Source organism: Varanus komodoensis, unplaced genomic scaffold (assembly GCF_004798865.1).
Source record: "Varanus komodoensis strain SLA01 unplaced genomic scaffold, ASM479886v1 scaffold5, whole genome shotgun sequence".
NCBI lineage: Eukaryota > Metazoa > Chordata > Lepidosauria > Squamata > Varanidae > Varanus > Varanus komodoensis.
Genome location: NW_025336087.1, coordinates 51,201,981 through 51,274,069, shown reverse-complemented (window position 1 = coordinate 51,274,069; position 72,089 = coordinate 51,201,981). Strand labels below are relative to the sequence as shown.

General features: G+C 43.6%; 1 protein-coding gene across 2 annotated transcripts; it reads right to left on the bottom strand.

Annotated features, from left to right (window-relative positions):
• Nucleotides 1–26,588: 26,588 nt before the first annotated feature.
• Nucleotides 26,589–49,794, bottom strand: VLDLR (very low density lipoprotein receptor). 2 transcript variants are annotated; one of them, XM_044446472.1, is made up of 19 exons: nt 49,494–49,794; nt 40,396–40,515; nt 38,807–38,929; nt 37,778–37,897; nt 36,461–36,841; nt 36,255–36,377; nt 35,816–35,938; nt 35,317–35,436; nt 35,111–35,236; nt 34,560–34,731; nt 33,365–33,589; nt 32,182–32,300; nt 31,630–31,769; nt 31,199–31,340; nt 30,598–30,744; nt 29,680–29,757; nt 28,107–28,187; nt 27,780–27,949; nt 26,589–27,209 (listed from the first exon to the last, which is right to left on the bottom strand). In XM_044446472.1, the coding sequence occupies exons 1-19, from the start codon at nt 49,558–49,560 to the stop codon at nt 27,174–27,176; spliced, it is 2,613 nt and encodes an 870-aa protein (XP_044302407.1). In that variant the 5' UTR covers nt 49,561–49,794; the 3' UTR covers nt 26,589–27,173. The 2 variants fall into 2 exon arrangements, with proteins under 2 accessions (XP_044302407.1, XP_044302409.1); XM_044446474.1 differs by lacking the exon at nt 29,680–29,757.
• Nucleotides 49,795–72,089: the final 22,295 nt, after the last annotated feature.

Genomic DNA, 72,089 nt, shown 5'->3' with positions numbered 1-72,089 from the left:
CAAAGAGGGCACGTCTCATACTCCTACACACCACCCACAGGATGGTTAACTCTCTTCCATCCATATGGGCTGGAGGAGAGTAAACGAACAGCCATTTCTACATCACGGAACAATACTACCTCATTAATACCCATGTGTCTGAAGATCACTCAGCACTACCAGTGCACCAGCTATATCCTTCATCATCCTCCAAACATTATTACAGAACAGGACCCACAAAAATGAAATATATTTGCTCTACTGGATCTGCTCCTACAACACCAATCTTCCGTCTGCCTATAGGTTTTGCTAAACCTAAATGATGTCTAATACTACCATCTGTAAGATCTGTACAGAAAGTGTTGTTTGAATTGTGTTTCCTAATTCCATCCCAAACTACTTGAGTTCCTTATCTTCCTAAATCATTTACCCATTCAGTCAAATAAATATTTGTTGTCATATTAACTCAACTATTATTTTATAAAGTTGTCTTCATGTTGCCATTTGATAATATTTCTTGAAAATTAGAGAAATTTCTGCAGGTATAACCCTGTGCATATTTAGACAGAAAAAAAGCCTACAACTCCCAGCCTGCCCAGCTGAACTTGACTAACTTTTATTTTTCCAAGAATAACCTGATAGGTTTTAATATGACCATCTTAGACTGTATTCCTAAACTCTGTCATAATCCTATTTCTCTTAAGTATTACTATCACCTAATATTGTCTTCATTTTCAATATGTTTGTTATAGTTTAGGGCAGTTAGAGGTAAACTCCCAGGAATATATTTGCAGGTTTCATGTCCATTTATATATGCTACAGTTTGCTTCCTTTCCAAGCCACAGCCACACTGTTTCCAAAATTGTTGTATAAATCTTGCCACAGATATCCTGTCAAATTACATGCACATTTACAATATTTTGCATTTTACATGAGGAATTCCCTGATGTCTGAGTTCATCCCAGGTGTGGGCACCCTGTATCCCCACACATATTTTGGCCAATAACTCGCATCAACCCTAGCCTTCATAGCCAAGGAGAGAGATCACAGAACCTGCAAATCAGAGTGACTGAGGGCCACAAGCATCTATCCTCGCTGTGGATGGTGGTCCCTTGCACCTGAAAAATATAAAGACTAGCAAGATTTGCTGAGTGTCACATTAATACATTGAAATATTGTCTTTAGTGTGCTGAAGGTGGCTGTTCTTCAAAGATGAGCAGGACTTTTTAAGAATAGCAAGTGTGGAATTTAATGACACGTGCAATTCTTTATTCTGTAATGTTCAACTGAAATTTCGGTCAGAATATTTCCTGGCATAAGCAGAAACCGACATCCAAACATTCCAGCTGATTAAGTTTTTATGTAGGTATTCATTTACCACAGGGCCTTTAGAAGTGGTAGCTTTTGCCAGCTGGCCTTCAGTGCCACACATAAAACCTGCTCTCAGCATTGTTATCCGTACCAAACCAGGTAAATCACATTAACAGCTCAAATTTTGACAGTCGTTTTCATGGGATTCTCTCAGCATGTGCTTTTAACAGGCCTTTTGCGTTATCCTTTCAGCTCCTATTGTACACCATGTGCTCCTTATCTGATTTATAGACCATAGTATTGTTTTGAGAAGTAAAATCCACTGCCTAATTTTCTGTGCCTCAGGGGATCTGTGGCACAGGCAAAACCAGAAATGAATGCAAACAGGTGGCCCTTGTAGTACTTTCAGAGATGTTAATCGTCCCTGAGTGTTTTTTGGGGCATTTCTATCCTACTTTGCTGTGATAACATCTAACTCAAGGCAGCTTGAAATGGAAAAATCTCAGCAGAAATTGAGAACAACTCTAATGCCAAACAAACCAGCAAACCACAGTAAAGTGTTGATTTCCAGTGAGAGAGGCAGGCACAAAATCACATTCACAACCGCTCTATGACTATTGTCCTCTGTGGCATTTTGAAATGGCTACAGTGCCCTGGAACATTAATAAGCAAGGGAAACCTCGTGCCTGCGTGCCCGGAAGCACAGCTGAGTGTGACTCAGTAGTTAGCGGCCGCTCACGAAATGTCACTATGCTGTCAAGGCCAGGGAAAAGCGACTGAGCTCAGCACACCAAGCCAGCTTGTTTATTAATATCATACAACGCCATGTGAGGAACAAAAAAGCTACTGCAAGTATCTCCCCCTTTGGAAAATACACTCACCACAGACTTTCAAAGCTGCCCCAACCACAGTGTGTGAATTTCCATGCCATAAGCGGCTAACAGTGCAGTCCTCTACATGTCCAATTAAAAGCACAACCTATTAATTTAAGTGGGCTAACTCTCAGGTAAGGAGATACAGGGCTGTTACCCAAGTGTGCAGCTTCTTCTGCACTTTTAAGAACGAGCACGTGGTCTGCGGTGTTCACATGCCATGTTAATTACTCCCAGCTTGCCTGACAGATAGCATTTGCTAAGTGATCTGTGGGAACACCACAACTATTTTAATTATAAATCACGTATTTATAAATTAATTATGAGTTAATCTAGTGGAAAGGTGAGAAGGAGAGAGATTTTTGTGGAGCTACTTCCCCCAGCACTTTCAAAATCAAAACAAAGCCTCCGATGTCACCCCTTAATATTTTCCTTCTAGAGCAAATTGGTTTCCTGGCAGCCAGACTTAATCTCATGCCAGCATTGCAGAGCACTTGTGAATAAGATGCTCTGACCACACCAGGAGATTCTATTTATGCTGCTACATTAGGCTCATCCTCTTTTTTGGGCAGAGGTTTTCGGCCTTTCAACAGTGATGCTGCTTCTGCCGTTCTACATCTTGGTGCCCAAACAACTTCATCCATTGAATTTCTTTCCATTAAAGGTGTAGAGTCCCTGGCCATCAAAAAAACAAAAAACAAAAACAAACAAAACAAAAAAACAAAAACAAAACAAAACATACTAAGCTTTTGGGATGCTGACCTTTGGAAATATTTCTTGGTGCTGCCCATAAGATGGTGAAAAGTTTGAACCACATGCCAAAAAAAACAATGTTGATGAAAAGAATATTTCCAAAATCCTTATCAATTTACTGCTTTTATTAGGCCATTCAAAGGTCACAAAAGACTATGAAAGTTTTACAGTTCTACAGAACTCTTCATCAGGCAGTATGGCAAATAAATAGGAAAAATGTCTGACAGAGGGACAAGAGGCTAACGTTAAAGCCATGCGAGCTGCATTTGGGTAGTTTAAGATGGAAAGTACAAGGTGGTTGCAGACATTCAAATTAAGCTCTATGTGGTAGTAAGATGGTCACAGGTTGTCTAGGAGCTCTCCACCCAGGCTCCCAGTAATTGGCTGGCTTGTATCCGAGCCTGCGCCATGCCCAGAAACACTCTGTCTCTAATTGGGCACGCTCAGATACACAATAACAGCCAGGACAGCTGATGTGAGGAAAGTAGAATGTCATTCAAGCAGGAAGGGGGGATTTTATGTTGGACTGAAGAAAAATGATATGCTATTTAATGAGGGGTGGTAGTCAGGGAAGCGGGAAGCAAGCAAAGGGAGAAAAGGATGATTCCGTACAAGGTTTTTATTGTACAGTCACATTGCCTGATTTGCAAAATGCTGGAGAGGCCTAAAGATAACGTCCTGTTTGCAATCCTAACATGTTTTTCTGCCACTTCTATCTTTCTTCTTGTCCTCCAAAAAGTTGTTACGAAGAAAGATGAAATAGCTCCACAATGCTTTTTGACTATAATGCTAAGAGCTGCCTCTCTGGAAGAAAAAGATTTCTATTCTCCACCAATAAGCTACCATTTTATACCCATTTACCAGAGAGTAAGCCCCATTGAACTTACTGTTATTTACTCCTGAGCAGACATGTATGGGTTTCCACTGAAAGTAATTTGTTTATGCATGAAAGTGAAAGGAATAATTTTCATTTGTTTCACTGAGTTATAAGTCATCTAGTTATAAATGGGGGAGAGTGAGCTTTGCGTTCTCCTCTTATAACAGGTATTTGATATGTGTCCTGCAGGAAACTAGACTAAAACTGTTTTCCCGTTCTTCAGATCAAAGATACCAACATGTTTTACAGGTATAGGATTGTGGGAGGTGATCCGCATTTCATCTTCTTTTAAAATGTGTTAGAAGTTTCGTATTGGTTTTTTAAGATCAGACTTGTTAAAGGTTGTGTGAACTATGCTGAATTGTCAACAGAACTGCATGTTGCATTTTAAACTTATGATGTGTCACTTCCTGGGTGTTTAGAAACCAACTGTCCACAGAGGAATGTCATGCTTCTTCAAGAAAGTGAGAAATATGCCAGTGGGTTTCAGCTCATATGGGAATCAAGTACATTGGAGAAATGCCATCTAATTCAGCATAACTCCAAATGTCAGGAAAGAAAAATGAAGTGCAGACATACCAACATGAGAGACTGATCTTAGGAGATCTTTGCAGTGTCAAGAGCAAATTCAAAGAAAAGGAAGATGCCACTAGAGAGGAGTGGGAGACTGCACAGATGGCTCAGTGAGAGGGTGAGTTTTTGTATGCACACTGCTGTGGGTGTCCTCTGAAGAACGAGAAGCGGTTGTTTGGATTAGACTGTCTCTGCTTCAGCAGGTGGGGTACAAAACTTCAGGGTTCTGAGCTGGCAGGCATTCTTGGGTGAATTTCAAGTGGAAAGCAAGAAGAGGGAGACTTTTAATTCCCTACACTGGAAAATGCTGTCATCGTTGCACAAAAAACAAGGCAGAGGGAACTGAAAGCTGCCAACCAGCAATGGAGAAAGGGTCAGCAATACTCTATGTGAAGATACCAGGTAGAGGGGTGCTTCTGAGGTCAACAAATAGGAACATACGCACACACTTGTCATGCTATTGAATGACTGGCTCAGTTTTGGAAGCAAGGATCGCAGAGGTGGCCCTGGTCATACAGAAAGTCATGTGAAATCAAGCATCTTCCCAAGCATCCATGTCCAGTATGGAAACCCACACAATCTCTTCATGGGGAGGGTCCACTGTCAGACCAAGCATATGCCCACAGTTAGTTCCTCTGCCACTCTGGAGGAAGGTCCAACAATCCTCTCATAGCATTTCTGCCCCTTGGGTTTCAGCATTGTTTCAAAGTCTGAACAAAGGAGGCAGTTAGGACCGCTAGCAAAAATTATCTATCTTTTCCTTAGCAGTCTACTGGATGATGAGCAGAGGTGTGTGGGGGAGGCAGGATTTGCACATCACAAGAAGCAATCGTGGTTTTTCACCATTGTGAGATTGTTGTGTTGTCTGGACCAAGTTGAGGTTTATCGCCACAGCTTATTTTGGACCTGGAAACCATGACAAGAAACAATGTTCTGCTACATGGATTCTGTTTACCGTAATTATCTGTCATGACATTTGGCCCCAGGAGCTCCATTTTTATGTTTGTGGTAGCCACTCCCCCCCAAAGTCTCCTGGTAAAAGTGGCAACAAGAGGAGTTGCTCCAGGCAGCCAGTCTCTCCTGCCCACGGCATCCGAGCAACACACTTGCCATCACTGGCTTTGTTCCTATTGCTTCAGTGCTGCATCCATCATTTTGTTTATTTTCTGAAATAGGCAGAATACAGTTAAATGAATGGATAGAGATGAGAGGATTCTGGCAAAATGGTTTCTTTTAATGTCAAGGAAGGAAGGAAGAAGGAAGGAAGGAAGGAAAAGAAAAAGCTTTTTGTTTTTTAGATTGGCTAAGGAGTGTGGAAGAGATGGAGATACAATTGGGAGGGGGAAAACCTGTGCCAAGCAGGAGGAAGCAGCCATGGCAGCCAGGGAACTACGAGTAATGAAGGGGATTCTGCTTGCAGTGGCTGCTGGGTCTGAAACGGGCAGGAAACCATGGGATCAGCCGGGGCTTGTGGTGCCTGTTGGGAAAATGTGCTACGTTTCCCCCGTCATGCCAACCCCCACCTTGCTTGTGGTGACGTGTGAGCCCAGCCAGAGGAAAAGTGGCCATCACAGTCAGTTTTTTGGCTCTGCTCACACAAATACTCTCCTGACAGAAACATTTTTTCCTCCCATTTTACTGAGTAAGACCAAATTCCAGGAAATATGTTTCAAAAAGAAAAATTTCCTTTGTGCAAATTAGGATCTTAACCCATGTGCTTTGTGAAAATGCCACACGCCTTAGCTTGAGAATGAAACTCCACTTTATCCAGGTTATTTTCAGGAGTTTATGACCTAACTAATGGACTGAAAAGTGCTGTGGCAAGGGGAGGGGGAGAAGCCCCCCTCTCTTAATTTGTTGTGCTGACTGTAAAGTTCAATTACATTAATGGTTTACTGTGTTTCTGAGATCTCAAGTACTCCAGCTAATTAATTACCCTGGAGTTTCACTGTGCGCAGTGCAATGAACACTTGATACGTTGATGAGACTCAGCTCGGCTGAATGAATGCTATGAGATGTCTGGATCAAGGGGAAACATCTTAGAGTTTCTCTTATTTTGATGGATGGCAAAGAAAGTGAGTAAAATAAAAATGGTGAGATTTTATAACAGCAAAACATGGTTACAACTGGAGGAAAATGGTGCTTAATTCCTTTTAGAACTCTCAAGGGACTTTTGCATACTTTACCTCTGATTTCTTTGCAGTCCTGTAGGGCATCAGTAGTACTGTCATCCCAGTACAGCAGCTGGGAATGGCCTGGGAATGACATCACCTACAGAATTTTTGCCATAGACAAGACTGGGGAGTTTCTGGCTCAGGTACAAAACTGTACTACCAAAAATGGCATTCAAGGAGCTAGTAATGTCCATTCAGCATGATCCTATGCATGTTGTAGTTATGTAATGCAGAGGAATTACTGCTAAGAAAGTTGAACAGTCCTGCAGCTTTAGCCACCTTGCTACAATATTTCTACAGATGGTATTTCAGGACCACAGACTGGGAAGGCAGCACAAGCATGCTAATCTAGTCTGCCCTGAAAAACAATTGCTGAGCCAACCAGCACAAAAACGAGCAAATCAAAACAGCATGCTGCCAAATACAGTTCGGAAAATTGATGTATAGGTCAAACATCTAGGATGACTTCAGAAAACCAATGTGCTTCTAAAAAAGTAAAAGGGGAAAAATTCTGAGTCACAAGCAGTGATCTGGGATGAAAAAGTCACACTCAGGGTGTTGCAAAAAGTATTTTATCCAATGCCTGATGTTCAAGCTGGCACCTGAAAAGGAAGAGGCACTTGTGATCATATTGCAAATATGCATCACATACTGAAGTGCAACAAAGAACTTAAGAAGGAGATCAATCTGTGTTTTATAGCCAACAGCAAAATCTTTGACTATGTGGATCATGAGAAGCTATGCATGCTCCTGAAAGAAATGCATGTGCTTCAGCTCACGATGGTTCCAATGTGTAGACAAACAGCTACTGTTAGGACAGAACACGGAGAAACACGATGGTTTCCCGTGAGCAAAGGCAACAGATAGGGGTGTATTTAATCAGCATGCAGCGCCAGTAAGTAAAGGCAGATTAGGATCAGAGAAAGATAGAGTGAAAAGTAGCAGAAGTTACATCAATGATTTAAGACACGCAGATAATACTCTCTTACTGGCACAGAACAGCACTCCTGATGAAAGTGGAAAAGTGCAAAAGCAGGGCTGCAGGTGAACATTAAAAAAAAAAAAAAACCACGACTACAGAAGAATCAAACAGTTTAAACTCAGTGGTGAAGATATTGAAATTGTGAAAGATTTTTCATACCTTGGCTAAATCATCAATTCAAACAGATACTGCAGCCAAGAAATCCAAAGAAGACTGAGACTTGGAAGGGCAGCAATAAAGGAGCAAGAGAAGATCATCAAGAGTAAAGATATTCTACTGGAGAGCAAGGCCAATCCACAATATTGTATTCCTAATCACTATATATGGCTGCGAAAACTGGACTCTGAAGAAAGTTGATAGGAAGAAAGGAAGGAAGAAGGAAGAAAATTGTTAAATGGTTCTGGAAAAGGGCTTTGTGAGTATCCCTGAATGACAGAAAGATGAACAACTGGGTTCTAGATCGAATCAGGCTGTATTAACTCTCACAGCACATGGGAAATGATAGAATTCACTAACACAAGATTAGGATAGCCACCAACTTGGATGGCTTTAAAAGAGGGTTAGAGTTAGACAAATTCATGGAGGGGAAGCCCATCAGAGCTACTAGTCATGATCGTGATGGTGCTGCCTCCAGCACCAGGGAGAGTATGACTCTGTATTCCTGTTGCTGGGAACTGGCATATATGCAAGTGAGGATGCATGTCATGTTCCAAAACTGGTTACTCCAGTTTCCCCCTTAAGTTTAAAAAGAAAACGTGTTGCTTTCTGCTTAGGATTGCTCTGAAGTGGCCTTGCTGCTGATAAAGGATGGAAGGAAATATTGTATATCATTTGCATTGCATTAGGGCTTCATAAATGTGAGATGGCATGTCAGTAATTGAACAAGGGGATATGTGCTCATGTCTGAGTGAGTGAAGGTATCTTTTGCACACATTTGTTTTGTGTTCGTGCGTGTACACATACACGCACACATTGTGGATGATAGATTGAGAACACATGTTGATGTGGACCCTTGGGTGCAGCTTACTACTGCTTGCTAGTTAAAATCCAGCAATGTGCCTCCTTTTGCACAAGCTGTGGGAGCATCTGAAACTGTTTGAACTTCTTTTGGACAGATGAAGAGAGAACACGTGCGCATCACAAATATGTCGAAACCATGGGTTGGATCCTATAACATGTTTCTGCTTTTTGACAAGAAATAAAACTGTTTGCCTTCCCAAACCAGGCTGGAGCACCGGGGGTTGGATGCACATTGCGTTTAGACTACCTACAAATGCTGGCAGCAGAGTGCCATAAGAATGTATACTCCGTCACATGGAAGTTAGACGGAAGGAAGCTTTGCATCTGCCTTCTTTTCAGCCCACACCTTAAAGAGTGAGGGATATTGGGGCCCCGCTCAGGTGTGTAGCCCTCATTTTAAGCTGTCTCTGTACCATTTAAAGATTTGGGGTGCTGAGAAGAGCAAAATTAGCCTTGTTCAATGCATATCCCTCCAACATGGTTTTTCCCTTCCTACTGTCCTCTTTTGTCAGAGAAAATTGCACAAGTTTTGGTCAGTAAAGGAATCAGTTATTGGCATTATTAGTAGCTATACAAACAATCTGTATTAAATGCCTTCTTGTTTAATAATGTGAATACCTGAGCTTCACAAATATTTATTTGCTTGTCTAGCAGCACTAGAGTATGATCTTTACATTGATGGATGGATGGATGGATGGATGGATGGATGGATGGATGGATGGATGGTTAATTGTGAAGCTTTACATATGAGTAGGAGCACTCACACTTGTCAATATATGTTCCATGGCAAGTTACAAGAAGCAGAGGTGGGACTCATAGGGGCAGCATGGGAATATCAACCTTAGCTTAAAGCAGCTTGCCTTGGAACGTAGTCCTGTCCAAAAATTTTGCAAGCTATTTTTAGCTAACGTTGGTCTGCATGTAACGCAGTTTGAAATCAGCTCCCAAATATTCAAAGAATAGGGTAGGTACGCAGATGTTTACTGAAAGGGTAGTGCCACACAATTGGCATACAACCACATGGTAATCATGTTTAGCTCATTGAAATGACCAATTTGTCATGCATCACAGATCCATTGTGTCTCAACATGCTGGCAAATGCAGTTTTCTTTTCAGTAAAAACAAATATGTTTCAGCCCTGATCTTTTTTGGGGGTCTTCTTCAGAGGTTGCTTTAAAATAGCTTCTTGAGAACTCAGAATTCTATGTCTTTTTGACTCAGTAACTGGCAAGAACAGGTTGTTGGCAGGTATGTGGTACAGTGAAAATCTATATGCGCCCTTTGTACCTGTTATATTATTAGAGAAACAAATGAAGGGCTGGATTACTACTGCTCACACAGCTGTGTGTGAGAGCACCAATCCATTTTAAGGTCTTCCCACTGACAACCAAGTGTCCTTCAGTCATTGCTGATCTAGGAACAGGTTAGACTAGCTGGGATACTATATCAAGTTTCATTTTCTTCTGCAAACCCTAAAGAAATTTGCACTGCCAGCATCAAGTTCTGGGCTTGGAACGTGCCTCCTGGGAACATGCCTCCAAAGTTACCTACTGGAAGCCAATCTGTGAAGCAGCATCCCTTTTCTTGTCCATGCCAGGCGCTCTCCTGAAATACATTGCCTCTTTCTACCACAGCCATCACACAACCGAGACGTTTCTATGGCAACACTAGAGAGTCAGGGAAGAACAATTTCAGTTGAACCTGAAAGGTGTTTTTAAAAAGTGTGTGTGGGGAGCCTATTGACAAATTACCCCAGTTTAACTGTATTATCTTATTAAATGAGGATGATTTTACATTGCCCAAAATGCAGATATGTGGTAAAATGGGACCAGCTCTATAACAAAGACATGAAATTAGTGTCAGGTGGGGATTTGCATGGGCTCTCAGTTTTCCCTCAGCCATTATGCCTCAGGCTGTGTCTTTTTTGGCAAGGGGAAAAAAGTGGGAGGGTTTAGGAAGGCTCTAGAGAGCCTTTGCCTCGATCCAAATTAGGGTCATGCATGCTTACACAGATGTAAGTAAACCTATCAGCTCCTCTGTGTGTGGTCAGGAAACAAAAAGCAAAAGTAACCCTAGGGCGCTGGGGAAGCAGCTCTGCCCGAGATTTGCTTTGAAGGCAGATTGGTGCCCTGGACATTTAAAGCTGTCCTATAACCACATCAGCTTCAGCAAGGTGCCCCACAAAGAGTGTAAAAGACATTGCAGGTAGAAATTGCTAGAGGAAAGTGAGAAGTCACAATTAGACAGCATATACGCACAGTCTAATTATCAGTGCAATAATATGCGATTATTAGGCTGCATATAAGCACAGTCCCTTGTCTCATTTGTTTCTCTACTTGGTCACTTGAGGGAAAAAAGTGTTGATTATGTAAAATATTTATTGCTTTCCTGGTAGGCAAGAATTAATGGATGATTTGTATACAGTATTTAGCGCAGGCACAAAAGAATGGAAAGATGTCTGCACATCAACTTGCCCCATCAGCTGATTGTCTCCACCAGGAGCTTTCCTGGCAGCTGAGAAGACTGCAGCTGTCCCAAGCCTGGCTGTGTAACCTTTCCAGAAAATGTAACACATGGTCTCCATTCAGAACCACGGTGATAACGGGAAGGAGGACCGAGGCAAAAGGAATGGGGTGGGATCGAATTTCCTCCAGCCGCTGAGCACAGACCAGTGCTGAGCCACAGATTTCTCACACATTTCCCCCACCATTCTCATTTAATTTAGTTGAAAAAAATTCAAGGGGGAGGTAGTTTTGAAGAAACTTTCATGGGTTTGGTAAGGGGCTCTTGTTACCTTACTGGTGAGGTGGTTCTGCTATTTATGAGGTGGCTGAGACACGTTTGCAACTGGCTTTCATCACACCATCATCTCTCTGGTGTCTTGTAGCTTCCTTTTCTTCCTGAACTCCTTGCCCAGGGAAAGACAGCATGGGCGATTCTTCTCACAGGGCTTTTTCAGAGTAGGAAGTACAAGTAACGGGGAGATTGTGGAGCAATGCAGAGATGTGGAAAGAAAGAAGGAAGGAAGGAAGGAAGGAAGGAAGGAAGGAAGGAAGGAAGGAAGGAAGGAGAGAGAGAGAATGAGAGAGAGAGAGAGAGAGAGAGAGAGAGAGAGAGAGAGAGAGAGAGAGAGAGAGAGAGAGAACTCGCAGCTATCCCTCAGTGAGCTCAAAAATAGATTCCAAATGAATTGTTAAAATGCTGTAAGAATGAGGCAAAGAAAATGTTCAGGAAGGTGATTTGGCACAACACTGGTGTCACCTCTTCTTTGGAGCTGGAGACAACATCCTCCCCCCATACCCCCTTCAGAGATTTCAGGTATTATCAGCACCTGGAATCAAAGACAAGATGTATCCACAAGCAGCCCTCAAAAGTGCCACATTTGGAAGACCCAAGGGTGATGCCTGAACCTTGAAGAATGACAAGTGGACCTGAGTCAAACTTTCTCAGTGGACTTTTTTCCTTAAAGAAGCTATGAAGCTTTTATTTTCTTATCTCACTAGAAATAAAAGAGCCACTTTGCAGCCCCTTCTCCTTCTCCTGGTGGCTGCATTCCCTTACCATCATTCTTATAACCTGTAATGATGTTGGGCATGGGCTATTACTGAGGATGAAAAATAAGGCCCGGACTGCGTATATGGCTGATGCAGTTGCCACTTGAAGTAGCAATGCAAAAAACAACCAAAAGCCCTTGTGGTTTTGAAAAGAAAGAAGCTGTTTATTCCTCTAGCCAAGGGTGAGGAGCTGCTGAGGGTTTCCTCTCTCTGGAGAAGCCCTAAGATGGGAGGCTGCTGAAACCCAGCTCTGGTATAAACATACATGGATACCCAAGTTTAGAAATTGTTTGTCTGCATTTGTTCGGTAAATTGCGACAATAGTCAAAACCAACAGCATTGTTAACAAATGTATTATTTATTCTATTTATATTTTGCCCTGTAGCAAACATTTTCAGAATGGCTCACCCATTCCATGTAAGTGCTAAAAGAACTTGCATCTCATCAAGCAGATATAACCAAAACACAATCATATCATTTCGTCATGTTACTAGCAATTAGGCCAAACAAACAAACAAAAATCTTTTGTGAGGAACATTGTTCCTATATTTATGGATCCTTTATAAAGCAATCTTATACATATGTACTCGACAGTAAGCCCCCATGAATTCTGTGAAATTTATTTCAAGGTAAACAATTATAGGAATATGGCCTTGGTGATTTTTTAAAAAAAATCAATTGTATAAACAGGACAATCATCTTTTTCTTGTATTTGATTCAGCTGTGGGTTATTGACATTTAAGCAGCTCATAGAAAAATAGGTACATTTTTGAGTCATGCATGATAACGCTCTAGCTTTCTCTTGTCCTATGGAAATATATAGAATGTTCAAGTATACTAATTAAAAGTCCAGGCCCTTGAATGAAAATTTCAAAGCTAGGAATGCTTTTTGCATGACACAGTTATTGTGTGCTCAGCATTCCCAACTCAAAGTTGTTTACGGATTCTTTAGATGACAATGGGTTATCCAGGTTTTTTTAGAGTGCGGAAAGACTGAAAAAACCCCACTTTTTTCACCTGTGTCATTGAGCAATTCTGCTATAGCACAGCGCCACCTAGAGACTAAGTAAAGAGAGGAACCACTTCTGCAACCAAAGCCGATTCAGCAGATGAATTCCCTCGCATAGAAATTCCCCGAGTGTTTCTTCACTTTGCTGCCCACCCGCCAGGCAGCTTGGCCAATGCCAGTTGTCCACATCCTGCTTTGTGCCTCTATAGCAAATGTACTTATTGCTAAATTAACGAGCAAATGATCCATAAGTCTGTTTGCTGGACCCTGCCCTGAAGGGAGATAATTGACTAAGAAAGTGCAAAAGCACACGCCCCAAAATCACAGTGGGATATTAAGTAAATTATGGATTTTTAAAAAACAGAGTGTAAAAATAAAATGACTCAGGGTGGGAGGTATAAGACATGCCTCAGAGACCCAGGGAAATGCAGAAAAGCAGTCAGGGCAAAGTATGGTGTTAAGAAAGACATAAACACCCATGTTGATTGGCATACTATGGGGAACAACGGGCCTGTGCCCTTAGTAAAACCCACTTCGCATCCGCTCCAGACTCTGGTGTGCTAGAACTGCTAAAAAGTGTTCTAGACTTTACAAGAGATTGCATGTGGCAGAAGGATTTTTGGAATATCCAGTGGGAAATTATTGGGTGCATGGGGTTTATGTTAGGATGATTATGATTAAATATGTTATAAACCTTTCATTTTCTAAAAAGTTTAACATACAAGAGTGTGAGACAAATGTGAAAAAGAAAATGCTGTAGATAACAAGAAAGATCCTCAAGAAAATACCAGATTTGTCAGCAGGTAAAATACCACATTATTCCAGTGCAGCTGCCCCTTGAGATCGGTGGCCGAGGCCCTTCTCCGGGAGCCCTCCGTGAAGGATATTAGGAGGGTGAGTACCCGGAGGAGGGCTATTTCTGTGGTGGTACCCAACCTATGGAATGCGCTCCCCAGAGAGATCTGCCTGGCGCCGTCGTTATTCGCTTTTCGGCGCCAGGTCAAGACCTTTTTATTTAAACATCAGTTTAATTGCTGATTTTATTTATTGATTTTAATAACTTTGGCCAGGATGTCTCCAATTTTAAATAACTGTATTGGTATATTTATTTATGTTTGTAAGCCGCCCCGAGGCTTTTGGCAAATGGGGTGGCATGGAAGTTTGCTAAATAAATAAAATTAATAAATAGGATCTTCTGTGGTCGTCTTCTGTAATCCATTCTTCAACTTTATTCAACACTCAGTATTTTCTAACTTGAGCTTTCATAGCCTGGTGCTAGGCTTTGTTTTAGTCTACAATTCTTTCCCAGCCACAACATAACTCTATGTAATATTACTTTGTGAAGCACTAGGATCTCTTTGCAGAGGTTAAGAAAAGCTTCTGTACTACCACATTAGGTCTACTGCCCACCCTGTTTAATGAATCTCCCTCTATTTCCGGATTACTGGAACAAGGCTAAACTCAAGATAAAGATTATTTTTGAAGCATTTACCAAGCATCAGCAGATGTGTGCAAATCTTTCTGACAGTTTTAGGCAAAAACCTGAGAAGGCAGCTGCACTGGATAAAGCAAACGGGTCTCATGGGGGTGGGCAGGTGCACATACTGGGGTGCAAGTGCCCTTTTTGCTCCATCCTGTTCAGGCACCCTTTAAGGACTTTTAAAATTTAACATGGTTGACAATATTTATGCAGTATAAAGGCTGGGAAGTGAGAAAGGGGAAATTTGCTCATCCGCAGTAACTGTGAGATAAGCAGTGAAAAAGGTGGGTGTGAGGAATTTATATCACTCCTTCCTGGAGTAGTGGGAAACTTGGGGAAGTGTTGAAAAGATGAGATGATTTTGTAGTGACACAAATGAGAAAGTGTCACTACAACACTAAAGGCTGGTAGGATTGCATTGCCAAGGGGATAAATCGGCGGCACTCCGTAGTGACTGGAGTAGGGAGGGGGCTGGGGCAAAGTGGCAAGGGAGCTTCTGCCTCAGAAGTGCCCAGATGGTCTTTACTCTCAAGGAGGCATTATTTTGTAAGAATGTGAGAGAGCCAACTGGGTCACAAACTCTCAGCCCAACCTGCTCTGTGGGGATTGCTGTGGGGATAAGATTGAGAGCTGCAGCAGGAGAATATAAGCTACTTTGAGTTTGTAAGAAAAAAGTGGGATATAAATCTAATAAATGAAATAAATACATCTAATAGATAGATAGATAGATAGATAGATAGATAGATAGATAGATAGATAGATAGATCTTGACAGAGGCCCTATGTTTGCACTCTGGCCAAATGTGAAGGTCACAACTTTGTTTAGTAGTGGTATTCAGTATCTTCTTGGTGAAATAAATGTATAAGAACAGAAGTGACATATGTTGGATGGGTGCCTAAACTAAACTGAATTTTTACATATTCAAAACTGAATAGAAATCTACTTTTTAAATGATAGTCTGATTTGTATGTTATTAGTAAGATGACTATAGTCCATTTAAATGTATCCTTGAACTTTTTGAATGGGGTAATATAGAAAACACATAACATGACCTGAAATTTTTTTAAAGGATGGGAAAAAATCCTAAGAGCAAGCAAGAGACATAAATACACCCCACTCCCCAGAATTAGGGGTGGGGGAGATAGTCATGATTCGGGAATTTGCTGAGCTAACAAAACTTACTAAATATAGTCTTGGAAGAAAGATAAACTTTGTGCTTTAAATAAAAAGCAATGTTTCGTTCTGCTCTAAGATCATAGAGAACTTTCAGCCCAAACACATGTACTTAGTTAGATACGTGCACATGAAAGAAATTTACATTCTGTGTGTATATGGAGTGGCTTCCATCTGGGAAAAAAAACCTTGATTTTTGAAATGCACCGAAATTTGAAAAGCAGCATGCCGGCAAACATGTCTTTTATGTGTTGGTCCAGCAATTCTGATGTGGCCAGCCAGAAAGACCACGGATATTGATGGACAAACATCTATGGCTCTCTCCAAATTTCCTTCCTCTTTTTAACAAGTATGGCAGTATTAGATTATTCTCCTTAAATGAAATCTGTTTTACTCCCTTAGACAGACAAAACTTACCTCCTTTGTTTGAGGCACAGTCCAGCCTCACAGAGAATGACCTTAAAGCTTTGCTCATTCCCTAAGCTCATTTAATTGGTGCAAAAAACCTATCAAATCAAGCAGATTAAAATGTTATGCAATATGCATGTGCTCCAGACCTTTTTAGTGTATCATATAGATTTGTGTATTGTACAAGGTTGTGTTCTGTCCCGCACAGAACGCTCAAGCAAATACTTTATAATTAAACAAGACAGGAATTGCACACTGGAAAATCCAAGTGACTGTTTAATGACTCTCTTTAAAACATGAGGACACAAGCTAGTTTATTCCATGGGTCATTCAGATCTTATTTACATAATATCTCTCCTGTAGGCATTAGCCAGTATTACATAGACCTTACGCTACAGGAACGCTAGAAGGCGTCAAGCCATTGGGAGGCCCAATAGCTCTGGAAAGTGCACAACTAATGGGAAAGATTGTCTGCTCCAAGAAAGCGGATTATGTCCCCTTCAATTTACAAGACTTGCACCAGGAATCAAACTGGAGAGCACCTACACATAATACATTTTAAAAAATATATCTAAGCGTGAAACAAAACATGTGAGAATGCATGAATAATGCTGCTGCGTGTACTAGTATTTCCCAGTCTCATGTTAGCATGTACAGCCTCAAATTATCTTGGGGTTCTGGGAGGGAGGGGCTAAACTCCCCCCACACCTGTTTTCTTGGGTGAAATTATGCCACTGCACACTGCACATCCACAAGTCTTTAAAAAAGCAGAGTCCCTCCATTGATCCCTAAGACTTTAAGTGGGGATCTAAAACGAGGCAAGACTATTTTGAAATGCGTGCACCACAGAAATAAACATGAGCATCTTCAAAGGAAAAATTCACCTTAAATAAATGGCATCATTGGGGGGGGGGGGGGGGATAATTATTGGGATTATAGCAAGTGAGGAGAGAAAAATCAACGCATTCCTTTCCTTTGCACTGGAAGGAAATCACCCCTTGGTACCAGTGACTGATTTTGGTCAGGACGACAGCAAAGGAGGAAAGGATTGGCTTTTCCTCCTTTTACTGGAATCTGAATAATAAGAAATCCCCCCCCCCGTCACAGATTATGGAAATTACATTCGTAAAAGCCCTGCATGTAAAAAGTGGAGTTGTATTTAATATCAACTCTGTCTTTGCTTCTCAGACTGGCAGAAATGAGTACACCTGTTTGCCATGTACACATATTGTGGCTCATACAGTTTGCTTGCCTTATAATTTGGGGAGCAGCCTTGAATTCCACAACCCCGAACCCTAGATTTTGCACAGTGTTTTTCTGAATGTGGGTTTTAGTGACTGTGAATGTGCCAAATCAAATATATTTTGGTTTAGAACTTCTATGGTTTTATTGCATATATATTTCATCTGCATGACCTTCTTACTGCTGGACATGTAACAGGAAACAACCAACGGGGGAAGGCATATTTCTGCTGGGTAAAAAATAGCACAGAAAACCCAGTATAATTATACTGGGAAGCATGGAATATGGCCCGTAGGAAATATTTGTTCATAGTATATAGCTTTGCTTTTATAAAGTAATTTTGTCCTTACTAAAAACAAGCACCCAGCCCAACCCTACCAAAACAATAAAGAAACACCTTTAGGGATATGAGTTCATCTGCTTTGTAAGGTATAGCATGTGATTCACAATGACCTGTATGACTGAATGTCGATTCACAAACCATGACATGTCATGCTGAAAATAAGGCGCGGTGGGTGGCTCGGCTGGCTGATGTTAAGCCACATGACTTCTGACAGAGAATCAGGCACTATGCAGCTCGCCATGGCTTATTTTAACTGTAATCCTTCTGCCCGCTTCTGCAACACATGCCATGAGCTTTGGGGGCAAACTTCAGTAGCTTGTTTCACAAATGAACACGATTGCTCTCATTAGCAAAGTAGAAGGTTTTTTGGGGGGGAGGGGTATTTTTTCCCACCTTTGCAGAGATTTGCACAAATGTAACTTAAAATACCGCAAACTGTTTTGGTTGGATTTGCTCAAGTGTCTGCAGTGTGGTACTTATTGCAAATAAGCGCTGCTGTTCTTGCGAATATGTGCAGTAGTTATTGTAACACTGAGCAAATCTCCCCGAAAGTTTTTAAAAAAATGACTCAATGTTCCCGAAGGTGAAAAAAATAGCATTCAATTTGTGCATACCCTCTCCGATGCTACCCAAACAAGTGTCACTGTTTAGGGAGGTGATGAAATAGCAAACTAAACTGACAAGTGTGGTATCTTATTTCAGCACTATTAGAGGGACAGGTGGCACTAGTGAGACTGGGAGGAGCGGCAGGATGCGTCACTGTTCTTGTCCGGAGGCTCAGCAGCCCTTCCCAACAACCAGGGAAAAGCCGCCTGGGACAGCAAGCCGTAGGTTCTCAGGGTGTCTAGTGCACAGCTAACTAACAATGCTGAAGAAACCATAAATGAGATAAGGGATATTTGCCCTGGGCTAGTCCACGGCTCAGTCAGAGCCCATCGCAGTGTAGCTGTGCCATTGTTCTGTCCATATTGTCCCTAAAGGTTCTGCATGATGGACGCAGCCAGATGAGCAAATGAAAATCCCGGTTTGCAGTCTCCTAGTTCTGCAGCAACACTACCGCAGCTTTCCTTAAAACAGGAGATTGTTCTGCAACATCACAATGCCAGATCTTGAGAACTGGACTAATGCTGTTTATGCAGCCAGCACATTAATCTTATCTCTGCCCTCATTGGCTTTTGGGATGACTATTTTTCTTGGCGTCTTTTTCTAAAGTGTTGCACGCTTAAAAATCCACACTGGGTAGCTGCTACAGCTCTATTATTATGTTTGCATGCCCCTTGATAGATATTTATGCCACTTACCTAAGAAATGCATGAGACGAACAGGTCAGAGGGCAGCAAGTAGATGGAAAACGAATGACAAAGATGTTGGTTGTGGAGGCTTATGACAGGTCAAGGTATTGACCCATATCCACAAGCACGTGGGCATATCACATGGCAAGGATATTGTCTTTAAGTTCTAAAACAAGTAATGAGCCCAGCTTCCAGTCTAGTGGAATGAAGATGTACTGGAGGAAGAATGCAAGAGCTGCCAATAAAATATTTCAGTATTTAATACCAGTGCCTCTTTAGGTAATAATTATTTATAAAACTCAAATCCAGTTCTAAAGACCAGGACAGGCAATCTTTGGATTTCCAGATGTTACTGGAGCCCAGCTCTGAACTCCCAGCATCTCTGACCACAGGCCATGCTGGCTAGGGCTGATGGGAGCTGGACTTCAGCAGCACATGGACCATTCCTGTTATTCCTCCAGTGAAAAGCTCCTTCCATCCATGGAGGACACTGGCATTTAGCAGAGGCTCCCTGCTGGAGGAAGAAGGCATGATAGTTATCTTCTGATTCCTCACTACCCCAGCCCATGCATGCCCTACATCCCCTGCCCTCCACAGCAGCTTTTGAGGAGGTACATGGGAGGGAGAAACTTATAAAGAGTGAGGATATCCCCTTCCTAAAGCAGAGGCAGAATTTCACTGTGTACTAATCTGGATTCAATCCAGAGTATCTATGTAGGCTCCTTATGAAGACCAATGGACTGTCAAGAAGAGAGTTGATTTTGGTATCAAAATTTAGAAGACAGTGGGTGGGTCCACGTATAGTGACAAGGTTATTCATTTATCTATTTATTTATACCTGTAAACTACTCAATAGCTGAAGCTCTCTGGGTTGTGCATAACAGTTAAATACGATATAGTACACTATAACACATAAGTAGCAAAAATAGAAGATTAATGCTTGGGTGGTACTTTCTTTTTGGAGGTTTCTCAGTGGTGGAGTACATGGTTCCAAAGATATGCATTGCATGCATACTTTTCTCTCAGGCTTTTGAAGTGTGATACCATTTGTTATTTTTGCTCTTTCATTTCCTATCTATTTTGTTGCTGATGGTTCTGATGCTTGCTTTTTAGATTACTCATTATGGAGCACCAACTGCCCTGAAGATCTTGCAGGAAGTGTTTTAAATCAAAAAGTCAGATTCCGGTATTCTTCTCCTCTTCATCTTGCTCGTTGCCACTGCTGTTGCTTAACCCAGTTTATGAACAAATTGAGCCAGGCGTGCCCTTCAGATGGCTTGGACTACAGCAATTGTTGACCATTGGCCATGCTGCCTGGGGTTGATAGGAACTGAAGTGAGCCTATGGCTAGTGGGGCAGCATATAAATTGAAGGAAGGAAAGCAAAAGCCAAAACATCTGAAGGCCCCAGGTTGTGTTAAGCACTCTGCTGATGTTCTGAAGCACGAGATACTGGTCTACCGGTTTAGGGGTTGGGTTGAGATTAGTACTCTGAAGAAGGCAGGTGTGCTAATAACACAGTGCCCAGTTTCATTCCAGGTCAGATTCTTTGCCCATTAGCTGAATATTGTCTACTCTGGCAAATAGCAGGTGATGCAAAAGACCTCCACTCGAGATTCTTTTAACTGAAGGTGGTGGGGATCGAGCCCGGGCACTGTGCTGCAAAGCATGCATTCTACCACTGGGCTATGGTTCCTCCCCTGACCCCACCCCCAGTTTTCAATATGTTTTTGTTGCCTGCAAAGCCAGTAAGGATAAATATTTGCTGGTTTCAGACAACACAAAAAAACACACTTAAGAGCTGTGTATAGCTTGAATGTGGATTGCTGTTGGACTGTGGGTTGCTGTTGAAATGTGCGTTACATACTGTTGTCTGAAACCAGCTATTCTAACAAGCTGTGAACAGCACATGAAAAGAACCCATCATTTGTTGTTAGGTTATGAGCTGTACGTTGTTCACCATGAACATGAGAACCCAATGTTTTAACAACAACTTATGGTTCACTGGCAACTGTGAGCCATAGTGTCATCTAAATCTAGTCTTTGGAAGACTCCTTGCTGTTTCCAAGATCATTAATGATCCACAAATATTCTTCAGTAATCTAAGAACTTTCGAAAGAATAGCAGGACAGCTGGGGATGCTGATGGAGTAGAGGCAATGAAGATGAATGGTTAAAAGCAAACCATGCCAGTGTGCTTGCTTTAAATACTACCAGACTCCAGCCCCTGCTCTTTGTGCAAGAAAGGAAGGCTATATTTAGGATGACATGACAACCTTCCTGAGCCCAAATCCAAGCATCCACTCAACAACATAGCATTAGCAAAGCTCAGTGAATTGCTGTTGATTTTTCAAAATACTGTCACAGATTTTCCAATAGCAGATTTTGCTCTTCATGCCACTTTTAATGTGGCAACAGATGGCCAGGTTGGTACAGTACATCCAGCTTCGGTATCTGTGTCCTTTGGTAATAAGGCAAAACGGTTCAGTAATGCATACTGCAGCTCAATTTTAGTCTTAGTAGTACTGCATATGATGACAAATGAGCCATTACCTATTTTCCACCTCAACAGATTTTCTGTGCATTTCATGATGAGCGTAGGTACTTCTCTGAAAGGATCCAAAGGGCTGCATAGACATGGTTTGCAAGATATGCTTCATGGGATGTGGAACTTCCTTTGAACAACATAGGACCACATGTGGGGTGCATTTGTATGTCATGCCCACCTGCCCCGGCAACTTGCTACAGTGGCTTGGTTTTCGGTCAAACAACCCATGGTGTACCGGACAGGCAATTGGGCTCACTGTGGGCTGTTCACCCTTCCTCCTTCCCCCTCAGTCCTCACATGGGTGTCCCAGGGTGGGCCATGGCAGAACCAACTTGTCTGCTCTCCCTACATCACAATCACAAATTAGAGCTCACAGCAGCTCCCTTTCCACTTTCCCCTAGAGATCACCAAGTCCTGCTAGGCAGTCAGCTTTGGTGATCTTCCTGTTGACAGCCCCTGCCAGAATTTTCAAAGTGCTGGTGACCCACTGGAGAGGTTGTCATTGGTAGGCATTTTTTAAAAATGGCAAATATTTTCATTTTGGCCCTCCTTCATGATTTTAGCTAAACTTGTGCAACTCTGCACTGGGGCAATTTTGAGAGTGCAGACATTGAGAGCCTTGTCTGGGCAGAGCTGGGGGGTGGGGTGCCTGCTGCCAGAGGGTGGCAGATACCGCCCCAGGACATCAGCCCCAAGAGGCTCCAAATAAGGGAAGCCTTTCTCTTGCTTTCTCTTGAGTGCTGTCAAAAGGCAAGCTTTGAAGCAAAGGCAAGAGTGATCTTGGTTTCTGAAAAGGGGATGGCTCAATTTACAGAAGCCGGAGATTGCAAAAATTTATCTGTCAAATTAGACCTTGCTATCTCCCCGCACCCCACATCCCCCCCCCAAAAAAAAAGAAGAAAAGGAAAAAAGGAAGACAAGGGAAAAGGCTGCAGTGAGGTGAAATCAGTTTGCAATCACAACGGCAAGGTGGCTCCTTCAGTACTTGTGGGATGTCCGGGTAGCTATTGCCAAGTGGCTTGTTCTTCCATTCGCTGCACCCATGTTGGGATGGTCACCCAGTTTGTGAGTTGTCAGAGTGCTTGTTCCCTTCCCCCCTGTGGAACTGGTCTCTGTTCACACAACACAACCTCCTAGCCTCTGATGCGTTTTGTGTTGTGCCAGTCCAGTCACCTTTGAACCTGTCCTTCTCAGAAATAGCTTCTTAGGCTGGTTGAGAACACTCTCCCTGCCCAAGCCTCCCTGGTGGAGGGAGCTAACCGTGCAATCACGTTTTCATCATACGTGCAATGAAAATAAAACCAAAATTTGTAACATGAAATACAAATGGCTGTCCTTAACGGTTCTACTGGCGAAACTGCAAAGTTGCTGCTCCAGTATTCTGCTCTTGTTCAAGACAGATTTGCAAAAACTTTGCTGGCTGATGATGTATGTCTGATTCCCTTGTAATGGCTGAAGGTGCCTTACTGGGTGAGGCCAGAAGCATGAGAGCGGTGATATTGCAACGGCACCGCTCAGCTTTATATGCTGCCCAAGCCTCTGAATAACATTAATATCCGGCCTTTCCTGAACCATCTTGAAAATATGCTGAACTATTTTATGCTGAATATGTTGCATAATTTAAGCACTAATTATTGTCAATACATTTCATGGTCTTTCATGTGTATTTCATGCTCCTGTCGAACTCTCATTTCTCTATAGTTCTGCTGCACTGAAACTGTAATTTATTTAGAGCAATCATGCTTAAATTAATGTTCAGTTCCAAAGTGAGTGAACTGAAGCCTAACTAAACTGTCCGATCCTATTATTAGCTTCTCTCTTTATTAAAACCCCCAACCCCGCTAACCTTGGCACTTTTTTGCAGGGGGTGGGGTCATGTTGTCACTCCAGAGAAAGCTGCTTCAGGCAATGCAAATATTCCTTAGGAAAGATCAAATCAAGTTTTCTCCATAAGGTTAAATTCAGCATTAAGAAATGATTTCCAGTTTCAGCTAGTTTGGGTAATTTAAGATTTAATCTCTTCTGCATCATACCTGTAAGTATTGACGTACAATCAGCATAACAATGATTTGGACTATCAACTTCAGATCAGCATAACAATGTCTTCCCTCAATGGAGTTTGGCCTTTACTACCTGGGCTTGGTAACAGAAGCACAAAAAAGCTGATTGTGCTGGCTATCAGAACCTGTAGTTTTGTTCAGGTCTGGTCAAGGGAACTATGACCTGTAGTTACCTTTACTTTCTCCCACGGAAATTTGACTTGACTTGCAGCTGCTTCAGCTATCGAAGTTTGGCATGGTACCATCTTTGGCCCTGTTTATACCTTTCCACTGGACAAATAATCCTGAGTTCTTATAAGGTAAGCCTTGATTAATAAAATAAATATGCACAATGCCCAATAGAGCTACTAGGTCAAACATTCCTATGTGGCTCTTGCTAGCTTGTGTTGATACCGTGTTTCCCTGAAAATAAGACTGGGTCCTATATTAATTTTTGCACCAAAAGATGCATTAGGGCTTATTTTCAGGTGATGTCTTATTTTTTCTTACGAAAGTCGTAAGATTCTTGACCTGAGTCCTCCACAATTCCTCTCTCGTACCCAATGGAATAGCTCTTTCTTTTTGCACTCATCTCGTCTGAGGGTCAAAATATTATTCCCTTTAAATCTACCATTTAAACAAGTGTGAATTGAAGACTTACAAGACAGGAGTGGCAACACACGAGTGCATTAAGTATGTCCGTTACAACACACGATATACTGAATTATGAAATGAGTCTATTCATTATCAAGTCCACACGTTATTCATGCGTTGTGCCTGTACTCTGGTCATTCGGCAATGTCTCGTGTTCATCTGTTTACCTCTCATCCAAAGGCGCCTGCTTCAGTATTTAAAAATAATTATAATTTATATTATATTTATGTTAACTATTATTGTCAATGATATTATTTATATTTAATTGTATATTGATATTATTATAATTCAAGATGTCTGTCGTGTGTTGCAACCGTCCATCTGGCTGACAGTCTTAACTGGGGCTTATTTTTGGGGTAGGGCTTATATTACGAGCATCCTGGAAAAACCACGCTAGGGCTTATTTTCTGCTTAGGTCTTATTTTCGGGGAAATAGGGTAGTTACTCCTAGAGATATACCCTGACCCCCAGCTTCAACTTGGGACTTAACACCATACTTTGGAAAACAGCCCAATTAAGTTAATATATATACACAGTTTGCAAACTGATTTCAAACACAGGTTTTGTTGACTTAAAAAGCTGACAAGAACCTGCAAGCTTGTAAAATGAATCCAGACAGTGACTAAACAAACTAGAAGTCAAACAGACTGTCCTGGGAACATGAGCAGTTGAAACAGAGAAATGGAGGGCAAGGTAATTGACCTGAGAGCTTCAGTTTAACCCGGAGTGTGGGAATGCATTCCGGGAGGCTTCTCCTTACCATTGCACTATACAGGTTTGAATAGGGGACCACCACCCCTCTGTGATGGCAAGTTTCTGCAGCACCTGATCTTTCCCAGGGCTAATCCTGATCTGGTTTTGTTGTTGTTAGTCGCACAGTTGTGACAGACACATCACAACCCCCTGGACAACATTCCTCCAGGCTCTCTTGTCTTTCACCATCCCTTGGAGTCCACCCAAGCTCACACCCACTGCCCCAGTGACTCCATCTAGCCGCCTCATCCTCTGCTATCCCCTTCTCCTTTTGCTGTCAATCATTCCCAGCATCTGAGCTGGTTTATTGAGCTCTAAAAAGCTCAAATTCTAAGGTTGACTGCTTTCCTCACTATGTAGCACAGGGGTGCAAGAAGGCAGCAGAGAAAGAAGAGTGTTTGTTCCCATCTCCCGGGACTCTTGTGCTACCGGAAGAGCTCTGAATAGTACTGGCATGCTCACTTTCCAGACTGGCCAATGTACCAATCGGAAGCACTCCCTTTAGGGTTGGGGTATTGAACGGGGAGAAAGTCGATGCTTATTTACCCTGTCATGCACTTTCAAAACTTATGAACCAAAGCTCAGTTATACTTCAAAATATGCAGTTCTCTGAATGCTGAAGTATACTGGATTCCCCAATTAAAAATACAAGTATTAGGGCAAATAACGATCAAAACAAGTTCACAGAATTGCCAGCAAAATGCAGCTAGAAGCATGCTCAAAGGAAACTAAGTGTCTAAAAAAAATTCAAACTCAAGATGAACTAAATATTTGGTAGAAACTGACCTGGTTTGCATGATCACCACAGATCACCGTGGCTGAAACCATAGGGCTTGCAGCACTAGCAGTGGGCAAGCTGCCAACTGGCACACCCCAGTGTGGCTTGGTGCCCTATGAAGCTGGCCAGGGTGGTTACAATGAGTCATCTGGTTGTTTCCTTGCATGGTACGGGGCTCATGACAACCTATATCCAAGCACAGGTAATTGGGGAAATGAGACAGGACATACAGGGGCGGTTAGTGATTATCTTGCAGCCATGTGGTTCTTGCCATCGAGTGGAGGCAAGACTCTGCCTCTTTTTTCCCATTTTGTTTTCAGACAAAAGCCAAGCAGCATTTTATAACTGGTAGATTATTTTTCCTTTACAGATTTGGCTATGAAACTAAGTTGCAGCATGAAGCAAGCCACTTGTGCTCTTGACACCATGAATGATTATCTCCAGCCTTCAGATTAAGGGTGAGAAATCTGTAGCTTCTCCAGGGGTGTTTTACCCTTCAACTCCTACAGCATCAAAGCCTATAGTAGAGCTTGATGGGAGTTGCAGGCTAAAACGGCTGAAGGGGTGATGAAGTGACCCCTCCTAATTTAGGTATTTCAGCATTTAGGCTTTATGTCTTCTGCACAAAGGAAGCAGATTAGTTCTGCTCTGCTAAGATTTGTGGGTCCTTCTCTGTTTACATCAAGGCAAAGTTTTGCCTTCACAGAAGAGTTCTACCCATGTTAAAGTGCACTAGCAACATGGTGTTGGAAATCAGCAAAATCATGTACCTAGAGTTGCTTCTCTTATTTTTATTTCAGTGTTGAAATTTACAGTGGTTTCTGATACAGAGCAGTTGTCCTCGGCACACCCCTGTAGGTGGTTCAGGGAGGACAAATTCACAATTCATACAAAAGTTCAAGTTTACAAATTTTTGGCAATTTAACTGAGTAACCCGTTTTCTCCTATTGCCATTGCCCAAACATTGAAAAAATTATACAACCATTTACATTGAAATGCTTTTCCAAAGTGCTGAATAGACTATCTTTAGGAAGATTTACAATTGGGCCTGTACAATTATTTACAGGTAGTACTTCTGCAGCACTCGTTATTTCAATATGGCTTTTGGAAAGTGCTTTATACAGAGCCAGTGGTGGCAACACTCATTTTATTTAAAGGGTTACAGGTAACCAGTGACTATTAAAAGCTGAATCAATTGTTGCAGACAGATGTTTACAACTTTGTATGAAAATGGTTTGTGAACTTGTTCCACGGTATCTTCTTTTTGCCAAGATGGGAAGGAATCTGTCGGCCGCTGGTCTGGCTACCATCCAGCAAGTGTAGAACACTAGTAGACTAGAGGGTATATGCCACAGCACTACTCAGGACAGGTCATCATCTGTGCTTACCACTGATATCTGTTTAGAGGAGAGAAGACTGGTTATGGTGACCGTATTATTGGTTCCAATTTATGCACAGAAGTTCTACCTTAAGTAACCCTGAGCATATGTCATTGCCCTCTGCATCCATTTTATCCAACAGCATCACAAACAACATTTATCCTGTTTTTGTTCCTCCACTGAAAAACTGGGCCTGCTAACAAGTTGCATCTTAAACTTAAGCATCGCTTCCCATAAACTGCTATTTCTAACCACAAATATGCCTTGTCCATTTGCACTACAGGCTTGAATGGGAGAGCACTTCTGTATCATTGCTATTAATGCTGCAGAAGCCTGCCTGAAATTTAACATGCATTACCCAGGACAGATAGTCTTAATATCTGTATCTCTGGAACCAAGTCACATTAGAGTCATTGTTCAAGATCATTCAGCACCTAAAATCTGACCCCCTAGATAGAATAGGAAATTTTGCAATGTTCCAAGGGTTTTTAGAAACGCCTCTTGGATTTCATAATCAAGAACCATCTGCTATAACTCAGTGTGTTAGAAGCAGCAGCTGCTGCTGCCAGATACTAGGAGTTCACTTACTGCTGGATATGTATGTCCTACTGAACCACTGTGTCTTCCAATGTCTATAGAGAGATCTTCTTCTGTTGTTTTCAAGTACACTGGATTGTCAAAGTTCATGCTTTTCATGTTCTTGTGTTGCCAGTTACGCCACATGAAGTAGCCACCTGCTGCCGCCATTGCCAATAACACTGAAAAAAAAAAACCTGGAAGGTTACTTCTTCAGCTAGAAGGCCAGATTAGACCTTCTGTGTTACAAACTCAACATGCTCAACTCTAGCATTTTCTCCATCAGAATCTATGCCATGAAAGGAGTAACATTGGAGATACTGTCTGATTTATACTTACATACAGGAAGAATAGCCCATGCTGCAGAAGAACTTTTGGAAGAAGACAGCTCTTCTGTCACTGGACTACTCTGATTTTGTCCTAGGGAAAGAAGACTAGAGTTTTTAAAAGTATTCTACTTACTGTCAGCTACAACCTGAGCAGGGGATAGAAGAGGTCCCCTAGAGAGGTCCACCTGGCGCAGTCATACATGCTTTTTGGCACCAGGTCAAGACCTTTTTATTTGACCAATAAAGTAATTTTACTTGTATTATATTTTATTTAGGATTTGAATAACGCTGCAAGCCGTCCAGAGAGGACAGTGATGGACAGCCTACAAATTTTCTAAATAAATAATAGAAGGCTTCGATATTTGGAATATATCTTTGCCTAGTAAATAATGTATATACTCAGATACACATCAACTGCTTCAGCTCAACACTGAAAGCATACCACCTCCTGTTACAGAATATGGGCTAATGTATCATGGAATACTAGTTCCCATCAATACACTGGCACAGTAGCTTTGCTTGCTGCAGAATAAAGCTTTTCTAGATTATAGCACAGATGGACCAAGCTTTGTGGGGTCTCCAAGGAACAACGCAGTACAGTTTCAGCTGAAAAGAAACAATTTGAAGCTTAAGACATTAATTTAGCTGACGATTCCAGTGATTAGCAGGAAGTGTCCAGTTTGACAAAGTTGTACTCCGAGAGTCTGCAGTATATGGCTAGATGTGATCGACACCTATGAGACCAGCCTGTTCTCCTTTTGCTGGAGAAGCTAGTCCTGGCTAGGATCACCCATGACTTCTCTCCAAACTATTTTCAGTTGTTTGTGGGGACTGCCTTTGAAGATAGTTCACTAAGATTTTATTCTGAACTGCCAGTTCTGGTTAACATCTTGGCAATCCCAGTTGAGAATTCTGAGACATCTGAACTAGTTATCAATTCATTTCTGGGCTCAATGTATTTGTTGACCTTTCAAATCCTGAATGGTCCAAAGACAAGAGTGTTTTGGGAAAGGCATTTGGCCATATACAACTGCTCAACTTGAAGGTTATTCTACCAGGGTCTCAGCCCATATCCTCCTGCCACTGGAAGTCTAACAAGTGGGCACAAAGGACAGCACGTTTCCTGCCAAGGCTCTGGCCGTGTATTTGAGCACCATCACAAACAGGACAGTTTGCTTTGACTTTTGACAGGCAGCTAGGACTTCTCTCTGCAAGAGTTTGATGTTGCTTTTTGAACTGCATTGCATTACTGCATTTGCTTTGTCCTGAATGCCATAAAAGTTCATAAAACATAATGTTAAGTTGCTTTGTATATTCTGCACAGGCTGTTAAAGAGTTGCAAACAGATTTTACAAGTCAGGGCTTGCATAATCCTTACCAAGTGCTCCTGGACTGCAATTTTACTTAAGAGTTTAAGGGCCTTGCTATAATCAAAGTCCAGCCAGCCCAGCATTCCTTGACAATCGCAGCAACCAGGGTCTGTCAAAACCTTTGCCTACTGCTGATTTAGCACTTTAAGCCATGTATTAAATTAACTTGGTTCACCACCATCACATTGCATTGCCTTGCATTAGGACCAATACCTCCAGAAAGTGGTCCCGGTGGTTTTTCTGTTCTGCTGTTCTCTTTTGCCTCAGTGTAAGCCACAGAAGTTCCTGTACCTGAAATTATAGATCAATAACTTTGGGTTCTTGCTTGGTGGAGTGGTATACCCATAGCAGATGAGCATGATCATGCATGTTGAGTTAGTCCTGAATTGCAAGGCGTTCAATTTACTTTGCTATGAAGCACCAACCAGAAAGTAAGGATGTCGTCATTTCTTATATAGCTTAGAAGTGGTTCAGGCTCTACTCATTCAGCCCTTGGCAACTTCTTAGCAATTCTACTATTTTAAATACAATTGAGGGATCGAGTATAGTTTGAAGCCTGCCCTGGAAAATAAAGCCAGGGCTGAACTATGGAATAAGTATACTTATTGGAACAGCAAAAATGTTAGGCTTAGGATCAAGCTGCAGGACCACCACCACAAACAACCCAGAATATTGAAAAAGTGGCATATTTAGGATTCTAGAAATAGATGCTAGGGTAGGGGCTATTAATGAGATTTTAACATTCTAGCTAGCATACCCATCTAGACCTATGAAGCCCAATACTTTGGACTGATACTTTTATAGAACTGATTATTTTCCGTAGGTTTGAATTGTATTATGATGCTCCAGATGGGTAGAAGTAGTCACCTGTTCTAGTTTACCTAGTTTATGGCAGAGGAGTAGATTATGGCTAACATCAATGTATATAACTGCTAATTATGTTATTAGGTTAATGCTTAATTTTTAATGTATGTGTAGTACAGCATGCAATCTCCATGCATATGCAGAAGTTAGGTGGTAAGGATGCTGTTTAATGGTGAAGCATTTGCATGAGCTTCATGCACAAGACGGCAGGATGTACACTTGGAACTTGCTTTTCAGTACACCTAAAAGGCTAGTACACAACCATACCTCTGCACCTTAAGCCATTCTCTTGCAATGTGTCTCCATCAGGGCATGTGCAGGTGTATTTTGGGGAATGGTCATTTAACTGGGGAGCAGGAAGACAGAGATATTCACAGCCTCCGTTTGTCACTTTTTCTTCACACCAGTTCTTCCCTGTGGATAAATGTTTTCAAAGTGTCAGTAAAAATTGGTATAAGAAACCTTATCAAGGCAGGCAAGACTGTGTTTGGTTTACTAGATGACCCTGACTTGTGGCCCTTTGCTTCCCAGCTTAGCTCTCTTCTTGAAGACACTCGTAAATATGAAGCATCCCTCCTAGGGTGCACATTGGTCAGGAGCAGTCCTTCCCACTTTTTCAGTATAGGATGCTGTTGTCGCCCCCCCCCCCCCGCCAAGTTGGCCAGCTAATATAAGCAGCCTTTAAGGACCAGAAACAGGATACCAGTCAAAAACCTAAAGCCTTCAGGGAAGGTTTGCTGCTTTAAGATTTAAGCAGCCTTAAGATTAAAAAGGTTGGCTGAGAACCTTCCTCTCAGCTGCATTTTGCACCCAAAGCAGTTTTTAAGCTATTGAGAGTCAGCTGCCCTACACACCATGCTGCTGTTACCTGGTTGTTGTACAAGTTCATGATATACAATGATGTCCCGAGCATCATACAGGTTGTTTACTAATGTTTCCAGTTCAGCTCCTGTAAACTTATTTGCACCATACACAGCTTCGTTTTCCCCATCAGTCCAGTAAACAGTGTCCTAGGAATCAAGTTGATAATAGTTTCAGGCCGCAGGATTCTCTCTTGAATTGCTGGTGACTGGGTATGTTAGTGAATGCAAAGGTTTATTTGGCCACAGGCATGAGTTCCATTCAATCCTATTTATTATATTTCTATCCCACCCAAGGAGCAATTGTCATAATTTACTACTAATTCATGTGGTTGCCTTCCTGGGCAAGATCAGATCATCAAGATGTGTAGCAATTCTGCAGAAAAGTGGAGCTGCCACCTGTCTAAACTCACTCCACTTGAGGAGCTCCAATTCTTACCTCAAATATTGCCAGAGCAAAAGGATGAGCAAGGAATTCGTGGGAGTCCAACACAATCCTGCGGTCTTGGCCATTCATGTCCACACTGGAAAGCGTATGCAGCTTAGAATCAACCCAGTAGATACGCTTCTTTACACGATCTAAAGAGAAATGCACTTCAGCACTTAGGGTTATAGGTGTGTTTTGGCAAGAGCTTGCCCACTTTAATACACTTTAAGCCTGGATATCTAGGGAAGCTTTGTAGTAGTGTCCTTGGCTATGTATTGGGTAATGAAGGCCATCACAAAGCGCAGATCACAAAAACCCTATTTCCAGTAGTAGATGGCAGTGAACATTGAGAAGCTATGGAGGTGTGTCAGATATCCCAAAGCTGGGTATTGACTTGGTTAAGGGTGGGGAAGGAGGTGGCTTGTGTCATCTGGGATCCCATCATCATCATCGAAGAAGGCCACTTGCCTTCATACCCTTGAGGCTCTACTCCCACTGAAACCAGTAACTCCAAGAATTCCTTAAAGAAGGAATTCCAATGTGGTACGAAGAACATTAATATACCTAGTGCAATCCCATTGGGCCTCTCAATATCTGCTGTCACAAGTTGCTGCCTGTCAAGTCCATTCATCCCTGCTTTTTCAATTTTGGCTGGTTCACCCCAATCAGACCAATACATGAAGCTGTAAGAGAAACCAGGTAAGAGCTGTCATGAGTCTACCCTGCCAATAGCTTTGCTTCTACAGCCTCATTTTAGACTATTTCATGTACGCTTCTTCCTCAGCAGCTGCACCACTATTGTTTTGTTTGCACATCCTGCCTCCATCTTTGGCATCTCTTCCAATGACAAGCTGCACTACAGGACTTTTATTTTGCATCATGTTACTAGCCCTTGGTGCACCAAGGGCCGTTTCTATCATTTTGATTGAACAGTTTCTTCCTTTAAGTCTGGTCTGCCATACGCATGGATACATTATGTTTTGCGATTGCATAGCAGCTTTTCTACCTCACAGCTATTAACAGAGGCAGTCAAGTGGGGCTTGCAAGTATCACTGGCAGCTAATCCCATATTAATTGCTAAAAATTCTCCCTGACTTTGCTGGTGTTGCGCTGCTATGCAAGTAGCTTTTTAAACAAGATTACCCTCATTTTAGGGCTCCTGGGCTATCTAGTCCTCAGCTGCCCCTCCCATGGTAAACCTCCAAGTTACAGGCAGCCCCCAGGTTACAAATGTCTGAGTTACAAACAACTCACACTTATGAATGAGCTGCCATGAAGTCTATTAATTTAAAAATTTGAGTTAAAGGCCTACTGCAGAAAATCATAATCACCATAGAAAGAGAAGTGAAAGCGGGGAATGGGAGGCCTCCAAAACATGCCTTCCTGCCTTGCCCATCCAAAGCTGCAAAGAGGCAGCACTGGTGAATCTGGGCTAGAGATATTCACAATTTACCCACTTTCACAGGGGTTCTGCACTCCTATCTCCCATGAAGGTGGAGGGCTGACTATATGTGATCTGAGCTGCATGCCAATTTGACTTTAAAACACACTGCTGTTTTCTCAGGAACAGAACTGGTTTGTAACCTGGAGACTGCCAGTGTATGAGTTCAGCTTCTCAGGACTGCAAGTGTAGATCTAATTTGAGCAATGCACCTTGTCTACTACAGAAGCCCGAAAATGCTTGAGACCAAGGGTCAGATGTTCACATGGCTTCCATGCATGGAAGCCATGTGAACAGGTTGCTTACCCAGAAAGTGGATCCACAGCAATGGAAGCTGGCTCTCTTAAGTTAGTGTTAAACAGAACCTTTCTTTTAGCACCATCAAGGCTAGCCACAGATATGGACTTGAGAGAAGAGTCAGTCCAGTAGATGTTCTTGTAAATCCAGTCAACAGAGATTCCTGCAGGACTCTGCACATTGTCTATAACCTGGCGGTGCTGCATTGGTCTGTTACTAGATGTAATGGAAGCACTGAGAAGAAAGATTTCATTAAATGCAGTCTGCAGAAACCTATCACTTTGATTCCAAGTTAATCCCAGATTCTTTTGGCCACTGCTTTCCAACCTCTCCCCAAAACTACTCCTCCAGATTGACTTTACCAGCAAGCTGCCCATCTAGAAATTTTAGTCACTTATGGTTGACAACTCTCTTTAGTAGGACCCAGGATTGAGCATGACACCTATTGGGTTTCTAGTCCTAGGCAAAACCTCTTATCTACAGTTTACAGTTTGGAACTTAACCACTTTTAAGTGCTGTGAAGGGTAAGAGAAAAAACAGTAGTTGAAACAAGGCAGTCTTAAATATTGGTTACTTCCCATTTTAGTAATGGCTCATTAACTTGAAAGTACCTTGAACTTGGGCAGTGCAAAAGCCCAAGAATGCTTCTAGTGTCCAAGAAAAGACTGGGCCAAAGTATTTATTTATAATCCATCTCTTCTCCACTTTAGCAAGAAATCCAAGGCAGCTTCCTTCTCTTCTCTTTTTATCCTCACCACCAACTTTTGTAATAAGTTAGGCTCAGAGCCAAGGACTGGTCCAAAGTCACCCAGAGAGTTTCAGAGCTGAAGTGGGGACCAGAACCCAGACCTCTCAAGTCTAGTCAAACACTCTAACCACTGCACCACACTGGCTATCCTTATTGGCTCTCAGTAAGTCATTCTGCTTTACAACAGCAGCCGCTTCCTCAGTAGTGTTGAGTTCTTTACCTGCAAGCTGGGCAGATATAAAAGTGTATACAGGCTATGTCAGGCTGTTCATTACCCAGGAATGAACCAAAGAGTAGGACATCAAACACACACTGTACCCAATGTAAAGCTACTCCCTTAAGGGACAATAGACAATATATAGTAGATATCCAAAAGGTGATAAAGTTGTCCATATTTAGGTAGGTGTCCAAGCAACTATTTCACCATATGGGAACAAGTGTATAAAGTTAATTTACCTGAGGATGGCGTTTGGCCCAATGTCAGCCCAAAATACTGTGTGCTCCCTCATGTCAGCATCCAGGGCAACAACATTTCTCAGGTCTCCTATCAGCTGCGTATAGTCCTGTCTTTCTAAGGCAAACTGCCTGATGTTCCAACGATTAGTAAAAAACAGACTTGGTTCTCCTCCTGCAAGAGTAGATTAATGGAAGGGTACCAGATGACATGCTGAATACCAAGCTTTAAAGCAAGAGGCTGTATGAATAGCTCTATTATTAACCTGAGAAGGCAAATCCTTTAAAAGTTGGTGGGCTTGTTTCTGAGTTAATGCAATGTTTCTATGCTCCAGCTGAGGTTCTGTTCTGTTACCCCCAGTGTTCCAGTCCCTTAATGGAAATATATTTTTCAGGACCATTTCAAAGATGACCAGAGCAACACATCTACAACCTTTACAAGGACTTAAAGATGCATTAGCTGCCAGTGTAAAGTGTGTGATCAATGGCTTTTCTATCCTCCAGGGGCAGTGTCTGCACATTTGAGACCGTCCATCAACATCCAGGTGACTTACCAATGGCTTTGCATACTCCAGTTTGTGGATCCATCCGGTAGCCACGGCTGCATTCGCACTTGTACCCCAGTTTGGTATTGATACAAATCTGGCTGCAAATACCCGGATTCTGGCATTCGTCAATGTCTAGAAGAGGAATGTCACTTAGTATTGCCTCACAATATGCAACCAAGTTTCAGCAGCACCCTCCACTACAGCATGTTTACCTCCACAGGTTTTTCTGTCTATCAGCTCAAAGCCAGCAGGACAATCACATTCATAGCCTATCACCATGTCTTTGCAGATATGAGAGCAGCCTCCATTGTTCAACAAGCATTCGTTTACATCTGAAAGAGAGAAGAATGATCGGAAATGCAACTTTGATTTTTCAGAATTGCTGTGCATGCTCGGAAACATGATAGACAGAGGTACCATACAAACATCAGCAATGAGAAAGGAGCTCAAAAGAACTTCTGGATTAGAAAATGATCAAATAGAAAGGATGCAGCGAATCTGCACAAATCTGGGAATGGCTTGGGACAACCAAGTCACGATCATATTATTTTGCTGGCTTCAAAACTCATGTGGAAGATACATTGCTGCTCAATGCTGCAGTTCCAGTTTGAGGGGAAACTCAAATGAAAGTTAACAGGTAGTAAATAAAACAGAAGTTGTGCTTTGTGGTTCCTGGTAACATCAATCCAATGTATTTTGACTACAACTTACTGCATTCCTTGAAAGGTTCATCACTCCAATCTTTGCAGTCCTGTTTCTGGTTGCACACCTTGTTGGAATCTATGCATTCTCCACTCCTGCACCTGAATTTGCCAGGTCCATTGCATGGATTAGCTGGAGGGTGAAGAGAAGAGGGAGGCAATCTTAATGGAATGGTGCTGTTCCCAGTTCAAAATGCCACCTTAGCTGCCTCTTAGCATCCATTTTATGGGGTGAATAACATTTTGTTGTACGTTAGGAAGGCTGAAACACTGAGGCACAACGATATCTAGATCCACAGGGAAATCCATCAGAAGATAAGCCTCATCCTGATGCCATCCCACGACAACCTCTAACAAAAGTCTTCCAGAGCCACCAGGCTCTGTGGAAATGGTACAAGAAATATGGCTTCTAGGTTTCAAGTTAGTTCTTATCTGAGCTACCCAGTTACCTGTTGGACAGTTCAGTTCATCAGAGCCATCTATGCAGTCCCTCACACCATTGCACTGTCTGGTCCCATGAACACAGTTGCCATCCTCGCATCTGAATTGGTCAGGTCTGCATGTCTGAGAAGCTGGGAGAGGGAGAGAGTATTCAGAGCTGCTAATGAGTGAAGAGCACCAGTGTGCCCCCCGTGGCCAACAGCCTGTTACTTACGGCAATTGATCTCATCGCTTCCATCCTTGCAGTCAGTGTCTCCATCGCAACGCCACTTCTTGTGAAAGCATTCATCTCCCGAGTCGCACAGCAGCTCACCCTCACCACACTTCAGGGTATGGACAGTGGTGCGGCCACAGTGCTCCGGAGATTCATCTGACCAGTCAGTACAGTCGGCTTCACCATCACAAACCCATTTCTCCGGAATACAGGTATCGCTGTCAATTTGGCACTGGAACTCATCCACTCTGCAAGTAGGAGCCGTACAGCCTACCTCATCACTGCCATCGCTACAGTCCTCTTGCCCATTGCAGACAAAGTCTTTTGAGATGCACTGCCCATTGGCACATGTGAAATCCTCTGTACTACAGGTTATATTGGCTACGGGGAGGCACAGAACAATTACATTTACCAAGTAGCACTAATTTAGGCGGACACTGAAAATATTCACGGAACATTACAATATTACACTAGGCTAAGCCTACACCAAATTTATTGCAGCACATGGTTTGATTTGATTCATATCCATGAACACTGTATTAACAGTATTGTTTGACTATTAATTAAATTGCCATTAACTTTAGCATCTAAATTACTCTGGGTACTTTAGCAGAGTTAATTATACAGGCTGAATTTTGAAATTTAAACAACTGGTATCTAGTAAGATTCAAGTTGAAGGCTAGAGGGAAAAACTGCTACCTAATGCAAGAAAACATTGTATGTTTTTTAATTTTATTAAAGTCTTGCAGCAAGAAATTCTGCTTCTAGAGTGTTTAGAATGTTTCTGCCATCTGTGAGATGGCAATTCAGATGGGGGTCTCCTAGTTCATATCATATTGTATTCATAGGATCCAGGCTGCATTTCCAAAGCCTATTTGCCTTCCTGTTTAAACTAACAAATGTTCTGTATTAGCCCTTTGTATTTCAATGTATTTTATTGTGTTGTAAGCCGCCCCGAGGCTTCGGCAAGGGGCAGCATAGAAATGTTATAATAATAATAATAATAATAATAATTATTATTATTATTATTATTAGTGGTATACCTAGTTAAGATTCCATAGCATTCACAGAAATACGATTTGAGAATTTGCCCAAATCTCATTTTATTCAAGATATAAAATGACTATTGAAAGATATGCAACCCAACTGGATATAGAACCTGATGTCCAAGTGCCAATTAAAGTAATATTTTGTTATGGTCAATATCCAGTGTGTCTTAGTAGATGCTTCTGAATTCACATGCCTGATGCTGGATGGGATATAGCTGGGGCAACCTTAGTAACCTTAGTAGCCTCCTAGCCTTAGTAACTGGCTTACCACAATCATCTTCATCTGTACCATCACCACAGTCATCTTCTCCATCACATTTCCAGGTCACTGGGATACACCGATTTGTTCGAGGCCCACAGTTCATCTCACTTACTCCACACTTTACATCTATTGAGAAGTGATCAAGAGTTCATTTGAACGGTTTCAAGGTCCTAGACTGAGGACACACAAGTTTCTATTCAAGTCATCTTAGAGTACAGTTTGTGCTTCCATGAAGCCCATTATCCCAGTTATGCATGAAAGTTTCACTTAGTGACATCCTATTCTGCCTTCAACGGCGCCCACACAGGTTAGCCATCCTCTACCGGAGCACATTAGCCAAAGCCACATTCGGGAATGCTTTTGGAAGGGGGCAGGGCCACCAAATGAAAACTGTGGTTTCATTAATATTCTGTAACTCTGGCTAGCTGGCTGTTTCAAAATGGGATTGCATTTTGTACACTTAAGTGAACTCAAGAGTCCATGTGAGTCAACAATACAACATATAGACTCTGGAAGAGAGTGCCTAAGAATCAGAAGTGGCTTATGCTAAGTGCTTGGGCAATAATATGTTCGGAGGCCATTTTACAGCCATAAAAAACCACACTGAATTAACACTAATATGACTTTCACCTATCGGTGAAAATCCCCCGCCCAGCCTTCCTGCCCTGATGCCCTCCAGCTGTGCAGGACTTCAGCTTCCATCAGCCCCAACAAGCATGGCCGATAATGAGGAATCCTGGAGCTGTAGTCTGAAACGTCTAGAAGATACCGGGTTGAGGCAGGCTGGTCTAGCCTGAAGGTCAACATACTTCAAACCGTTGATTACAAGTCAGCTGGGGAATACCAGATATGTCTGTGACCTGAATTCAATCCCACCAGGCCAATTGCTACCTTAACACTTGAGAGCATATGATTATCAATTGTATGCTGAACTTAAAGTGCCACAGGCGGCAGCATCATTTCACGTGCTTCGATATTACAAAGAAATGGCATTACTGTTACCTTGCAACAGAAAAGCAAGCCTAGCCTACTCACAGCATTGCTCGGAACGTTCGTCAGAACCGTCTTCGCAATCAGCATCGCCATCACAGTGCCACCTGATGGGTATACACTGCCCATTCTGGCATACAAAATCTGATTCAGAACACGTCTTCTTCACTGCAAGGAGGAAGGTTTGGTCTGAATTGCAGAATAACCCAGCGCCACACTTTCAAGTGAGGACCAGTCGCTCCAGTGGCCCGCTCCCTTCACTCCAGTTCTCTTCCTACTCATACATACTTGGTAACAGGATGGAATCAGGAAGCCTGAAAACAAGCTTGGATTTCTGCTTTTCAAGGTATTGCTAAAACAGTTCATGCTTAGCAAGTCTCCACAGCCAAGATGAAGAGCTAGGTATAGCAGGGCATCTGCTCAGCCTTATTGAACCAGAAATGGCAAAACCAAAAAGCAATAAGGAGCAAAAAATCATTAGACCTTAAGTACAAAAGATTTATCATTTGCATGCAAAACCACATGCTTCGTTGAATAAGCCTATACTTAAACAGTTGGATCATTTCATGCATTTTTGAGCTGCCTGGTTGTAGAATTCAAATCAGTGTTGTGACTCCATGTAATTCCAGTTCATATTCTGCACTAAGCACATGGGCAAGTAAATGCCAAAGGACAGATACATGTAGCATATTTATTAGGGATACTATGAGGAGTAAGACTGATCTTGAGCAGCTTTGTTAGAGGTGCAACTTTGCTAGAACTTGGCAGAATGCCGGTATCATCTTATCACTTTAAAAGAGGCAGACCTGCTCTATCCTAACACTTTGCAAGGAGATGTTTCTAAGGAGTCTAACTGCAATAGTTCATTTCCAAACAGAGCAGTCCTGCAAGTGGAAAGGCAGAAGAGCCTTGTGAAAGCAAGACAGAAAGGAATGAAGCTGCATTCCCTCCACCTTCCCCTTCACTCGGTGATTCCCCCTGTCATTGGTTGCAATGGGAAGATAATTTTGGCCAAATGAGAAAGGCTATGGATCTTGTGGATCTGAGGGTTACCCCAATCCACCCTCCAGCACACCCATGGAACACCCGTTTTGCCTTTACTACAGACATGTGGAAGCTATGAGAAGTTCCCACAACAGCGGGGCAGGGGATCTGAGGTTCTATCTCCTTCATCCTTGGAGGGAAATGACCCCTGGGATGATTTGAGGAATCACAGGATTCCAGCTCAAATGGTACTAATTCACTTCATCAGCTACAAGATCTCTCTCAATGTATCAGAAGTCAATTGAATGTGCAACTCACCGCCTTTTTCTTTGGAAAGCTTAGAGTTTTGCAATTTCTACCCCAAGTCACATTGTCTTATTGCAACACTATGAAACTTTGTTGATAGCCTTTGGTGACACCAGCAGTTCAACACCAAGGTACAGATTACAAATAACATTCTCACTCCTTTTATTTGGATGGATGCTTCGATAAGCCTGTTACAGCTAGAATCAATTATTGCAATCGTTTTGCTCTCCATGACTTACTGACAGTTAAATAAGCTCAGAGAGAGCACGTCAAAGGCCCACTCAAGTATCCACCAAGCTATTTTACTACCCAGAAACTTGTTCCATGAGCATGCAAGTTCTCACCGCAGGACAGTTCATCACTGCCATCGGAGCAGTCTTCATCCCCATCACACCTCCACACCAGAGTTATGCAGCGGCCATTTTGACACTGGAACTGAGATTCATCACAGGTTACTCTTGTACCTTGAATCGAGAAATAAGCTTCAGTCAGACAAAACAATACTCTGGGACCACACAATAGGCGCATCAAATAAAGTCTTCCACATGGATTGATCAAGCATGCTTGCACCTAGAAGCGGGGCATGGCAAAAGCAGCCTTTTCTAGTCCTAGAGAAGGGATGTTCCTGTGCCCTTTTCAGAAACAGAATGCTTAGTTCACACAGCTCATGTCATATCACTTTTCTGGAAGACCCTAGCTTAGTCTATTCAATGCCTGGCCCAAGACTGGGGGGTAGAAGCCAACAAAGGCAAGGTTATTCATGTTCACAAACCATTAGGAGAGCCAGCCACTGAATAGCACTGAATAGCAATTCTGCTGCTCAGTGTTACCTAAACCTCAATGGGTATTTATATGGCCTTCTTATTTTGGCCATCTTATAAATGGGTTCTCATTTTTCAGCAGGGTTAGGAGATACAGAACCCCATTCAGGTAAATGTACATGTACATAGATCAAGACTAAATTATCTTGCTTAGCTCATCTGTTGAAGTTTCCAGCAGTTCTCACTAAGCAAATCATGCTCTGATGCATGACTCTAGTGATGCAAACATCTTGCTGTTACTTTGCAGAAGAGTTCCATGTTATCCTGGGGCAAGAAGTTCTAGAAAGCTAAGCTCTTGCCATACTGAGAATCTGAGATGGTGGGGGTGCCCCCTAGGGCAGGACCCCCAAATCTCTGGGAAGCAGTATGCCCCACCATGGTACTGTCCAGGGCTTCTGTATGCACTTCTGCTTGTACAGGGCCCCTAAAGAGCTCTTTTACATCTGAAATGAAATACTGCCTCCCCCATGCACACATTCCTTTTCACAAACAGGAGTATTCTTAGGGGACAGGATCCTGTACAGACTTAACACTTGTGCTTGTTTTCATCCTCTGGGCCCGAGACCAGATCTTTTTGGTTTCCACTGCCACCCCTCTACAGAACACAGATGCATGCTTAGCACATTGATAATCTATGACATGACACTGCTCTAAAGCTGGGATAGGTTAGTAGCAGAGGCAAGCATGTAGAAGTAAGGCTGAAATTTTGGAAGAGTTTGTAAGCATGCCTTTGGGAAGCGCAAGAGGGTGCTTGAGAACAGATCAACAATGGGAAAGGCATGTGGGTAGGAAAACAGAGACTGGATTCAATAGCTGATGAAAGGGCATAGAAAATAGAAGGCAGTGCACTAAATACTGTTCTGACTTAGGTTCTTATTTTGGAAATGATTTTTGAGAGATTAGTATGCCAGATTATCTGTGATACTCAGAACTGGAACTGCACTAGTAGCTCATAAACTACTAATACATGCACTATGCAAATCAGTAGCATTTCAAATTCAGTGGAGAAGCAGATTGCTCCATAATAGGGTCCCATGAACCAAAATTTTAGTTGGCTAGCTGTTTCGGTAGACTCTGGAAAGTGTCTATTAGGTCTCTGTGGACTCCAATACACATTAAGACCATTAGCTCCTCATCCCCAAATATTAGCTGAAATGGGTTGTATCCCATGCTGCCTTTCCTTACAGGAAACCAGTTCTACTTCCAGTTTTCACTGTTCTCTCCCACCTACAGCTCTTGACTGCACAGTGTTTTGGAGGGTCCCCAATCCTCAGAAGCAGCTTTTGGGGTTAAGAGGCATCAATCAAATCAAAATCAGGTGTCCTTCTTTGCATGAGGGGTGCTTACACAAAGGCAAAGCCAGTATTCGATACAACACAATATTTCTCTTCCCTGGACTATAGTGGAGTAAATTGAGCAGAATTGAAAATCCAGCAACAGAAGGAAGACATATTTAACTAGCTCACACTTCTGAAAGCTTAGCCCAGTGTATTGCTCAGTTTAACTTGAAATGTTCAGGACCAAGAAGTCACAGCAGCAAACAACCACATTCCCAGAATATGCCATTTTTGCCTTAATTCCTGAAACTTATGGAAAAGAGATATATATTGTGTACAGCCTCTAGAATGCATAATTGCTTTTGAGTTAGTTTAATTGATATGAGTGAGCAACTTGCACTTTTCAATAACATGCACATTTCAGATGTGTCTAATTTGCGTAACATGTTATTTGTTCTCCAGATTGAACAGGAGTATTTCCCTCATTGTAACAATTAGAAACTCTAAAGCGGGAGTGAGCGGGAAGGTCACTAGATGTTTGGTACTTTCAGTGCTCAACATTCCTGAGCATTGGCTATGCTAGCAGGAACTTCTGGGATATGTTCCAAAACACTGGGAAATCAACCTTCAGTTCTGAAGGAACCAATCTGTGCAGAGATTCCTGAGTGCATACTGAAAGTGGTGTGCAAGAATACTTCAGAAAATAACCCCAAATACAATCTGTATACCATTTCACAGACTTAAGTCAGGACTGCATGCAAAGGACCAGATGCAGTCACGGCAGCTCCCCATTCCACCCATCCTTTCGAGGAAGGCATGATGCATGCCATGCAAAGACATGGAGAAGAGTCACAAACATGGAATACGTATGACAGTGCAACAAGAATCAACAGCTACAATAATACATCAATGTCTGGTAGCATGGGCTTATTATCCAGCTCACAGCTATGTGAGATTTTCTCACCTGTTGGTTGCCACATGATTAAAAGTCTGTAATTTGTTTCAGATCAAGATTGGGACATTAACCATTAGTAGTGGCTACTCAGCCATATGCAAGAATGTACGAAGCTATTGTCTGGCATCAATCCGCCTTCATCAGTACTGCCAATACCAGCCACAGCAACTCTCTAGGGCAGGGGTCCTCAAACTACAGCCCACCAAGGTCGTTTACCCAGCCCGCCTCAGAGCTTTTGGACTCATTCGAAGAAAATGATCTCCGAATGAGTCCAAAAGCTCTGAGCTGGTGCAGGTGTACTCTGAAACTCTTTCAGTTTTGGAGACTAGCAGAGAGCTGGCTCACATGCCAAATTGTGACAGCTTCCTTCAACCGCGTGTGCGCCGGCTCTCTGCTAGCTCTGGCTAGCTCCTGCTACTGTGCTGGTCTTGCCAGCATGAACTGCGCACACACCAGCTCTTCCCCCTACTGCATGCATGCATTGGCTCTGAATACAGAAGAGGAGCAGGAATACAGGAGGGCGGTGGGAAGAGAGAGACAGAGACCCTAAAAAAAGATAGAACGTAAGAAAAATATATATTTAACTATATAATACTTTTATTAATGAATATTTCTGTGTCAGATTTATTTTATTTCCTAAATACAACTAACCGTGGTATTTCAGCATAAGGAGCAGAGTGCAGCCCCTCACAGGTCACTGATAATAATTCTCTGTGTGATTATGTCAGCTGAGAGAGCAGAGTGTATGTGTGGAGGTTCCCTGTGTTCTGTCATAACTACCTGCGCTCTGGCAGCCCTGAGATATGTACAACATGGCAGTGACAGGAACCACATGGCAGTGGAGAAGAGGTTGAGGGGCACACCTTCTGAAGCTGCAAAAATTATAATTTTTTAATAAAAAATATAACAGGTTTTAAAAAAGAGAAACTCACTGAATATTCACTAACTTCTGCCATCTCCCCACAACACAAAACCTGTTGGCGGAAAAACCAGCAGTTGCATTCCCAAACAAAATATGTGGATTCACTGAAAATGTTGCAAAAGGAGTTTCAAATTAGATATAAAGAGCTTCATCTCTTTAAATAAAGGGCATTTCAGCTTTTCTGGAACCCATTTTCTGCTGACGTTGAAATTGTTGATCCAATTTACCAAATGGACTGGCTGATCTACAGAATTGTGACTCTCTGAAAAACGCATGCAAGTCAAGCAGCCTTACTAATTTCTATGCATCTTCCCCCTCTAAGACACATCTTAATCTCAGGAACCATGCACTCAAAATGGCAACCATCTTTGGCAGCACCTATGTCTGTGAACAGGCTTTTTCCTGAATGAAACATTTGAAATCTCCAACCAGATCCAGACAAACTGATGCACACTTGCATCACTTGTTACGATTAGCTGTGACAAATATGGAACCGGACATGGACCATCTCATCAGCCAAAAGCAGGCCCATACTTCCCATTGAAATACCAATAAGTTTATGTTGAGTAAAATTGCTCATTTTAAATATTGTATTGTTTTTTCCTGGTTTTTTGCACTACAAATAAGATACGTGCAGTGTGCATAGGAATTCATTCATTTTTTTTTTCAAATTATAGTCCGCCCCCTCAACAGTCTGAAGGATGGCGAACTGGCCCCATTTAAAAAGTCTGAGGACTCCTGCTCTAGGGTTTCAGTCTTTCTCTACCCTGAAGAAGGCAAGGATCAGGCTTGGGATTTTTGTATGCAAACCATGGGATCCACCACTGAGCTATGATCCTTTCCGAGTGAAGTTCTGGTAATGTGTTAAAACTTTTATTTCCTCCAGTCCTTATATATTTAGCAGAAACAGAGAATGGGCCAACTACATTTAAGGGAACTGAAAACAGATGTGTTTTATTGCTTAGTATTCTACACCTGCCCTTGTTGTTCCTAGGAAGCAACTAATTATGCTCTACCTCACAGCACTTGTTTCTTTCTTCCCCTACTAAGATGAATATACAATACATTCCTTGCAGTAAATGTCAGAAACACTCATCTGCCTAGAAACATACCGAAACAGGATAGGGGTATTTTTGCAGGCCAAGGAAGTGCAGCATGATGCAACAGCCTTGCATCATTCCGATATTTACTTTTCTCACCTGAAGGCTGGCAGAGTGCATTTATTTTTAGCCCTTGTTAAGAGGAGCAAGTGCTGTTCAAGCAAACTCCCAAGAGTTCCAGTGGAAGATTTTGCTTTTCCTGTACTCCAAGTACTCAGGGATAAGTTCCTGGCCAGAGTTCAAACCTACATTGTGGTATTTCCTGCTTGGATGCAGAGATGAGGGGATGTGGGCAGAACTAACCTGTAGAATTTGAGAGCTTATGCCAATCTCTACTAGGCATTTCGCCCTTTTGCACATTAGCAACAGTGTATGGTCCCTCTTCCCATTTTGGCAAGCATTAACTAGACAGGTTAACATTTCAAGATAAGGCTTTGGCTCAAGATTAAACAGGCCCTATTAAAGTAATAGATGTTGTTTCTAAGACCTTGCTGCAGCACTGAAGTTTATTGAAAACTATGCCCCAGAATATCAGGTTTTTAGAATTCTGTCTCCAGGAAAAAACCCCTGGGCATATTCATTTATTATTTTAAAGTTTTTATATGCCATCCCATTAGTAAAAGTCCCTGAATGGCTTTCAAGGAATATCCTTGGGTTAAGCATGATGCTTCCAGATGTCAGTGTTGTGGTATCTTGGTTACCAATACTAGTGGAAAGGCCAGAGGAGGACCAGGAAGTTCTTATAAATCCTCTGGAAGGACCAGGAGTTGGTTCCTATAAATACCAAGCTATGAGTACACAGCACTTGCTCCCCAAGGCAAAGTACTTCTTAAGAAAGTTTGAGGAAATAACCCATTTTGAATCTTCACAGTTTTAGAGGAAGACCTTTGCTTGCTGCACAAAGCTTTGATTTATTTTACCATTGTGTAGCAGGGTACTCAGCGACTGTGATGAACCAAGATCAGGCCGGGTTTAGAAGTATGAGGTAGGCTTCTCCAGCAGCTCCATATGGCTTTGGATGGCAATAGATGGAAGCAATGAGGGGAGAAAGACTGTCTTGCCCAAGCTACCCAGCGAGTTCATGACCAAAGCTGAGATCTGAACTAGAGACTTCTGGCTTATGTTACTTTCTTCAGCCAGAAGTCTACTAAGACCAACCAACTTATGTATTCAGATATTAACCCATGACTAGGAGTATACCCTTTATATATTGTTATTGGTTATACATTCTGATCAACTCTGTGCCTTGCCTTCAAGTAGTTTACTCCAAGCCTTTCATTCCACTGAAGCCTCCTGCTTTGTGTTTGCACTCATGGCTGAGGCAAAGTGGGAGATATCTGGCCCTTCAGATGATACAATTCCCCCTATTCCTGGTCATTAGCCATGCTAGCTGGGGCTTATGAAAGCTGCAAATCCAAGAACATCTGGAAAGCTGCAGGCTCCCTACAGTGAGACCTATATTAGAAACCAGTTGTATTACAACTAAATTTTCAGTTAGGGGCACCTTCCTGCTCTTTGCCTCCACTTTAAAAAGTCTTCTGGGTGGCTGGGATCACTTCAAAGTTAGTGCTGGCTTAATTTTTTAGGCTCACTTCTGGGCCTCTCCTAGGGTCTAGAGACAATCTAAGAAATGCAAGTGGTGTCTGACTCCTGCCTAACATTTTTCAGAGGGCCCAGGAAGAAAGAAAAAGGGTCCCCACTGTCACCCAGTAAGCTTGGGAGAGCAGTGAAGAATGATCTGGGAGGTGGGAAGGACAGCAGAAGCAACCTTTAGGGAGAGCAAGCGGGATCTTGGGCAAGAATGGATGCACTCTTGGCTGATGATCCTTTTCTCCTACTGTGAGATTGCAATTTTGTTGTGATTTGCAGGTGTAAATGGGCGATCAGTGATTTGGGCCTCAGACTCCACCTCTGCCTTGACCTCAGATTTGGGGGCATCTTAGTTATCCCTCGTGAATAGCTCTGTGATGCTCCCATGGCAGCTAGTCTGTGGAGTTGCCCACCACCATTTGATATTTCTAGATGCGCTATGGACCCCAAATGGTTGGGAACCCCAGCCTTCCTCAGCAAGCATATAACCATAGTTACACTCTGCACCCTTAGCCACCATTTCAGTCCAAATATTGGACCACACTGCAACAGCTTCCTCACCAAAAGGCCTCCAGGGAGCCAAGCAGTGTGGGCTCCAGGTTACGGGGGGCTCCTTTCATAATTCCTACCTCTTGCTTGACAAGAAGAGAGCCAGTGAGCAAACAAAGAGCATCATCTACTGCTGTTCCTCCTCACCATCATCGTCTGAGTCACAGTGAAAGGCAGGTGAAGAAGCAGCTGCATTGAGGATAAGGCAGTGGAGGCTAACCATGGACACCACCAGTGGGCCTCTATAGGGGTGTGGGCCCTCAGCAGCGCCATTTGTGTCTTCCCTTGATGCTGGTGGTCCTGGAGCCAAGCCCAGATTTTGACAGTTACCAATGGGCACTGGTAGTCCAGTACATAAATATAGTTAGGCTTTGAGTCCAGGACATTGCTTGAATAAGCATTCCTGAAATCACGGCATGATCGTTCACAAAACAGATGGCTTTTTAAATCTTACCACAGTAGGATGCTTACACAATGACAATAAGCAACATAGTCCAGTAAGTTTTAGGGTATTCCTGTCAGTTTGCATCTGAAACTATCTAGGACCTGAGGGCTGTATACAGCCAAGAGTTACAAAGCCTGCTCACAGGAAATGCCAGACAAGGAAGAAGAGTTACTATGTTGGCAGGTATTTCAAAGGGTTTACTTGAATAGGCTTGCATCCAAAGAAATCAGAATTGTAACAGAGATACCGATAGGGGCCAACTACTAAAAGTCCAATCACTGCAGTTGTAGCCATAATGTTCAGGATATGTTGTTTCAACTCAAGACTCTTGGCAAACTCAAAAGGGGATTGAGCAAATAAAATTTAAGTGAGGGGCTATGACGAACCCTGCCTCTAGGTACTTGCTCAGCAAGATGGAAAAATAAGGGTATACGTTTGTTGCCCAGTAGTAGTACAGGGACAAGATAGCCTGAACTAAACTATGTACACTGGAGCAAGCACTCACAGGTGCAAATGTTACACCACTGACATTGAGTTTTGACTGGTGCAGGCCCACAGCAATCAGTCACTAAGGCTTGGAGTTACTCAACATACTGCAAACTCAGTTCTACTTTTATCTTCACCTACATGCACTTCAGATAAGTGAGGCACGTTTAGGAAAAAACATAGTTTCAAGTAGGTGTTGCACAGTTTAACTAGTCCAACTATGAAAGCTGCCTAATAACACTACTTTAGTGAGCCCTCAGAGGGCTGAGTGGCAATTTGTGCCCCCACCTTGAAAAGCTTCTGCATCCTTGGCTTCAGTACTCAAACACTTACACCTCCACATAGTATTCAGAAACCTTTGGGTGTACACATATGCAGGCTGAAGAGCAGGTGCCCACGCCAACCAAAATAGCACTCAGCCGGGGACTAAACACACATGCATTGTTCTAAGGCCATCCTGTACTACCCAAACCTTCATTCCTGACTGAGTTACCTTATTTTGTGTGGAAGAGGCCCTCCCCTTTAAGCAGCTGTTCTGCTAACACCTGGTTCCCCTACTTCTCTGTAACAGTCACCCCTACTCAGACCACAACAGCCTTTAACCTCTACTGGCAGAATATAGAAATAAAGTTCTACAACCTACACTCCATCAGGAGCTGTTGTATATCTCCTCGGAGAAAGAGGGAAGAGGAAAAGAAAGTGACTCAGTTTCTTCCATTGACATTTGAAGCGCCTGACTACCAGCAAGAGGTTCCAAGGTCCCACCTTTAGGGTTAAGGAAATACTACTACTAAGACGACAGCTACAACTGTAGGAAACAAAGAAAGCCTCTGACATCTCTCTCCAAGGCCAGGCGCTTTCTTGTCAGGCCCCAATTCAGAAAGCAGAGATCTCAACTCAGCACGAGTGCTCCTCCGCTTGGCTCCCGTCAGTGCCAATTTGAGAAGTACACCCCCCAAACCACCCCCCAGCCTTATCTTAATAGTGAGGGAGCACCGAAAGATGGACTCCGGCTACAGCTGTTGTAGCGTTTATGCAACCCTCTCCTTCGAGATTATTATTAATGACGACTATATATAATAAGAAGCATTTTGTTACGAGTGCGCTGAAGAAATGAAGGGGCTAGATGCCGTTCGCTCCCTTTTTGGAGGCGGTGGGGGGAGCGCCGGGCCAGGGAAGGACGAGCCGCGCGTCCCTTCCTCCCCCCATCACCGTCTGCAGGGCTTCCACGCAGGAAAGGCTGCGAGCCACGAGTGTGCGTCCGAGCAAACGGAGCCCCGCTCCTCTTCCTACTCACCGCGCGCTCCTCGGAGGCAAGCCGAAGCGAGCAGGAGCCAAAGCCCCCACCGGGAGAACGTGTCCATCGTGCAACGCCGCCTGCTGCTGTTGCGCCTCGCACAACAAGTTCACAGCATTCGCGCAGAAGGAGAAAGCAAGGCGGGGGGCGTTCCTTTGCGCGCCCCCCCTTTTCTCTTTCGCAAAGGCAACACGCAAACGGCAGCTCGCGCAGCACTCCCGGCAGGGCGGAGAGAGGGGACACAATGCAGGCGGCAGCGAAGAAGGCAGTTCTACGGGGAGGCTTTTATACCTATATATGTCGCTATATAAAATTAATAAAATCCAGGAGGCGCCGCGCGGGGCAGACCAGCGCGCGCGCGCGCATGCACGCACGCGTGCACACACCCACCCCCGCACACCGGTTGGGCCGGTGAAGAAACCCCGCGGAACATGCACAGCGGGGGGAGGGCAGCTCCGCGACGCTCTTATACGACCAGCCCCCCTCCCGCCTCGGTCTGGGCTGCCGCCGGTGACTCACGGGCGCCTGGGCGGCCGCTGGTTGGCTCGCGAGCGCCTCCAATCCCAGCCGCCTGCCCTAATTTCCTGGTCCGCGCAACCTGGCGCCGCAGCTGGGCGCGCTGCAGACGGCAGTCAGGCGGTGCGGTGCGGTGCGGTGCGGTGCAGTGCATGCGGCCAGTCCGGCCCGCGCTGCCGCCGGCCGGTCCCCTCCCAGCTGGCGCTGCTGATGAGGCGCGCAGGTGACCCTCTTCTTCGGCCCGCGGCCGCCTCCCGCGCCCTGATTAGCAGCTCGCGCCCGGCGTCTTCGCAGTAAGTGGCGACGGTCCCGACGAGGGAGGAGACGCGGGGTGGGTTGACGCGCTTTTACCTGCATAAAGCGTTAACGTGCGCATTGGTCTCGTTCGGGTGGGTTTCGGGGAGCATGCCCTGAGAGCAAAACGAGCGTCACGGCGATACTGAGACCTCGGTAAAGGACGGGTTAGAAAGCTTTTAATAAATAAGTGAATAAATGATACTGCCCATGTCTTATTTCAGTCTTTCTCTCCCCTATTGCGCACAAGCAGTTGTGGATGATTCTGAGCATGCTTGGGATGTGATCCTCTGTGGGATTCTGCCCTGCTAAGAATTGTTGCATATTGCTGCTGTAGTATTGGCTTACTTGGAAGTAAGGCCTATCGAGATCAGGTGGACTCTGGAAGAAATGCACGTAAGATTGTGCTCCTAGTGCAGATCTTATATATTTCTGTATGTGCTAGTTTGTCTAGGACTGCAGCCTCATTCAGTTGTTCCATGGTAAGTGTTTGAGGTAAGTACCTATAGGCTTGTAGCCTTGACATCAGCAGTTTAGCCAACATCCCTGTGCACATTTAGACAGAAAAGGTCCTACAGTTCCCAGCATCCTGCTTCTTCCCCACTCCCCCAGCTAAGATGGCCAGCTTAGAAATGCTGGGAGTTGTTGTACCTTTTTTTTTGTGCCTACACATGTATAGGATAGCCACCTATAAGTGTGTTACTGGCCTTAATAGTAACTGTTCCAGAATAAATTGGCATCTTGGGGACTTGGCTCTGTGACAAAAATGTAACACCTGCAGCTCTTTGCATCACACGGTGCTCCTTAATGGCAAATAGTGCACTTGTTGATTTTTTGCCTAATATACAGCTGCCAACCTTCTGAGTGCAAAGCTCTGCCATGGGACTGCAGGCATCAAACTCTCCCATAGTATGGAAGTGAAGACCCCACTTTGGTTGAGTAGCGACTGGTGAACCAAGCAGGAGGGAATTGTTATTACAGTGTATGGATTCAGTCTTGTTCTCAATGCAAGGACATTTTGCTGAAGTCGATTCCCATCATTTGAGTGGCAGGTTGAATTCACACTGATTCACAGTTCATATAGAAATAGTGTTTACTAGAGCTACACCAGTGCTGCAGTTTTTTTTCCTGAAATACACATGTAATATATGAAAGGTCGAACATGTTTACAATCTCAGGGAAGGCTGACTGGCTGCAGTCCTCCTGATCCATTTTCACCACATGTTCATGGACATATGTTAGCTTTTTCACTTGACATGTTTATTGCCAAAAACATTGCTGTATCCTCACTGCAGCTGCTACCAACACAATGTTTTAAGTATGACATATTTCTTCTACATAAAGTATCCAAACAACCCCACACTTTATGTAGAAGGAATATATATGCTGTAGTTAAAGCATTGTGTTGGTAGCAGCTGAAGTCAGTCAAGTATCCAAAAAACCCCACACCTAGGAATGGATACTTGAGGAATTCTTGAGCTTTTGTTTCCCAGACAGCAGCCCTTGTATGCCCCATGTCAATCCCACTTTTGTAGGGGATGTTGGTGGACTCTTCAAAGCAGTTTATTTGTTGGCAAAGAGATCCACTGTTCTGTTCAAAGGGTTAGGGTTAGAACAACCCTAAGAATGACCCCCAAGTTATGTTGATGCCTGTAAGCACACCAAAAGCAGACCTTTGGATCTCAGCCAATATATTAAGTTTGGGTTAGGGGCTCTATAAAAAGGTAAAGGTTTCCCTTTGATGTTACGTCCAGTCATGCCTGACTCTAGGGGGTGGTGCTCTTCTCCGTTTCCTAACTGTCGTGCCTAATGACTCAACAGGCGTTGACATGTGAGGAAGAGCCAGAAGCTCACAGTGAGAGTCAGGCATTGGAACAGGGTGACTTATACTTGAGACCCAGTGCCCAAACGACCCCTCTGCAGCCCGACTTTGAGGCCTCCGAGCAAGTAGCCAAGGGAGCCAGCGTTTGTCCGCAGACAGTCTCCGTGGTCATCTGGCCGGCATGACTAAACACCGAAGTGCGCGGGCTCTATAGCTCACCCTTTATAAAATGTAGTGCCTTTCAGATATTTTGAACTACAATTCCCAGCATTCCTGACCACTGACTGGGACTGATGGGATGTGAGAGCATTAGGTAGGGGAAGGCTGCTCTAACAGTTCCACTGCTTGCTCACAACAGTTTATATTCCATTAACTTCAGTGGAATCAGACCAATTTAAAATTAAGTGCAGGAACATCTGTCTGAATGGCTTGTAAATTGCTGTCACCATTTATATGTTACATATGGTTGCCTTGACTTCTTGTTTGCTTGCTTTTTTTGCATACATGCCACAGGCGTTTTGTATTAAGCACACACAGGTCTTTGTCTCAAAATAATATGCTGTATATTTGATGATTGCATATGAATGCTATTCATACTCAAAAAGTTTCATATTAGAATTAACTTTGAAAATTCTTTTGTTTTTCCAAGAAAACACATTTCCTGCATATACATGGTTCCCTTTCGATAGAATCTGACTTGGAATACTTGACCTTGCTATTGAAAAAGAAAATTACTACTTCTGCCTTCTCTTGTCTACGATTACAGTTAATGGTTAATTTTATAAAATGCTTTGGAGGGATCCTATAATTAAAGCTTTAGCTTGCATTTAAGAGAGAAACATTTTCATTTGTACAGTTTTAACATTCAATTATAAGACATGCTACAAGAAGAATAAAGAGAACTGAATTAAACACATTTTATTCTAATTGTGGTTTATTTATAGAATAGATAGTTCCTAAAACAACTTGAAAACTCATAAATATCATTGACTTCTGTGGCATTCATTAATTGCAGACAATTTAGGATTAATGGGTACTTGATGCACTAGCCACCTTAGTGCAGCAGCCCTGCTTATTTCTGAAATTTATATCTAACTTGTTTTGATATATGCAGGAATATCTTTTACTGGCTGAATGCCAAACAGAGTGAAGAAGGAAACTCTGGGTTCCCCTTAACATATAATGCCATGTTAAAATGTTGTTAACTCAAAATGCACTGCTATAGGAATGCATCTGCAAAGGCAATTATGGCTTGAATGCTTGTGTTTTGCAGGATCCTAACTGTTATTACAAAGTGTGTAACCGCAAATCATCGGAAGTATGCTTCTCAAGAGAAGTGTTCAGGTTATGCTGAAGATGCTAATGAGATAAGGCTGATACAATTTACACAGCATACTTGTGTGCCAAGGAAACAATCTTTTTTTTTTTTTTTTTGTCAAGGGAGAGGGTGGGGAGCTAACATGGATAAGGAAGAGTAGAAATGACCGTAACAATAAGGTCAAAAGAGGCAACACCATGAGCTGCTTGCAAGGTTAGTGGGCAGCAGAAGACGTGTGGCTGAATCCTACCTGAGAGAGGCAGATGCAGATTTCACATGACAAAGCTCACCTTTGCAGATTCTGCTTGCCCCAGTAATTACAGATGGAAAGAGGAAGATGTGGCAGAAGAGGTGACAACGTTGCCCGGTGGAATGGGACTGCTTCTCAAACTACTTGACCTCTTTTCTGCTTCGTCCAATTCATCCAGAAGATCTCAGAACTATGCAAAAGTCCATGTGTGTTGCAGGGTGGGGGAGCATAAGGAAACCTCAGCATCATTAGTTAATATATACTTTTGTAATATTCTCTCAGGCAATCCAGAAGTGGTAGGTTTTCCTATAATATCTCCTGCATTTGGCATGGCAGTGCAACAGCTCTCTACCGGCTTGTATGTGATAAAAGGAAAAATTACTTGAGGCTCATCTGGGCTGTCACCACAAGGGAATCTTCTTAGTGAAGAACAAGTTTCTTTCTCTGGAAAGAGACGGAATGCAGAAAATGTTAGTTATATGAAGGATTTTCTTAATAAGCACTTTATGAGTATGGTGCTAAGGCATTTTTTCGCCCCCCCCACCCATTTTTGGTGAGCAGGGGCATTAGATGGGCAGCTCTGCCTTTGTTGGCACAACCATGTGCCTGTAAATGATTCTGGGTACTCTAAAGGATTGGAAGTTGCCCTTTCAGAAAATACTTTGGCATTGAAAATGACTGGTTTCCTTTTGGACGTTTAGCAAATGATCTTGCAGATGGTGGAAGATGAGGAAGTTGCTGAGAAGCATGATAAATCAATTGGGCAGAAGGAATGCTCTGGAAACTGGGTGAGTAAGGGAGGAGAGATTGCATCATCCAAAGTGTGCATCATCATTAACTTTGCTCTCTGCATCTCATAGGAACATCCAGCCACAGAAAGTTGGTGTGCCTGAAATAGTGTCAGGTTCTTAACTGAATTTTAATAAAACATACAATTGTTCTTGCCCTAGAGAAGCCAAAACTTTAGTTCTGGTTATGAAAATGCCACATTGTACAGAAGAAGATATGGTTTATGAATGACACTATTAAAGGATAATCAAGAGATCAGTTCAGGATGACCTTGACCACAAGCAGTATGTATAAATTAATACTTGGACTGTTGGAGATCCACAACTTTTTCATTTTAAACTTTCCTTTTGTTCGTTCTTTTAACTTTCCATGCTCAAATGTTTGTATGAATGTGGAATTAAATTTGATGAATTAAGGCATCAGAATTTGCATTTGGGGAGATTTGCATATTTGTTAATTTGTACAAATATGTACAGGTGCATTTGTATAAAACCTGGTTCTATCAGGGAACGGATGCTGGAATGAAAGGTGCCTGACAGTCCATGGAATGCCAACAGAAAATATTTTACATCAAACCATATTCAGATGTCCAGACTAGGATTTGTGGGGAAGGTAGACTACCTTGAAGAATCTAAAAATACTAGGTACGTGATAATTAACTTTAAGGTTTGAACTGATCAGCTTTAAGGCATTTCAGGTTAGTGGACTGAAAGTACCCTTTGGCATTAGGAACCATCTTCAAAGCATGGAAAAAAATCAGTTTTGTGAACATGACAACATATGAAAACGGAATGGAAACAGCAAGCAGTGTATTAGGATTGTTTCAGGAAAAGATGGCAGAGTACCTGCAAGCACTGTTGACTTTCCATTGGTCACTACTTGTATGGAGTCCAAAGGCATTTTCGGGATCAAAACAGACATTACTGTTAGAATGAAAGTGCAATCTTTTCATTTTTACTGTGCAGGAAGAGCGGAGGGCTTGATTCATACCTTAAAACTTCCCCTATCTGCAGCACTAGGATCCTGATCCAGATCAAGGACATTATGCCTACTCTGGAGTGGAAATGAAGCTGTCCCCCCCCCCTTCAGACAGCCACACTGTCTTAGAGCTGGAGACACCTATTTAAAGTAACGTCTCTTCTGTCTATACGTTTAATCGCAAAAGATGCAATCCAGTCCAAAATCTCGATGTTGCATGACTTTTCCATGCTTTCATATGTGCTGTGACTTCCAAGTCCTCCCTTGTTTTTGTCCAAAGCACAAAATAATACCCCACATAAAGTGTTGTGGGCCAGTTCATAAATGGTTCTGTTCTGTAGCTGTTCACAAAGATGTTTCCAGAAGTGACAATCATGAGTAAAAATACAGGAAATTATAGCTGAATGGAGTCGTACAGGCTTGATTCCTGCATATATACAATGGATGTATATATTTTGGACTCACACCGTGAACTTAAAAAAGTTAAGGCAGAACTGACTCTTGAAGTAGTATTGACTCAGTTACTGTCCTGTATTTTCTGTCTTTGTCACACATCAGCACTTAAACACCCTGCCTTCGAAATCTCTGGATTCTTGGGGTCATTTCACATGATGAGGGTAGCATTTGCCCTTGCATTTGCCAAGGCTGAACTATACAACTCTACAAAGGGAAAATGTATGATTATAGAAATATGATATAGAAAACACCTCTGTTCCCTCCTCCCATCACTAAGAACCTCACACTAAGAGCCAATGTAGGGTAGTGACAACAGAAGAAAAGCCATATTGGGTTAACCAAAGGTCGTTCCAGTTGCACACTCCATGCATGTGGTGGCAAACCAGCTGCCCAAAGATCCATCAGCAGCATGGATACAGGACCGCTGCCAATTCCCAGCAATGGATGTATGCAGGCAAGCTGCCTCTGGTAAAGGAGGTGGCGGCCAGCTAGCAAGGCCAGCAGCCACTGATAACCAGCTCCTCCATGACTGCCCAATCCTCTTCTAGAGCCATCCAAACTGGCGGCCATTACTGCTTCCCATGGCAGCAAATTCCATAGTTTTACTCTCTCTTGTGTGAAGAAGTAGTTTTATCCATTCTAACCTCCCATCAATCAGCTTCATGGGATGACCCTGGGTTTGAGTGCTATGGAAGAGGGAACAAAATCCCTCCACTTCATCCACATCACGCATTATTTTAAACGCCTCTATCATGTTTCCCCTTCTTTGCCTCTTTGCGATCAGATGTCAGCCGAGGAGTGGAACCATCTAGGTTCAAATTCCTGTTTAGGCGCAAAGTGACCATGGGCCAGATACATTGTCTTAGTCTAACCTTAATTTTGTTGTGAGGATAAAATGTACAAACTGTGTGATCTTCATGCAGAAAAACTAGTAATAAATCTAATTAATAAATATGCATATAGTTCAACTGTATGTATTACTCCTCAGAAGCAAGTACCACAATGTATAATAGTATGTACTTATAAGTATGTCTGCATAAGACTGGAGTTCCTGTAAGTTGATAGAGCTGATTGTGGAATGAACTGTGTCAATGTGTTTCCATTCCTGTGTTTCTGCTACGTAACCTCTGGGTGGCACCACAGTATAGCAGAATAGCACATAGACACAGAGACAATCACTTTGTTCACAATTGGAAAGAACATTGCCCTGCTCCAGAAAAGCTCACCAAAAGTGCTGCCAAGACACGAAAGTGAAGGTATAGAGGGTCACAACATCATTGAAATAGCCCTTAAACAACCGTGAGCCAGGAATAAGGCGTGCACAAGGAATGCCTCAGGTAGAAAAACCGTCCCTTAATGAAGTTGGCCAAAAGTATCTTCCAGATAATTCCTTCACCTGTAGCTGAGCCCTTGAGATTGCTTCCCATGTTGCTGGAAGTGGGCATATTTGCATGCCCTGTTAACCCACCCTGGAAATAATTCATGGTGAGTTGGTTGTTACCTAAAGGGCCCACAACGCTTGTCACACTGTGTGGGAACCTCATGAATAAGTAGCTTTGGTAGGAGTCAACATGCTTGCCCTTGTTGAAATCTCCAGGTAATATTACCTACGTTTTCTCTGCTACAATCAAATGCTAGTTATATATTTTTTAATGAAGGCAGTCATGTTCCCAAAAGAGGATTTCTCAGTCATTGCAATGAATGGAGAATAGTTTTTTCACTGAGCAGGAATGTTTCTATTTTCAGAAGGTTAATTAGCCAATAAATAATGAGAAATGGCTTAATAATAGCAGCTGTTATAGCTTCTGAATCTTCCAGTACTCCCAATATATTCTGGAGTCTCTTTGTGATTTGGCAAGGATTTGTGAGATAGGAACATATTTTGCAGCACTGGGACTGTTGCTCCTAGTTAGCCAACATCAAGAATTAAACTACAGTTTTACTCATACTGAAAGGCCTGGCCCTGGAGAAACAAATGGGTGAGCAGGATCCATTAAGGAGCTGTTGCAGGCAAAGGGGCTTGATAAGCCACAAAGGGCTGCAGCACATCAGAGGCAACAATGCAAAATAAAAGAAACCACCTCACATGCAGCACAAAGGGGAAACCCTCATCCGCCCTTGAAAATGCATTCAATACCCCATATGACTTATGTCAAAGCTGGGCAGAAAGTAGATCTCCAGACATTTTGACCTTCCATTTCAAACATTCCTTACTATTATGCATGCCGGCAGAGGTTTCTGGGGACTGAAGCCCAAAAGCCCTGGAGATCTACCTTCTGTCTATTCTGATACATGTGCTGTTCAAAGCTGTCACTGTTCCGTCTCCGCCAGAAACTATATAATGAAATCTCAGTGACAGCCTCCCGCAGCTTGGGTCCTGCTGGATCAGACTACAACTCCCATGAGCCTCAGCTAACATAGCCAGTAGACAAGAATAAGGGGTGTTGACCTCTGGAGGCACCTTGGAGCCTCCGCCTTGGGCAAGAAGGAAGGCCCTTGAGCGAGAAGGATGGCCCTTAACGTTTACAAGGCCAACTGTACCATGAGGAAGAGTGAGGTGGCCACCTCAGGTGGAGGTGGCAAGCTAGGGAGGGCAGAGTAGGCGTGCTGTGCAGCCTGGCCTGAGCCCCATAAGCCCTGGAGGACGCTCTCCCATTGCTGATATTGCAGCTGCCCGTCCAGTTACTTTCAGGACATGGACTGGGTGGAGGGGGCCGCTTACCCTTCCATTCTGGCAGCCAGGGGTCTTGGGTCAGCCCTGCCCCTACCACCCACGGCCCGGTGGGACAGGCACCAGGGAACATTGTGCCCTAACACTGCTTTTTATGATTTCTGTAATGTGTCTTTGTTACATATTTGCATCCTGGAAGGTGGGAGGAAGAAATCCTGGGTTGCAAGGGTTCCCTTTGCTGCTGAGATGAGGGAAGGAGGGGGCATCCAGTCCTGCTGTCTCCTTTCCAAAGGCTGGCAAGAAGCATGCTCAGCCTTGCACTCCTTCCTGAAAACCTCTGATTAATGTTTCCAAAGGAAGTCTGCCTTGGATGCCAAGGTCCCTGCTATCTCTTGCTGCTTTCCTCCTTGAAAGAGAAAAGAACAGAACTTTGGAACAGATTGCAGAAGTGGGAGGGAAGGGAGGCCCTATCACTTCTTAAGCCCGTTGCCTGGGCTCCCCGTGTACCTACTGCTATGTAGTGACACTGTCCCGTGGTCGCATTGACAAACCCACTAGGGATTTTTCAAATGGAAATGTTTGCCTATCTTATCCCAGTCCTCCTTATTCTCTGCATTGTCTTCCTCTTCTGTCCTTTAAAGCCTTTTCTCCAGGCACCCCACTGCTCTAATGCACATGGACACACACTGTGCCAGAACAGGAGGCATTTTCCAGAAGCAGGCAATCACTTCCCACAGAAATTCTTCCAGCGATCACAGGCCAGCATTTCCCTGGGTCGCCAAGTTGTGGCGGCAGCACGGGCAGCTGCGGAGGGGGAAGCGTGCTGCGTACGTGTGTCTTTCAGCTCCCTGTCCATAATGCCAGCATTAAGGGCTTATCTCCCTACTACGTGTGACCTTTGCAGGTTCAGAGGAGTTTTACTGAAACACGGTATCATTTTGCAGAGGTAGCCGGAGTTCAGGTACCAGGAATGAGTCTTTAAAAAAACAGGATGCATACCTAGGTCAGCTTAAGCTAGTAGTGCAAACTGTACTTTTACCTGCTGTCATGACTACGGTATGATCACAGCACATCCCTGGAAAGCTCTGCTCCCTCTTTGCTACAGGCCTTGTCTGCTGCAGCTGACACTGGCATCTGTCATGCACATGACCTCAAGTGATCTCTAGCTCACTGCTGAAGAGAGCAGGAAGGACCTTGCTTTCACGGTCACCATCACAACAAGCAAGATCCATGATGCACATGCAGCCGTTTCTAAAAGATTATTCCTCAATAAGCTACATGTAGATCAGATTGATCATGGTAACTGCAAACAATCTATATCAAGGTGGGGACTTTTCCCAAGAGTGACTCTTGATGCAGACCAGATTGCTGTCTCCTGGCCAGGAGTTTGACTGCCATCGTATCTTCAGGGGGTTCCTGACAGCAGACACATGTAATAGAAACTGAGTGAGTCAGAAGGAGCCTCCCAGGCCATCTAGTCTGACCCCCAGATCCAGCCGGCTCCGCTCACAACATGCCCACCATGTGCTCGTCCAGCCTATCCTTGAACACCCGCACTGATGGGGCCTCAGCGACCTCCTGTGGAAGCCCATGCCACACCTTCAGGGTCCTAACTGTCAGGAAGTACTTCCTGGCACCCAAATTGAACCTTGGCTCCTTGAGCTGTGCTCCATTGGAGTGCATAGAAACATAGAAATTATTGTACTCTGTAACTACTTTACCATTATAATCTCTGTGCTTATTGTCTCTTAAAAATAACATGCTGCCTGTGGCAGAAAAGTCTCCCATAGTAGTGAACTGAGTCCCTGAATGTCCACTGTTACTTTCTCTGTAGAGGTCTATAGCTGCCCTTCACTCCTGGGCTTAAAAGCAAGGGCTTGCGCCCAGAGCACTGCTGTGGTTGGGACAAAGCGTGGCCTCGCCTAAACCAGAGGACATGAGCTGATTCAGGGCATTGCCATGAAGAGGGTCCGAACTATGCTGGCCCTCTCTGAGCCCCGGCCCATCTTTTCACATTAATCCAGATGCAAAAATGAGATGGCACCTTTTGGAAACATTAAGAATTAATCCAGAAACTTGGAAAACGCCTCTTTTCAAAAATGAGTTTCTATGTTTGTTTATCCAAACTCACACATTTATGAGATGGTATGGTATCTGTGCTAAATCATAAACAAAATAATAATTCCACAAAAAGGTTTACCATGTAAAAACAACAAAGAGTCTTGTGACACCTTGCAAACAACCACAATTATTATGGCATAAGTGTTTGTGAACTACAGTCCGTAAGCTTTTGGAGACTGCAAAGTGGAGTCCACAAAAGCTAATGCTTATAACAATTGTGTTAATCTGAAGGTGCTGTAAGTTTGTGATGTTGTTCTTGCTGCAGTTGGCTAAGATGGCCACCCCATGGAAAGTGTATCAAATGCACAGGTAAGGCCCCACAGAAAATGCTGTAGTGTCTCCTTGGGGTCCATGCATTATCTGAGTCCATGTTTGAAGGGGCTTAAAGACTAAAAGTATAGCATGAATGATGGGTGTCACTGATGTAGCTCAGTTCTTGCCTCGTGCACAATGTATTTATTTTTACAGGGTTTTTGAGCCTTTTGGGTGTTTATATTTGCAGGCATGGGGGGAGCAGCGGGGGGAGATCTGGGTTGCTGATCAAGATGGGGTTAGCAGCCACCTGGTTAGCATTCACAGAAACCTTGTTGTTACATGGCTTTTTCACCAAATCCACCAGCAATGCAGAATGAGAGCTACCCAAAGGAGCAGTATCATGTCCCTCTTTGCATTCTAAGTGGCATGCTGCAAAATACAAGCAGTTACTTTTATGTTGTCTGTTCAGGGTCATCTTTACATGATGATAATTTGTGCAGCTTGCACTTCCAGTTTATACAGTGTTATTGGCTTTCTCGGAGGTACTCAGTTGTTTGCTAAACTGGCAGTAAGTTGCAGGCTTATTGCCAGTTACAAGCTTACTGCTCTGAGCTTGTAATTAGGGATAGGATTAAGTTCTCCCTTAATAAAGGAATAGGAAGCTGGAAATAAATATTGAACAGACTTGCTCCAGTTCATTATATTTGCTACAAATGTGTATACATTGCAGCTCCAGCCAAAGTCTAAGGATTATGGGCATAAAATGGAAGGTCGGGAGAGTGTTGAGAACATGGCTTCCATGCTTCCCTCGCCCTCCAGCTCCTTCAGTGGCCAATTTCAGCCACCTGAGTGTTTCAGTCCTGCTTGTGGTAAGGGCAGGATGAGAAGCTGCTGGGCTTCCTCATAACTGGATGGAGTGGCAACCTTCCCTTCCCTCTCCCCAGTGCCATCCCAAAGGTGCAATCTTGGATCCATGGCAGTTGCAGGAAAAAATGCAGCAGCTGCAAGAAGTGGAGGAGAGGTGCTCCGGATTCAGAGCATCAGCTTCTGAGTCTCAACGCTTTTCCAAATTTCCCTGTGGGTGTCTAGACAGTGTCCAGTGGTCTTAGGAAGGATAAAGAGTTGTGTCCGGCACTGTCATTCTGCAACTAGCAGAAACCAAGTTCCATACTATTTGCTATTTGTACAGCTGCTTGTAGATCTTAAGTTTACAAAGTGGTCCAGTAATGCTTGCAGAACAAGTTGTCTAATGGGGAAGGCTGTGGAGCCCCACTAGCCCAGCAGGTTCCTCTGTTAATTGTAAATGCTATATAGGCCAAAGCATACGGAAGTAGGAAATAGTGGATCACCTGTTTGTAAACATGCTCTCTCAGCACTGTGTCGAAATGCAATGGTGCCCATTCCTTTGTTTTCAGCACAAAATCTCATTCAAGTATTCCATTCTCTTACTGTATCTTAAAAGTATCTCTACCACTAAATGCATAATATTTGTGAACTGCTTGGCCTCCTCACAATTTTAAAATAGAATTTCTTCAAGCCACTAAGACAGAGACATGCATCTGAGCAGCCTGCATTTTGCTGCTGAAGTCTCTGTGGGCTTGCATGTCAATTCACTTCCAAGGTCCAGTACTAAGTGTGTTTGAGCCCTGTGAAACTGGCCGGTTTAATCTTTGGTGAGAGTGGGAATGGACCACCACAAAAGATGTCCCAAGTGTTGTGTGACTAGCTGCTTGTTACTGTAGATTGATCAGGGTCTCGGGCTTTAGTTCTGGCAGGGAGTGTAGCACCTGCTTTGCATGCAGAAGGGCTCAATTTCTGTCTCTGGCTTCTCCAGCTGACAAAAAGCCAAAAGAGACCAGCAAGAAAGCAAGAAGGAGCTCTCTGTGGGGTCCTTGACAGAAACTGTGACCCAGAACACACTTGAGAGCCCACTATCGGGCCTATGCTGTGGCGGTGAAGGTGGCGAAAAAGAGGTTTTTTTCCGCTTCCATTGCCTCCTCACAATGCCGTCCGGCGGAGCTTTTTCGAGTGGTGCAAGGCCTGATTCGTCCGGGTCCTAAGGAAAATCTGGTTCCACCCTCAAAGGCCCGCTGTGACAACTTTGCCAGGCATTTCAGGGAGAAAATCACTCAGATTCGTCTCGAGCTGGACACCACTAATGAATCAGAGGTTTCTGGGGAGACGCCAATGCTGCCGTCTGGTCCAGAATTATTGGATGAATTTCAGTTATTGCGGCCCGATGATGTGGACAAGGTGCTTGGACGAGTACATCCCACCACTTGCCTATTGGACCCTTGCCCGTCTTGGTTAATAAATAATTCCAAGCACGGGATTGGGACCTGGATCTTGGAAGTGGTTAACGCTTCTCTGAGGGAGGGTCAGGTGCCTGCCCCTTTAAAGGAGGCGGTAGTCTGACTGGTCCTGAAGAAAGCGTCACTGGATCCAGAGATGGCCACTAACTATAGACCTGTGACCAACATCCCGTTTCTGGGCAAGGTGTTAGAGCGGGTGGTGGCGGGACAACTCCAAGCACTCTTGGATGAAACTGATTATCTGGACCCATTTCAGTCCAGCTTCAGACCCGGGTACGGTACTGAATCTGCCTTGGTCGCCCTGTACGATGACCTGTGCAGGGAGAAGGACAGGGGGAGTGAGTCCCTGTTGGTTCTTCTGGCCCTCTCAGTGGCTTTCGATACCATCGACCATGGTATCCTTCTGGATAGGCTAGCGGGATTGGGGGTCGGAGGCACTGCTTTGCAGTGGTTCCGCTCCTATCTCAACAGCCGATTCCAGAAGGTAGTGCTGGGGGACTATGGCTCTGCGCCATGGCAGCTATGCCATGGAGTACCACAGGGCTTCATTTTGTCCCCTTTGCTGTTTAACATCTATATGAAACCGCTGGGAGAGGTCATCAGGAGGTGTGGGCTGAGGAATTATCAGTACGCTGATGATACCCAGCTCTACCTCTCGTTTTCCACTAATCCAGGTGAGGCAGTGGCTGTGCTGAACCGGTGCCTGGCCGAGGTAATGGGCTGGATGAGGGCCAATAAACTGAAGCTCAATCCAGACAAGACGGAGGTCCTGTTGGTTGGAGGATTGGGCTTCGGAGAGGGTGGATTTGACCTGGTCCTGAATGGGGTTGCACTCCCTCTTAGGGACAAGGTCCGCAGCTTAGGAGTACTCCTCGACCCGGAGCTTTCATTGGAAGCTCAGGTGACAGCGGTGGTGAGGAGCGCTTTCCTTCAGCTTCGGCTGATTAATCAGCTGCGCCCTTACCTGGAGTACGACTGCCTGGTGATGGTGACACATGCGCTGGGAACTTCCCGCCTTGACTTCTGTAACGCACTTTACGTGGGGCTTCCCTTGAAGACGGTCCGGATACTTCAATTGGTTCAAAATAGAGCTGCCAGGTTGCTGACGGGGACGGGGCATTATGTTCACATGACTCCAGTCCTCCGTCAGCTTCACTGGCTTCCCATTGAAGTCCGGGCCCAATTCAAGATGTTGGTTATGACCTATAAAGCCCTAAATGGCTTGGGTCCTGGTTACCTGAAGGAGCGCTTACGTCCATATATGCCCAGCCGCACCTTGAAATCTGTGGGAGAGGCCCTTCTCCGGGAACCCTCCGTGAAAGAAATTAGGAGGGTGACTACTCGGAGGAGGGCTTTCTCCACGGTGGCGCCCAATCTATGGAATGTGCTCCCCAGAGAGGTCCGCCTGGCACCGTCGTTATTTGTTTTTCGGCGCCAGGTGAAGACCTTTTTATTTAAGCATCATTTTAATTGTTAACAATATTTACTTATTTATCTGGCCAGGGTGACTTCTTTTCTTTTATAACTTTTCTTTTATAACTTCTTTTATATCTTTTATTTATTTTATATTGTTAATTTTAATTTGATATTGTTATTTTTGTATTTTATTGTATTTTATTGTGTTGTAAGCCGCCCCGAGGCTTCGGCAAGGGGCGGCATAGAAATGTTCTAATAAATAAAAATAAAGAAATCCTAAGCCAGATGAACACACATGGAGGCATCCTGGAAGGACACTTCCTATATGCCAGGGTAACCTGGACGTTCTGAGGGGGAAGCTTGCTCGTTACTTGTGCCAGAACAAAGACTTCTGTGGCACCTTATGACTCACCGTGAGCATGTGTCTTCATTCATCTTCATGCCTGCTATCTGTGTGAGGGTGAAGGTTCCCCCGCACATGTGTGTCAGTCATGCCCAGTTCTGGGACTGGTGCTCATCTCTGTAAGCTGAAGAGCCAGTGTTGTCCAAAGACACTTCTGTGGTCATGTGGCTCGTATGACTAAACACCAAGGCACATGGAACGCTGTTACCTTTCCCACTGAAATGGTACCTGCTCATCTACTCGCATTACATGCTTTCACATTGCTAGGTAGGCAGAAGCAGGGACAAAGTAGTGTGCGCTCAGCTGGTCACACCGATTCGAACTGCCAACCTTCTGATCAACAGCCCAGTGGCTCAGTGGTTTAACCTAATGTGCCACCTGCATCCCACTATCTGAATCAAGATGGAAGTAAATCTCGCTAATTCCAGTGCAGCACAAAATTCGCACTGGTTCCCATTTTAAGCAGCAATCGTGTTTGCGAGAGTGATACTGGGAGCTCCTGTGAAGCAGCCCAGGGATTGTGCGGCTTACAGATGTGTCAGGCAGGACCAATGGCTATATCCCCTGTTATACAGGAGCCTTGGGTGTGGCAGCTGTCTGTAGGTTGTGTCTGTGGGTTAACTGGATATTGACCAGGCCCTTTTGCTCTAGAAACCATTTTGTTCTGCAAGGCAAGACTTGTGGCACTGCCAAGATCAGTAGTGAGGCCCTGGAATGTAGCTCAGTGAAAAACCACTCTGAATCCATGACTGGGCTATGATTAAAGTAGTGGGAAGGCTTCTCCATGATGGAGACATCCTGAGAATGTGGGCCCAGCTATCTTGTGACCAAGCAGCTGACTCAGCATAGCGCAGGACATGCCTGGCTGCCTAATAAGCTCAAGTCTGATCAGTGTAACTGGAGCCCCCGTGTGGTCGGGGACTTAGAGGCATCCCTTTCCAGAGCTCCAGTCCAAAAACCTCAGGCAGCTCAGCCTTCCAGGTAAGCACAGGAACCACCTGGATTCAAATGTGTCACTCAGCACTTGCGGCAGGAATTTCAATCCAGTGAGTGTCTGTCAAGGCAACCTTGTCCTCCAAAGGGGACTGCCCCCTGCCTTTTGGGTTGACTTCTCCTTGGCTGGTGATCAAATTTATTCTCAAGAATAAAAAACTTAGATACTTTTACTCTTCCCCTTGACATGCTTAATTGGGCGGAGTGCAAAAAGACTGGACCCCTTGTGCCCAACAACTGAACTGGCAATTCTTTGAAGCACTTCATCCTGGTTCCAAGTGCTATTAATGGGTCCCCTTGTTCCTGCTTCTGGGTCAGGTTACCCTGCAGAGTTGGCCAGGGATTACTCGGGATGCCGAGAACCTCCCAGCCCTTTCTGCTCACAGTCCCAGAGCCAAGCCTTTCTTGCCTTTCACATGACCCAGCCTGGGTTCCGCCCCTGAACAATCAAGGCTTTGTGTTCTTGATGCAAACTGTGACCAGAGCAGTGTTCAAGCAGCCTTTGGTTGCTCTTTTACTCCATTTCCATTTAATGCACTGGTTTGTCTCAGCTCGAAGGGTAAATGCAGGGTCCAGTTAGGCTCTCCACTTTGACCCCAGAGCTCCTTTCTAGCAGGCTTTGTCAAGCTTGCAGTCACCAGGCCAGGAGTCCCTTGTGCTTTTGTTCAGCGCCATGTTGTTCTCCAAGAGAACTCACATGCTCAGAGTGAGACAGCTTTGCACCCAGTTGAATTCTGCGTATGACACCATCTGCCTTCTGGTGCCTTGTGGAGCCATGTGTCCAGCACGCGAGCTGCTCTTCTTGAGGCTGATGGGGGGCAGGGGAATGAGGAGTGAGCTTAAGCTGTGAGGGAAGCAGCCACAAAATCCTTCACTTATTTGGAGAATAAGTTCAGGATAAGCCCAGCCGGCAAGGCGCTCTGTCCAACTCCAGCTTTGATCACATCCGTGGGGCCTCCTCCTGGCTTGGCTTCCTCTGCTCTCCTCAACCTTGCCACAAATATCAGTTGGATCCATTAGCCACTCACTATCCCTTGTGGCCAAGGAGCCTAAGGTTGGTGGCCCACAGCCTTTTTGTAAATTGGAATTAGCACTGACATAACTGAGGGTGCTCTGTGCCCATGGCATTTTACAACTTTTGGCTACGTTATCGAGAAATGAAGTTTCCTGGGTTCTCCTTTCGAGTCAGGTGACTCCAGCTGCCTTGGGATTAAGTTCTCCTTCCTTCTTGTCTAAATCTATCCCTTTAGATGAGAAGGAAGAACTGAATCCCGAGTTAGGATCCTGAGGGTGTGGAACGGGCTTCCATGAGAGGTCGTTGAGGCCCCATCGGTGCGGGTGTTCAAGGATAGGCTGGATGTCCACATGGTGGGCATGTCATGAGCGGAGCCGGCTGGTGCTGGAGGTCAGACTAGATGGCTCGGGAGACCCCTTCTGACTTGCTTTGTTTTCTATGTTTCTTTCTGCCCACCATTTCTCAGCATTTGTACCTCCTCCAGAGTACAGGCCTTCAGGCCCCCTCTGTGCCATTTCCCTAGCAACGTCTTTGGCAAATCTAATGTTCTCCTTTTTAATCTATTAGAAATCCACTCTGTTCCTGCTAGAAATAAACATATTGCCTCATGTCCTAAGGGTAGATGGATATATTTACCAAGTCTATTTTCTCCATTGTAACATTTATGAATGTGTGTGTTTCAGAATGCTTTTTGTATGAACAAATCTGCTTCCGTTTTGAATATAACGAGTGTGCAAGGCCTGCTTTTCCCAAATGGAGTGTGCTCAAGTGTCGCAAATGTGGAAGCAGCAGCACCCCATTTGAATGAGAGCTTAGTGCAGAAATCTGCTGCGTGTGCACCCCTTTTGTTCTGCGTTCTGTGCACATGTGGTCTTTCCACGTTCACGTGTGGGTGAGGAAGTGCAGTGACACTAGGATGCGGCCTCCACTGGGAAGGGTCCTGCCCAGAGGCTCCACAGTGACAGGAGGGGTGCCGCGAAGCTGGTGCCCCACGTGGAGTGCGCGTGTGCACCGCGGCCCCTCACAGGGGACAAGTGTCCCCCGGCAAGCCCAGCAGCATGTCCTCTAGCAGAAACGCCTAGTGGCCGGGCTCTGTAGCCCAGGTATTTCCCAGGAGAAATACGCCAAGTCTTGGTGGGGTGCCAGCAATGCCATACAGACAAAAGTGCCATTCATTTGCACTGGTGTCCATGAGAAGAGGCCAAGCTCAAGGGATGCAGCTGCTTGTATAACAGCAAGAGCGAGGACATGCTCCTGTGAGAAGCCACAGGTCGGTAGAAGAGCATTCCACGTGCAAGAGATTCCTGGGTTCATTTCCCCAAGGAAAATGGTGCCACAGGGTCATTCCACTGCCAGCACATGAAGACTTGGGAGCTACCTGGCTTTACTTGAAGTGTGGGAAGCCAAGGAGCAACAGGCTGCCAGAGAGATGACTGCCCAGTGAAGGACAGGACATCACCCACGTTCCTCGGCTAAGGAGCGAGCGAAGAGTAAGCTCATTCTCAGTATAACGAGGGTGAACAAAGGCGCCCTGCAGAGACCCTTGAGGATATCTCTGGACCTCTGCCTCCCATGATGCCTGCTGATCTTCTGTGCATGACCTTCTGTTGCAAGCAACACCATTCCTGTTGCTGCATGTGGCTTCCTGCTGCTCCCATCACAGGTCCTGTTCCTGTGGCTGTCTTCTTGCGTCCCACCACCTTTCTCTTTGCCCTCTCCTTTGCATTCCCCCTTTTGGTCTGTTTCTTCTCTCCTTTCCTGCTTCTCCCCCCCCCCACCCTTTTCTCTTTCTCCTTCTCTGTTCCCTCTCACTCTCCTCTTTTCTCCTCCTCCTTACATTTCTTTGTTTCCTCCTCTCCCTTCTTTCTTAGCTTTTTCTCGGTTTCTGCCTCTCTTTCCCATTCTCTCTTGTCTTTTTTCTCTTCTCTTTTCCATCCTTCTCTCTTCCCCTTCTTTCCTCCTCCCTCTCCCTTTTTCTCACCCCCACCATTTGACTTTGCCGTACAGGATTAGCTGACGGTCTGCATTGCAACTGAGAAGGGACCCTCCCCCCCCCCCATGTAACCCAGATTGACCCTTGTGAGGAAAAGGATTTTGCCTTTTCCACAATCTCTTCTGCTCAGGATATTTTAAGGCAAACTCTCAGAAGGGTCTGGCCAAAAAACAATCAAGTGTTTACAGAAGAGACCATATTCTAGTTTGAGAAAGTTTAAATGTAGCTTTTGTCATCTTTCTTTCAGGTTTGGTAGCAAGTATCCTTCATGGTCCACATTTACAATTCCAGTTATAGCTGGGATGAAGACCCACTGAAATTAATGCAGTTCAGCTGAAATTTTAAGCAATTATTGGAAGCATAATTATCTGGAATTTGGAAGTGGAACTTCTTAGTTGGACTGGAGTGAGAATTCTTTACTTCTAAGTAAGCATGCCTGAAAACGGTTTACAAGTCCCTCTGAAATTAATGAGGAACCTACAGATTGATCTGTGCTGATTATTCAGAAGAAAATCTTGCTTAAAATATTTATTTGGGTTTTTACTATTTATATAAAAGAACAGAATTCAATGGGACTTCTTCCCCAGTGAGTCATATATCTTCAGACCAGCCTTCTCTGACCCTGTCCTCCAGTGTGTTGGACTACGACTCAACACCATTCCTGTTCCCAATTCAGCTGCTGTGATTGCATGCACAGGGCCCCGTGCAACAAACAGAAGTTTCACCTTTCCAACATTTGGTAGGAAGAGCAGGAAGTCAGCTGGCTTTACTTCACCACTGACACTGCCAAACACCTGTTCTGTTACTTCTGTACTTTCACAAGGCCACAAGCTCTGCATGCCGATGTAGTTGCTGGCTCTTTGGCACTCCTCACTTGACACAAATTTTGGGCCTCGGGCCTGGAGCACTCCTGAAGCTGCTCCATATTGTGGGTAATGAGAAATAGTGCTGAAAATGCTGGGTTTCAGTGGAGCAGGATTGACATGATGGCTCTTCCCAGCTAAGTCATCCCAAATAACCTTCCCAAGCACCTGTCTTAGTTGAAAACCACTGTGTTAAGCCAACAGATATTCAACTGCATGCCAACTGATCATGCTGTTAGCTTTAATGTAACACCCACTGCCGGTTAACATTGATTGGTACAGCATTGATTATTCCACTTCCTTTCCTGAACCTTAGGTAACTGCATACAGCGGGCAAAACACATCCACTCATTAGTTTTAAATGCTTTGTTAAATCAATTGAAGGGTTTCTAATTTCATTGTTTCTGTTTACAGCTTTAAATACATTTGAGTTCTCCCAGCTCTTTAAAGACACATTGTTAGTGTGAGCATGTAAAATAAGTAAGTTCAATATCAATATGTGTTTGATGAAGTTCAGTTCCTGCTTCCATTGATATGATCCATCCCCAATTATATCACCCGTCAAGGTACGAGTGGCTTGTGTGTTTACAGAGATTTTTTTTAAAACCCTCATTGCTGATTATGTGAAGCTTGGTGCTGTTATTAGTTGCCAGATGCATCAATAGTAACCTGCAAGGCATGATAAGTGGAGAGGAAATATTTTAGAGAATAATTAATGATAAGGTTGGCAGTGTTGCTTAATAGGTATCAAAATGGATTAATACAATCACGGACCAATACATGTGTTTATACAAAAAAAAAGGCTACAAATGATTTAGACTAATTATATGCAAGTGAGACATTTAAAAATGTCACTAACATATCCCCTTTCCTTAGCTTGCAATGAACTATGAAAGAAACCCGCAGCTTTCTCAGTGGTGTAGGATGAGTATGCACCAAACAGAATGCCACTAACTCTTCAGATTGTCCCAGTGGAATTCTCTTTACGGGCTGAATCAGCTTCTCTTTGCAATGTCTACACAGATTGCTGTAAAGGTGTGTATGATCGACAGACTGTTGCACAAATTCTGCATGGACACAGATGTTTGTGAATCTACAAGAAGGGGGGAACAATTTGAGAATCTGAAGACCCAATTTGGTCCCTAGGCTGGAGGGTCCGCAGCTCCGTACCAAGAGCACTTCCAATATTTCAGGAGCAGTCAGCAAGAATATTTGAATCTTCCCTATGTTACATGTTCTAAGTGAACTTTTTTCCATATTACAAATCAAGTTGGGAAAATGGAGACAAAAATAACACATTGTACTTTTCTGAAGGTACTGAAACATAATTTTCAGAAATTTCCTGTTAGTAGAAAATACAGAACTTTTTCCCCCCAGATCTGAAAACTTCCAGTGTGACACAGTTGAAGGGAAGGCATGATTCAAATATGTTTTAATAATTTCATTTCATTTGTATGCTGCCAAATAGCTGAAGCTCTCTGTGCAGATAACAACACTTCATACAAAATGATACAGTACAATATAAAATATAAATGTGGTGCAATGATTAAGAGTGTGGGACTAGGATTCAGGAGAGCTGGGTTCTAGTCCCTGTTCAGCCATGGAGCTCACTGGGTGACTTTGGGCCAATCACAGACTCTCAGCCCAACCTACCTTACAGGGTTGTTGTTGTAGGGATAAGAATGTGAGCAGCAGAAGAATTGTGTAAGCTGCCCTGAGGTCCTTGAGAGAAATCAGGCAGGATATAAATAGATGAATAAACAAATAAATACCTTTGAAATATTAAGCATGCATGCTCAGTCACTTGCACCTTTATTTTGAAAGGTTTGAAAGGCTGGGATGCAAGAAAAGCCTAGCCATCAAAGATACATTCTTCCATCAGAATTAATTGGGAGATGTACACTGAATTTCACCTTGACAATCTGAGATGCTGTTACATTTCCCATTGCATTCCCATGAAGCTTCTCCTCAGCTATCCTGAAATGTTTGTAAGGGACGGGATAGAAAAGCTTTTAATAAATAATAAATAAATAAACCAAGATCTGTTGCAGACATAGCAGATGCAGGAACAACAGAACAAGTCACAGCAGCTTTTTATTTATTTATTTATTTATTTATTTATTTATTTATT

What these genes read in the sequence shown, in the direction of transcription:
- VLDLR (XM_044446472.1), bottom strand. Translation starts at nt 49,560, where the DNA reads ATGGACACGTTCTCCCGGTGGGGGCTTTGGCTCCTGCTCGCTTCGGCT. An exon ending in TGAACTTGTACAACAACCAG is followed by an intron (nt 30,745 to 31,198) that starts GTAACAGCAGCA and finishes ATTTATCCACAG; the next exon opens with GGAAGAACTGGTGTGAAGAA. An exon ending in ACCGGGACCACTTTCTGGAG is followed by an intron (nt 28,188 to 29,679) that starts GTATTGGTCCTA and finishes TTCTTTCCCTAG; the next exon opens with GACAAAATCAGAGTAGTCCA.